This window comes from Temnothorax longispinosus, unplaced genomic scaffold, assembly GCF_030848805.1.
Source record: "Temnothorax longispinosus isolate EJ_2023e unplaced genomic scaffold, Tlon_JGU_v1 HiC_scaffold_34, whole genome shotgun sequence".
In the NCBI taxonomy this organism is placed as follows: Eukaryota; Metazoa; Arthropoda; class Insecta; order Hymenoptera; family Formicidae; genus Temnothorax; species Temnothorax longispinosus.
In genome coordinates, this window is record NW_027270165.1 from 35,635 (window position 1) to 107,723 (window position 72,089).

At 40.7% G+C, this 72,089-nt stretch overlaps 1 protein-coding gene and 2 pseudogenes across 1 annotated transcript; 1 reads left to right on the plus strand and 2 right to left on the minus strand.

Moving 5' to 3' along the window:
• Positions 1–4,850: 4,850 nt before the first annotated feature.
• On the minus strand, positions 4,851–15,424 carry LOC139824362 (putative nuclease HARBI1; annotated as a pseudogene).
• Positions 15,425–21,458: 6,034 nt separating this feature from the next.
• On the minus strand, positions 21,459–25,542 carry LOC139824375 (uncharacterized). Its single transcript, XM_071796904.1, has one exon. It carries the CDS (start codon positions 25,247–25,249, stop codon positions 23,960–23,962), a length of 1,290 nt encoding a protein of 429 aa, XP_071653005.1. The 5' UTR covers positions 25,250–25,542; the 3' UTR covers positions 21,459–23,959.
• Positions 25,543–26,125: 583 nt separating this feature from the next.
• Positions 26,126–37,644, plus strand: LOC139824364 (uncharacterized; annotated as a pseudogene).
• The last annotated feature ends 34,445 nt before the right edge of the window (positions 37,645–72,089 follow it).

Below are 72,089 nucleotides of genomic sequence, written 5' to 3' on the forward strand. Positions count from 1 at the left end.
TCTTGCCAGGAAGACGATTAATCGTAAGAAGAAGGAAATTTTTGAAAATTTCTGCAAGAAAATTAATAGGTTTACAAGTTTGAGTTACGTGTGGAATACCATGAGAATTCTTAAAAATGCCAGAAAGAATGTAGAGGAATAAATGGCAAACTAATAATAGAGAGAAAGAAATGCTTGTCTCCACAAAGGGAGATCGACAAGCTTGCTCTTCCATGTGTGGGTACGAAGCCAGTGTGTGATTTTGGTAAGCTATACGAGGATGCTGCTTTCGACTTTTCGTTTCAGCGATCTGAGCTGGACAGGGCCATTGACATGGTAAGAAGGAATTATGCCCCTAGGTTGGACGGCATGGAGTACAGAATGATTAGAGAACTTCCGGAGGTTGGTCGCATATGCTTACTTGAGCTGTTTAATATATTGTTTGGTCAACAGGTACTTTGCCGGTTGATTGGTTGCAGTACCAGGTTGTTTTCATTAACAAGGTCGGTCGAGAGAAGGTTTGACCAATCTCTCTGTCGTCATGCATGGGCAAATTAATGGAACGTATGATCAACGAGAGACTGATCTAGTAGGCGGAGAAAGAGAATAAATTCAGCGAGACTCAAAATGGTTTTAGGAGAGGTAGATCATGCGTTGACAACTTATCTAAATTATTTCGGACATTTGATCAACTATGTGCGTACATCTATAAATACATTTTGGCGGCTTTTTTGGACGTTTCGTCAGCGTACGACAACGTAGATTACCGCATTATAATGAACAAATTGAAGGCATTCAAATGCCCTGCAGGGAAAAATTGAGTAAGATTGGTCTGGATATTGAACCGAAGAAGACTGTTCTTGTGGAATTTTCAAAATGTGGCGGCTGGGATAGAACCCTGAATATTCAGGTCCAGAATTGTGTGGTATTTAACAGCATGGAAACCAAATTCCTTGGAATCTGGCTGGACAACGGCCTCAAGTTTTACCGTCAGATTCAAGAAGTGGGAGGAATAGTTAATAGAGCAAATTCCATTTTGAAATATTTATGTAAGGTTTTGAAAAGTACGGTGTTTAACACGGCTCTTATGCTGTACAAGAGTCCGGTGAGATCTATAACTGATTACGGCAACTTTGTGTATTATCCCAGGGAAAGTGCTTATCAGCTTAAGCTGGAAAGAACTCAATATATGGGTATTCGCACGGCTTTAGAGTACAGAAACAGTACCTCTAATAATGTTATCGTTGCAGAGGCCAAGGTGAGATTGATTAGAGATCGGGCCGAGATGCTTGCTAGGAATTTCGTTGGCAAGACTATTGCGTACAACAACAATTGCTTGTGCTACAAGCTGCAACGACTTTACGAACGGGAAAACTTCGCCCGTTATCGCCAGCTAATGTACAAATTGTCCCTACTGTCTCTTGTTTGGAAGAAATATCTCTCATTTAGGGTAAGAATAGGTCAATCTAGAAAATTCGTATAAGGCTGTGGTTGACACTTCAATTGGAGAACTTAGAAAAGCTAATAACCAGTATTCTGACAAGGCACTCATCCGTGATGTAATTTTCAAATATGAATTAAGACCTTCTTTGGAGATTAATTTTACAGATGGTTTATATGATGAGACGAATTGCGCTACTGGCGCTAGTATTGTTATTAGTAATCAAGAAATTGCATATAAGATGAGTCTTCCGAAAGTATGCTCTTTCTTCTGCTATTAAGTCCTCTTTGGAATTGATGGTCCTTCAGAGGGACCACATAGACAGACATATTGTGATCTTGTCTGACTGTAAGTCAGCTCTTGAGGCTATGCGCAACAATCATTTGAATGTACATAAGAACCGCTACATTACGGAGGCTAGACTTCATCTGTACTGATAGTCTTGCTAAGGAGGCTGCGTGTGAAGAAGCGGACCCTGGAATTGAGGTGCCCATCGGGGATTTGATGATGTACGCCAGGAAGGAAAGGTAGGATTCCACTCAGGAATCATTAATAAGAGATTTCGAATACAAGGGTATCTTCTATTTTGAAAATTTCTACGACAGGCAGGCAATGAAGCCTTGGTTCCATAAAATCAACGCGGAAAGATATTTCGTGACACTTATCAATAGGTTACGAGCCAATTATTACAACCTTGGTGTTTCATTAAAGAGAAAGGGATATGTGGATGAAAAAAGATGCGAATGTGGCCATGAGCGTGAGGATTTGGATCACATTTTACGACAATGTAGTAGATATGATAATTTGAGAGTAAATATGGATGAGAAGCTCAGAGCTGAGGGTACTTCGCGGAGATAGATATGCACAGCCTTATCATGAGAAGAGAATGGATATATAATTATATACATAGTTTTTAAATTTCTAAAAAATATTGGCAGTTATATTTAGTTTTGTTATATTAAGTTATATTAAGTCATATTAAGTTATATTATGTTTAGTTTTGAGTTGTTTATTTGGGGTTAATTTTGTTCGTGTCAGTTTACCCGATCGGGTATAAGGCACCGTAATCTCCCTTACCCGAGGGAACTTTCAAACCTCCCCCCTTGGTGTTCCGGTAAAAGTCTGTTTTTCTATCAAATTTAGATTAAAACAAATACATACAAATCTTTGGATTATATATGATTATTTTCATACTGACAATTATATTAATATACTAAAGAACTATGAATACTGAAGCAGGTATTATATTCCTTTAAATTGTATATTATTGCAATATAAAATATCTTGATAAACACATGTATGTGATATAAAATAGAAAACCTCTGCATTTTTGTTTTTTAAAAATTTATTTTTGTTTATTGCATATTTATTTTATTTTGTATAGAAGGTAAAGATGAAAGGCGATTCAAAATCTGGTTTAGAATTAATGATCAAGAACCTATAATGATTCCAGGATTGAAAATAAATATGTACACGCGAGTGAAAAGTAATAATGTTCAAATATCTAAGTTTAATTTAAACCGTATATTCAATATTTTGGCAAGAATACTTTAAAACCACACAATTCTGTTATAGGCAATGATAACGATGCCTACAATTTTTTTATAAAGTGCGTGGAATCTGGAAAAATCATGAATGATGAGTCCATAGAAGTATTGTTTAAATCGATAGATGATGTAGACTAGTAAGTATAATTACGTTAATTTGTGAGTAATGTCCATGATATTCGCCGCTAATACACACACACACACACACACACACACCAACACACACACGCACACGCACACGCACACGCACACGCACACGCGCACACACACGCACACACACACACACACACACGCACGCACACGCACACGCACACGCACGCACACACACACACGTATATGTACTTTTATTTATCTCCAGCACACGTGTTGAATACGTATCACCGGATGAACAATAATTGACTGAGTTGGAGACACTATCGGATGTGACACAAGACGGAACTGTGTTAAAAGTAACATATAATTATTAGACCGAGTTATATGAAATAACGGAAAGTAGTGAAACTCACTCTAAACTACAGGCAGGTTAGTGGAATTTATCTATACCTACACAATATATTAACATAGATATTTATAGGTTTCTCGTAGTAGTACAAGTGCGAGCAAGTAATATATGAATTGTCATGAAATGAACTGTTTTATTGCAGATGTAAATTTCTTCGCCGAATTTTTCCAAAAAGCTACTGAAAAGAACATTGTATAAGATAACTTGGGTGAATTTGACTGTAGCCAAATCAACCCGGATCACACAATACCAGCACAAGAGGACCTCAACGAAATACGTAACGATGATGAAAACGGTACATTATAAATTTCCTAAATTAATGTATTAGAGATTAAGTTAAATTTAAAAAAACAATACGCACATTTGTTTGATACGATAATCAATTTTTGATATATTCTTTATTTCAGATTCTAAATTTGAATGGGATCATAAATCCATTTTATTCCTCCTATCCAAATATTCCAAACGGCTGGCGAAATTTAGAAATCCAACAATAAAAAAATTACGTTCTGAAGAAAAATAAAAAAATTTGATGAAATAGGGATTTCACAGGTTACTGCACAAATGATTGATTATAAATTTCGCAATTTGAAAGTTAGATATAAATATATAAAAAAAAATAACAAAAAACCAGACGAGGCCGACAACCATGGGAGTGGTACCAACAGATGGCGGACGGAAAATAATAAATCTGTCAATTTTGACACCGGTATCGCGTCAATGGATGATGGAGCAATCAACTTATTGCAGCGCAGGATTTCATCAGCGTACAGGTTATCACCGACATTAATGTCACCTATTCAAAATTTTTATAATAATTATGATTTCACGCATTTCTCGTCATATATTCGATTTTTTTCCTCGTCTTCTGACGCGTTTTCGGACAGTGATGCAGAAGTTAGTGCTGACACGCCCTCCACTTCACGCCACCTGGATGATGGCGATTGCAGTTGTAGTTCAATGCCAAATGGAGAGTCAACATCACCAGGGACCGCACAATCTTTAACATTTTCTATCCCGTCAAAAAAATCTAAAACTAGAAAATCCACCCATGCAAAAAAATTATACTTACAAAGAAACAGAGCATTGCAGCAGGAGGCAAGCAAAATAAATATACTGCAAAGCATTGAAAATAAATATAACAGAATTGCTACAGCAGTTGCATATAAAAATGAATTATTTCAACGGAAAAACCAAATATTGGAAAGACGAAATGAACTATTGGAAAGTTTAATTGAGGGAATAATACCACGCAATACAGGTCTTTTTAATTAAAAAAAATTAGCCTTTACAGGTATCTTAATGAATAAAAAATGATTTATTTAATTTTATAACAAAAATAAAATATTTATTATAATATATAAACAAATATACTCGCAGTTTATAAGTTATTCATTATTTGTTCCCTTTTCATTCGCGCATTTCTATCAACTGCTTCATTTTCATTGACATTTATATCGTTGTAGTTTTCACCATTTTCATCATTAATGTTCTCATTCATAAAGTAGTTTTCCCTTATATTAACTTCATCGTGCATTAAAAGGAAATTGTGGAAAGTGCAAGCCACTGCAATGATGTAATTTGCCATTCTTACACTATTAACATCGAGATATTTCAATCTCCGCCATTTGCACTTTAGCAATCCAAATGCATGCTCAACAATCGACCGTATAGACGAAAGTTTGGTGTTATATCTAGACTGTTCTGGGGTGAGATGTCCGTTGTCTCGAAAAGGTGTCATCAGATTTTGAAGCAATGGTTACGCTGAATCGCCTAGAATGTGCTTTTGTGGTGGTAGAATTAGATCTTCTTGATCTATCAGTCTGTTAAAAATGGGGCTACTGCAAAATACAGCTGCACAATGTGCTCGTCCTGGCCGACCAATCAGGCAATCTATTACCCGTATGATCGCATATGTCTGCAATAACATGTAATAACCTATGAATGTAATTGTTCGATTCTCAAAACAAAAACAGCATATTATGCATTTCTATCATATCTTGACAATTTAATCACACACGACAATAATATGTAAGTATTAAATAATATGTAAGTAAATATTATTATGAGAAATTTATAGTCAACGAACCTTGAAAATTAATTGAATGAAATTCCTTAGGATTATAATAATCGTTTACATTTCCAGGCGGTTATTTGATGGGAATGTGATATCCGTCAATGGCCCCCAAAACACCCGGAAATCCTCGCGATCGCATACGGAAAATCTGGAACAAACAAAACAGAATTCACAACATTGTTGATATATTGTATAAAATAAAAGGGAGAGGTACACTTGGACACGGTACATTTGGACACCGTTCGTTTGGACACGATTAATTGGACACCGTTTATTTGGACACCGTTCATTTGGACACGATCATATGGACACGATCAATTAAATACCGTTTATTTGGGCACGGTTCATTTGGACATCGTTCATTTGGACACGATCAATTGGACACCGTTTATTTGGACACGGTGCATTTGGACATCGTTCATTTGGACACGATCATATGGACACGATCAATTAGATACCGTTTATTTGCAATGCGGGTAAACGGTGCACCCTGTGCCCTTTACCCATAAAACTGCTGGGCTGCTGCCCAATCCCAGGTCCTATCAGCTGGGTAACGGATGCAGCCGGTAGTACTAAAGAGGGTAGCGTTTCGCGAGGCGAGCGCGGCGTGCTCGTGCGTGGGAGGTGCCCAATACGAGCGGGGTATATGGCGCACCACGTGCCGTATATTCCTAAGGCGCGTCGACTGCTGCCGAATCCCGGATCCCCGGGCAACCGATGAGCGACGCGTTAACAGTACGGGGTGACTTGTGCGATTACGTGGTAGCTGGTGGCATGGCACTAGCGACGGCGACTCGTCAAACGTGAGCTAAGATCGCTCGACACGAGTACTACGGGGGTAGGGAGCCCCGCCGGGAAGCTACCGGTGCCCTACCAGATGGTGTCGGACTCGTAGGGGCAGAGGTTTCGCATAGCCGAGTGAGCGGCATAGGGGGCCTAGTGTGGGTCAGCGCTATGAAGCTCATGTTGCGCATTACCTGTTAGTGGGGTGCCTTGGCACCCCGGTCCTGTCAGTGGAGCTGATCTAATCCGAGTAGGTCATGCTCGCTGCAGGATTTACCCCCCCCCCACACTCCCTCTAAGACACGCCTTCGGCGTGCCCGGGTAGGAAATGTACCTCGCTTTAAGCGTAAGCCGGGGGAGGGAGGGGGGCTTCACCCCCCTGCACTCCCCATGCACGAGCATTTCGGTGTCTAACTGCACAGGCCGCGCATTTTCATGTCCATCTGCACAGGTCGCACATTTTGGTGTCCAACTGCACAAGTCGCGCATTTTGGTGTCCAACTGCATAGACCGCGCCTTTTGGTATCCAACTACACAAGTCGCGCATTTTCGTGTCCATCTGCACAGGTCGCGCATTTCGGTGTCCAACTGCACAAGTCGCTCATTTTCGTGTCCATCTGCACAAATCGCGCATTTTGGTGACCAACTGCACAGGCTGCATTTTTACGGTGTCCAACTGCACAGGCCGTATTTTTTACGGTGTCCAGATGATCCGTGTCCAAATAAATCGTGTCCAAACGAACCGTGTCCAATTAAACCATGTCCAAATGAACCGTGTCCAATTGATCGTGTCCAAATGATTGTGTCCAAATAAACGGTGTCCAAATGAACGGTGGCCAAATAAACAGTGTCTAATTGATCGTGTCCAAATGATCGTGCCCAAATAAACGGAGTCCAAATGCACCGTGTCCAAATGAACGGTGTCCAAATGCACCGTTTTCAAATGAACGGGGTCCAAATAAACCGTGTCCAAATGAACCGTGTCCAAGTGCAGGCCACTCACCTCATATAATTCTCGGCTCATTCTAAAATGCAAGTGAAATTGGTTATCATTGTAACGTGGTACTACGTGCTCATAGTAATGCAAATTTGAAATTCCTCCATTCTGTATATCTCCGTGTATTAAGTCACGTAGTATTGGTGCATCTTCGACACCAATCGCCACAATGTCGATGATATTTATACGTCCTGACAAAAATCATACATGACTAATTCATATACATACTTATATAGCTGAAACATATTACAAAGCTCATTATTATTTACTTCCTTACCTTTTTGTTATTTATAACAGGAATAAATAAATCTTCGACCTCATCTTCATCATCATCATCATTATCATCATTATTTAATAATTCATCCAATATTAAATTTTCAATATTTTCCATACTAGTTATGGATACGTCAATTTAACAAACACTATAAAATTGCAGTTCATTAAACTGCTATTGTTTATAGATATTGTAATTAATGAAAAACACTTTATACAAAAATATTAAACAAAATCGTGTTGTAATTAACATTAACATAAATTGTGGTTATGTTGAATTTACTGCATCATATGTCGACACAAAAATATGCTGAGTGCTAAGTGCTGGTCTACAATCTTGCTTTAAAAGATATTTAAGCTCTAAGCTGTAAGAAATTGACCAATCACAATGGAATGTGAGGAGAATACTCGATTGTGATTGGTCAATTTCTTACGGCTTAGAACTTAAATACCCTTTAAAGCAAGATTGTAGACCAGCACTAAGAGCTGTTCAGTTAATACTTCAATAGCGCTAAGCGACGCTGCAATCGAAACCGCTACCAAACAAGCGACTGCTTAGCTAGCGGAGGTACGGCAAAACGCAGCCTATGTTCGCACTGAGCGCACACGTATGTATATGCTAAAGCCGATTCAGCCGCGTAACGATTACATCGAGATCTCAAAATCTCAGATACTCGCAACCGCGTAAAGATACACATTCTCGTTTCGCGTGTACTTGACGTGGGACACTACCGTGTCTCTTGATATCTTTTTATCCTGGCCGATAAATCATAAGCATAAGTCATACATATCGATCTAATGTACCTGCTGGATCGATAATAACGCGCGCATAGTTTATCATCTAAAGCTATATTAGCGTCGAATAGTGTCGAAAAAGTGAAATAGACACGGCAACGATGACAATAACGACGTATCTTAATCAAAATATTTACATTTTGGACTTTGCATATCTCTTCGTAATATCTCCGCTCGTAGGGCACGTAGAAAAAAAATAAAAACACTTTTATTATATAAGTCCAAGCTATCGATTGAGCCTACTGAAAACTCGATTTGTTCAGTCATTATCGAGATCTCAAAATCTCGGGTACTTGCAACTTGCAACTCGTCGCGTCCTGTAAAAGAGTCACGGTGCGGTCTCGTTTCGCGTGTACTTGGCGCATACAAGACATTACCGTGTCTCTTGATGTGCAACAACCGGTACATGCATGTACAAGGTTTTTTAAATTGAGATATCTAAATATCTTAAAAAAAAGATTTAAGAAAAAAATGTTTCAGATGAAAGTTATATCGTCTGATGGGCAAATAATGGTAAAATCAATTTTCGAAAAAATTGACATTTAAAAGTCACATAAATTAAGATCATTGCCATTATTTAAAATAAAATTATATAATTTTTTTTATATAGTATGTAGTATAATATGTAAATGTATGATTTTTTAATATAATTCTTTTATAATATATTTTTTTCTGCATATAAAAGTAGAGTTATCAAAAAATTAATAGTTTATGAAATTTTTTATACTTTATTCCGGCACATTTTGACATAAAGTATAAAATATTTTGTAAACTATTTATTTTTTGATAACTGTATTTTAACATTTTTATGTATAGAACAATAAGATGAATTAAATGATGTAAAGAAAACATATAGTTGCCTTTCAAAAAATATATGTAGGTGCATCTTGCAAATTGCAAAATTTTTTTGAAAAGCAATTATGTGTTTTTTTTTTACACCAACTGATTTATCTTATTATTCTGTACATAAAAGTGTTAATGTACAGTTACCAAAAAATAAATAGTTTACAAAATATTTTATACTTTATGTCAAAATGTACCAGAATAAAGTATAAAATATGTCGTAAATTATTAATTTTTTGATATAACTACTTTAATACTTTTATGAGAATAATACTTTGTAAGCCACTGTAATATTGAAATAATATCTTAGTTTGACTTTTGAATGCTGGTAGCTGATCTAAACGGTCAATTATTGTGAAAAATCTTGTCCATTTTATGACCTTCAATCAACATTACATAAATTATCTATTTCTAAAGTTTCAGCCAATTTAACTAAATAAATATATTTATTACGCTAATAAATAATTAACAATTAAAACTTTTTTTTATCGACTTTAATTGGCTATCGTCGACCATTAGTTTTGATCAGATTAAACGTCAAGACATTTTGACCATGGATTTTGCTCCTTTTAAATTTATGTAATTTTAAAGCTTATATATAAACATCATATTTAAATAATTTAATTTATTGCAAAAAATATTACTTCAGTTGGGGTTTGAACCTAGAACTTCTCCCATATTTATAGGTAAACATATAAGGTTCAAAATTACATAAATTTAGAAAAACCAAAACCCATGGTCAAAATGTCTTGATGATTAATCTGACCAAAACCAATGATCGATTCATGGCGACAATAGCCAATTAAGTCGATTAAAAAAAGTTTCAGTTAATTTTACTAAAATCCAATTTCCACAAGAACCGATGCTGGGTTCCCTTTAGATTCTTTAAACATGGCTATGCTTTATTGTAAAAACAACAATGACACAATTTCAACAAAAGGAAACTAAAAGATAAGATTAATCAATTTTTATATAAAATTTTTTTATTAAATATAATTTTAATCTAAGAAGTACTTTAACACGTATAATTTTATAGAAAATTAAAAATTTAACTTATAAAAAGTAATATTTTTAACATAATTGATAATGTTACACTCACACTATACATATGTAATATGCTAAAATTGTCATTTTGACTAAAATTAAATAGAATTGTTAGAATATTTAACTCTTAAAAGAATTTTGTAAAAAGTAAGCTAATCAAAATTTTATAATAAGATATGAATTTAGTACATTGCAGACAAATTATAAATTGAGCTATTATGACATCAAAACATATATATATATATATATATATATATATATATATATATATTGAATATATATATATATATATTCAGGGGTGCCCCTGAATTCTTGGTACTTTTTTCATATTTAGATAGAGCGAGCCAAACTGAGTCGAAAAGTCATGTACTATTTTGCAATTTTCGCAATAGTTGACGAGTTATTAATGATTAAAAATCGCCGTATTAGCACGCCCTCCGCCAAATCCAAGCGCGCGGCGAGATGCGGCCGCCCCGCGGTCGGCGCGCGGGCAGTTGTTTATTACAAGCGGCGATGATTTCGCACGAGCGGCGCGTAACGCCGGGCCCCTGTCCTAAGCGATGATAGTTTCTCTCCTTTTTTTAAATAGAAATAAAATTTTCTAACAACATAGAACATTTTTTTGTGCGTACGTATGTACATACGCGTGTACATGCATACAGGAAAATATCAATTGTGCTGCTTAAAAAAGCGATTACTCAATTTACTTTTTTTTTTTTAGTAAGTAACGGTTGTCTTTAAGAAAGAATATTTTCTTGATAATAGTCTTAAAATGTACAAATTTTAGAAAGAGTCTTTATCATGTACTATGTACTCGAAAGAAGAATTTATACTCCTTCAAAGAACATAATAAAATTTTATCAAAGAAAGGTCAAAATAATAAATAAAGTAATATGAGGACCCTCGAGATTAAAATAAGAGAAGGCTACAAGGGTCAGACGCAGATCACAGTGCGTAATATCAGAAATAAGTGATTTATTCGTCGTTTTGATACATTACATCGATCCGTACGTTTCGGCTCAGTTTTGAGCCATCTTCAGCGGTAGTTACAGAAATTAAGTTACACGTTCTCCGTACCGTATGGTGAGTTTACTGATTCAAAGTATTAGAAACATAGACCAATTGATCCATATCTGTAAATTTGTTCAATTAATATGTTGAGATATTAAAAAGATATCCTTAGGAAACTCACCATTTGTCTGAAAAACGTGAAATACAGGGCCATGTATGCATAATGAATACTCTCTGCGAGAAGACTTGACGATCTTATCGACACGACACATGCACAGCAATGATATGAAAGGTCTTGCAAGAAGAGGCATGTCCTAGGTCAACACACCACGATTTGACACCGTCTCAAAATGACACGGATTTTTTGCATCATGCATATGTCACGGTTTTGAGCAAATTGTAATCCATGCTCATGAACTTTGGTCGTTAGCAAATCGGGGTTTTACTATTGGTACATGCAATATTGTGACGGTGTCAAATCGTGCTTTGTTATAATCCTCGCCGGTGTGTTGACCTACGACATGCCTCTTCTTGCAAGACCTTTCATATTATTGTGTGTCGTGTCGACAAGATCGTCAAGTCTTCTCGCAGAGAGTAGATATTCATTATGTACGCATGGCTCTGTATTCCATGTTTTTCAGACCGAATGATGAGTTTCCTAAGGGATCTTTTTAATATCTCAACATTAATTGAACAAATTTACAGATATGGATCAATTGGTCTATGTTTCTGATACTTTGAATCAGTAAACTTACCATACGGTACGGAGAACGTGTAACTTAATTTCTGTAACTGCTGCTGAAGATGGCTCAAAGCTGAGCCGAAACGTACGGATCGATGTAATGTATCAAAACGACGAATAAATCAATTATTTTTGATATTACGCACTGTGATCTGCGTCTGACCCTCATAGCCTTGACTTCTTCTATCAAAATAATTAACAAATTGAATTTTTGTTTTAATTTTATATTCTTAACTAAAGAACTGAATAATTAGAATTTAGAATATTATTTATTTTAAGTAATATTATCAAGAAAACATTTTTTATAAAGATCATCGTTACTTAAAAAAAGAGAAAACTGAGTAATTGGTTTTCTTAGCACTAGAATGATATTTTTTTACGTGTGCGTATACGGCACGCCATTTTACTATTTAATATCATCATAAAAATTCTATCAAATTAAATCGATACTCAAAGAAAAGAAATTATTATTATGTCTAGACATACTTATAATTTATCGAATTATTATTAAGCTATAATTGAAAATGCAGAATTACAATTACGTCTAGACAAAATATTAATTCTGAATTTATTTTACGTTATGACATAAAAAATTTTTGGGAATTGAAATTATGTACGTAATTGTAATTCCCGAATTTTACTTATGTACGCAATTTTAATACTTGAATTTCTATTATGTACGCACAATCGTAATTCTGGAATTACTTTTTTTCTTTTGGTAAGTAACGGGGTTCTTTAAGAAAGAATATTTTCTTGATAATAATCTTAAAATATATTCATCACAAATTTTAGAAAAAGTCTTTATCATGTACTGGAAAAAAGAATTTATACTCCTTCAAAAAACATTATACTATTTTATCAAAGAAAAGTTAAAATTTCCTAAGGGATCTTTTTAATATCTCAACATTAATTAAACAAATTTACAGATATGGATCAATTGGTCTATGTTTCTGATACTTTGAATCAGTAAACTCACCATACGGTACGGAGAACGTGTAACTTAATTTCTGTAACTACCGCTGAAGAGATGGCTCAAAACTGAGCCGAAACGTACGGATTGATGTAATGTATCAAAACGACGAATAAATCACTTATTTCTGATATTACGCACTGTGATCTGAGTCTGACCCTCATAGCCTTCTCCTATTTTAATCTCGAGGGTCCTCATATTACTTTATTTATTATTTTGACTTTTCTTTGATAAAATTTTATTATGTTCTTTGAAGGAGTATAAATTCTTCTTTTGGAGTACATAGTACATGATAAAGACTCTTTCTAAAATTTGTACATTTTAAGACTATTATCAAGAAAATATTCTTTCTTAAAGACAACCGTTACTTACTAAAAAAAAAAAGTAAATTGAGTAATCGCTTTTTTAAGCAGCACAATTGATATTTTCCTGTATGCATGTACACACGTATGTACATACGTACGCACAAAAAAATGTTCTATATTGTTAGAAAATTTTATTTCTATTTAAAAAAAGGAGAGAAACTATCATCGCTTAGGACAGGGGCCCGGCGTTACGCTCCGCTCGTGCGAAATCATCGCCGCTTGTAATAAACAACTGCCCGCGCGCCGACCGCGGGGCGGTCGCATCTCGCCGCGCGCTTGGATTTGGCGGAGGGCGGGCTAATACGGCGATTTTTAATCATTAATAACTCGTCAACTATTGCGAAAATTGCAAAATGGTACATGACTTTTCGACTCAGTTTGGCTCGCTCTATCTAAATATGAGAAAAGTACCAAGAATTCAGGGGCACCATATATATATATATATATATATATATATATATATATGTCAATTTTAATGTTAAAATTCACACAATTATTTGAAAAATTAAATTATAAATCTCGATAAAAATTTGAAAATTTTTGCATTATGTCATTGAATATATCAATTGGTATAAATTTATAACTTGTTATTTTCTATATTAAAATATTTAGTGATTTAAAAAATTCTTAAGTTTTAATAAACATTTAATACATTTATTAAAACAACTGCAATCATCAATATTTCAATTTACAACTTTCCTGCTGTAATAAATAATTAACCCTCAGGGTACGATCTGGGTTAGCGTAACCCGAGCGAATTTTGAAAGTAGCGCCATTTTAAAGGAAGTGAATGGTGGGAGTCCGTACCGGGGGGGGGAAATCTTTGAGGTAGCTACTATGTAAGCGCCAAGGGGCAGCGTCAGTCTACGCTTGGTGCTCAAAGTATACGAGTTTGAAAATTGAACTCGGGTAGTCTACACCCAGTTCGTACGGAACGTTACAAAATCCGTGTTTTTCAAACAAAAAAAAATTTGTGTTTTTCGAGTATTTGCTGCAGTAGAGTATTCTGGTATGTATAATTTACTATTTTTAATATACTTTTGTGCGTTCTAACCTCAAAATGATGCTCTGTAGCATACCAGCATAACGTATCCGTGCATGCAATTTTTGTTATTTATTTATATTATACTAATCAACAACATCCAAAAGAACTATTTTTACTTTAAGATATTTTTTTTTGCGTTATTACGATAAATCAAGCAAGTAACGTTATATCGCTATCGCAAAAAAACGGGTATTTTCATAGTTCAAAAAAAATATACTTTTTGGAATGGATCAAAAAACGATTTCAGCCATTTCAAAGAACAACTTTTTAGCTTTCAAACGCGACTTAAAAAATGTCGATATCTTTTTTTTCATAAAGTTATGCAATTTAAAAGAAAAAATGAATTTTTATGAAAATTTTTTGAGAATAGTTTACATTTTCAAATGTATCTTTGTTTAAACAAATAAGGTAATAAATCTACCAACGCCATTGTATTTTTGAGAAAATTTCCGATCCAAAGAAAAAAAAATTTGTTTCAATTGATAAATTACAGCCCGATATACAGTCAATCAAAGTCGCCGGGTTAGGCTAACCCATGTCCGTACGGAACGTAACTTTTTTATAGATCGTACCCTGAGGGTTAATTATAAAAATATTATTGACCTTCATCTTTATAATAAATTTCTTACAAGAAAAAAACTATTTTAAATAAAATAACATTTCCATAATACATCATTCTATCGCAATTGTGACCATAGTCAAATAAAATAAAATAACTTTCTTTTATATGTTTAACCTCAAACTTCTCAAAATCATTATATATTATTTTAAAAGTCGATATTGTATTTAGTATAACAAAAGCTATCAGACAGGATTATTCATTCTTTTCAGTTTCAAATAAATTATTCTTTCTCTATGCATGTTTGTTATGCAATTTTACCAAAATATATAAATCTTATCTGTACCTCATGTATAATGAAATTCTTTAAAAAATTCGAATTAAATGTTAAATCAGCTACTAACCTTTCCACTGGTTCTACATCCTCATTTTCCTTTTTTTCTTCGATCATGTTATTTAAGATTTATGTGTGTCTTGTATAAAACACGTTTTCAAAATATATCAATATTTATTTTAGTTTTATTAATTAATTAATTATGACTTGCAGGCAATATAACTCGATCAAATCTTGCGATTTTTTTCGCACGATTTTTGATTAATTTGTTTTATAAGGTATAGCGGGGAACACAGACTTTTGCATAACGCATAATATGTAAGCATAAGAAAATTGATTGGTCTATTTCCTTATGCAGAAGACCCGGGGAAAAAAGATTAGACTACATCAAATTATATCTCAGCAGATCAAATTTTATCTGGTCAGATATGCTCAGATATAACTTCTCATGTCTGCGCAGGTCTAGTCATATATGGAGGAATAAAAATCAGAGTGGTGTAAGTCAAAATATTTAAAAAAATTTGACTTACACCACTCTGGTTTTTACCCCTCCATATGTTCATATATAACTATATATAACTATATATGGGGTGTAATCTCGTCTTCGATGGCTCAGATCGGACCATATCTGCTCAAATCGGACCATCATATCTGTTCAGATCGAACCATATCTGTAATTGAATTTCATTGTAACAGTCCAGATCTATCTGTTTAGATATAACCATATCTATACTCGAATGCAATTCAAAATACATTACATCTGACCATATCTGTCCAGATATAAAAGTCAAACTAAGGTTGTATTTGATCGAAAACTGTTCAGGTCTGACGATATCTGGCCATGTTTAACTATAATAAATTAAATGTTCAATAGTCGATATTCGTCTAATGTGATATTTACATATATGTATATATAATATATACACATATTTTGCGGAAAAAAAATGCCGAGAGAGAACTAACGGGCCAAAAAATATACCACCGACGGTGATCGATACTTGAAGGTCCCAACTACCTGTAGATGGCGTCACAAGGCCTATTTCCATTGGTTTACTGGGTAGTTTTCGAAGTCAAAAAAACGCTGGGGTGTATTTTACCTAGTGTGACCGAAAAGGGTTAAGAATGTACTTTTGTCTACTGAGCAACAAATCTAAACGCCTGTTATTGTGTTTGCCACTCCATAATCTCGTAACAGGTTATGGGCCCAGTGCACGTGTCAAGCCAGATACGTTAACAAATGGAAATGGCAGAGCTCAAGGCATTTAGTATCCATAAGTTTAATGGTCAAAACTATCAATTATGGAAGAGACAAATGGAGATATATATGGCAGACAATAAACTAATGCCGTATATTTTAGGTGGAGGTACCTTGCTCGAGCGTGAACTCTGAGGCTTGGCTAGAGAAAGATCGTGCGGCACAGGCTTTTCTAATGCGAGGTCTAGAGTTGGAACAGCTAAAATATATGACCGACTGCAAGACCTCCGCACAAATGTGGGCACGACTGCGGGCAGTGCACCGCAGAGAAGAGCGACCAGTCTGTGCAGGTATTGCTATACAGATTCATTAACTGTAAAATGGACGAAGAAGAGAAAATAGCTGACTACATAGCCAGAAAGACCGGTTTGGCGCAGAGATTGAAAGACATGGATCTGGAACAAAAGGATCCAGTGGTGATTGCGAAGATTCTAGGAATAAGCCTACCAGCGAAGTACGACAACATTAGAACTGCATGGTATGCTGTGCCTAGAAGAGATCAGACCATTGAAAGACTCACCGATCTTCTGGTGAATGAAGAGACTCTGTTGAATTTGCGTTCACGAAGTGAGAATCAAGCATCTGAGGCATTGGCTACAAATGTCAAGAAAACCAGAAAATCAGCCACAGCCTACGATAAGAACGGTCAGAATAAAGGTAAGCCGACTAGAAGGCCTGGCAAATGCAACTTCTGTCACATCCCTGGACATTGGGCACGTGAATGTGAGAAAAAGAAGAAGGCACTGCAAGGAGCGAATGAGTCATTGGTTGTTAAATTGAAATCGTCAGATGAGATTCAAGCTGCCGACACAGCCAAGCTTCTCATGGTTGATTCGAACAACAATTCGAAGACGGAAGATACATGGTATGCAGACTCAGGTGCGACAGAACATATGTCGTTTCGCAGGCAATGGTTCAAGAATTTCAAGCAATATTCTGAGGACACGTACACAGTTAAATTTGGAAATGGCACGCGGATTGATGCCAGAGAGAAAGGCGACATTGACGTCAGGGTAAATTATGCAGATGGAAAAACAGCTATTTATTCAGCAAGAACCTGCTTTCGATCATCAAGACGACAGAAAAAGGTATTAAAGTCATTTTTTTGGAAGGTGGTAATCGTGTGCTGTTTGAGAAGAATCAACAGCTCATCATGGATGGTATAAGAAATGACAACTTGTACAAATTTAACCTGAAACCAGTCCATGCTGCTGAGATCCAACTGGCGATGTCCGAGTCCCTGAAAATATGGCATGAACGTCTCGGTCACGTGCATTATCAAATCTTGAGACAGATGCGTGACAGAAAAGCAGTCGAAGACCTGCAGTTTAATGATGCGGATGGAGGAAATCCCTTCTGTGAGGGCTGTGTGTATGGGAAACAACATCGGCAGTCTTTTCAAACTATTTCTTACTGTTGAAGGATGACTTTTCACGGTACTGCTTCATCTATTTTCTCAAGAGTAAAACTGACGTGCTGGAGAATTTGAAGCAGTTTTATGCTGAAGTACGAGCCGACGGGCATCAGATCAAGAAGCTCAGGACTGACAATGGCCTGGAGTTTTGCAATGCAGAGGTCAAACAGTTCCTACGTGAAAGAGGTATCAAATATGAGACGTCGACACCCAGAGCTCCGGAACAGAACGGATTCATCGAACGCCAGAATAGAACTGTCGTAGAATCAGCTAACAAGGAAACCTCGCGAACTCGAAAATTCTGATTTTAATATAACTTTTCACACATGTAGGGGGAGTAAAAAGATGAATTTAGATATTTTTTGTAGCTGCCCAAAAACGGTTTTAAAGGGTGAAATCACACCTCATATGTAGAGCGGTTTTTACTTTTCTCGATATATCTCGAAAAATATTTGAGATATCAAAAAATGTTTCTTATAAAAGTTTTATAGTAATATCTCCTCTATTCAACAACATTAATAATATTTTTTAAACAAAATTTTGATTAAAAATTAGAAAAAAAATTTTTTTCAAAATTTTATTAATGTGGTTAAATAGAGATATTTTTACCATAAAACTTTTATTTGAAACATTTTTTGATATCTCAAATACTTTCCGAAATATATCGAGAAAAGCAAAAAGCCGTTCTACATATAAAGAGTAGTTTCACCCTTTAGAACCGTTTTTGGGCAGCAACAAAAAATTTCTAAATTCATCTTTTGACACCCCACCCCCCTACATGTGTGAAAAGTTTTATAATAAGAACACCTATGTGTATTTAACCTCAACGAACAATTTTTTCAAAAATTTATTTATTTTTGCATCTCTTAAAAATAATTATCGTAAGTAAACAAATACGAGTGAAGGATGTAACGGACAGCGTGCAATAATTCCATAGTTAATGATATTCTCCATAAGAGCTACCATACGTGTTGACAGCGTTCCCTAGAATGTATAAGAATATTTATTACAAATATTAGTAATAAATATTATAATTATCTAGATAACGATATCTTTTACTTACGAACAATTCTTATATTTCATAGTATTTACAATCATGATATTCCTCAAAGAAATGATGCATACAAAAATATTTTTTGCACCAGGAACAACGTATTATGGCAGGTGCATCATATATGGAACAGCGTGGTATTTCTTATATATCTTTTCCAGAGAAACAAAAATCTACTGGATTTTCAAACTGTGGTGGCCGTTCGTCGATATAGCCACTTTTGAACCAAGCTGCTCGGGGGGCGGTAGAGCGATCCCCGGATTTGCGATTAAACGAGACTCGAAGGACCAGCGGGGGTGTCTCGGTTCCCGCGATTGTACGATAAAGTACGAGCAGCGAATAGTATGCTAGCAAAGGCGACTCACCGTTTCGTTGCCCGGGCCCTCTCGTCGGCGTACTCGAGTCGTCCGGCTCCCCAGGCTGGAAAGCTCTCCGTGATAGCGGGAAAGATACCGCAGGCGAAGGTAGACGCAGGTGGCAAGCAAGAGACACACAGAGTAGGCAGGCAAGCAAAATGCACATAGCAATGGCAAGCAGAAATGAGGCACGGCTTTCGTGCTCAGTGAATCGGTCCAGCACCGACTCGATCACTTCCAAGCGTGTTGATACGACGACTTCCGAAGCGAGAGTGTCCGCTCGCGTCGCGCTCCTATTGAGAACCGGCGCGAGCGAGTATTTGCTCCAATAATTGGGGATGCCACCCGCGGGCGGGCAGCACGAGTCGGGTGTGTCGCGCGAATATTGACTTATAGATCGCGATTCGCCAACGTTTCGCGCGAGTCCCCGACGGGGTCTGTTTATCGACGGCTTGACTTTACCGTCGAATCACGAACACGACAAATTATTGTAACGCGATTAATTACTGTAACGCGAATGATCGCTAATGCTATTGAGGACGAATTAACCATTAACACTAATATGTACAGCTATGTACAGGGGCGAGCGCCAAACACAAGCATATTTAAAAAGATTATGGAATCGTGGTGAGGACAGCTGTATATGCGTTAAGGATTGTAATTAAATGATATTATTTCTCAAATGTAAATTGATATCATAATTTAACAACGTAACGCGATCACTAAATGTCCTCACAAAGTTCTTCCATACTCTAAACCCATAAACATCAAAAGGTTGAATCATTGCTGTGGTTTTTTTTGGTATTGTCAAAATCCGTACATCTTTATCTTTAGATGGCATAAACTCTTGTAGGTTTGCAGGACAATGTCCGGTCCAAGAGTCTAGTAATAACACACAATGAGCGATATGCACGTGTATATTGCACGTTGTACAATATACACATTACAATATGATCATACTGTTTATATATTACACGTACATCATATTGCATATCATACTATTATATAAAACCCGACTGTTTGTCTGTCCGTCCGTCTGTCCGTGAACTACTCATTCGTTAGTGGACCGAATTTTTACCAAAAGTATATGAAACAGGGGTAGAATTTTCCGGGAAGTGCCATGATGTGTATAGTTTTTCGTTACCGATTTTCTGGAAACCGGTTTTTCTAATTTTCTCAAATTTTCGGGAAATAATTGACCGAATCTCAAAGAATTATAGATCAAATAGAGGTAGAATTTTCCGGGAAGTGCTATAAAGTGTATAATTTTTTGTTACCGATTTTTTTGGAAGCCGGTATTAGAAGTTTTTCTAATTTTTCGAGAATTAATTGACCGAATCGCAAAGAATTGTATATGAAGTAGGGATAAAATTTTCCGGGGATTGCCATGATGTGTACAGTTTTTGTTACCAATCTTTTTTGAAACCGGTTTTTATAATTGTTCCAATTTTTCGGGAAATAATTGATTGAATCTCAAAGAATTACATATGAAGTAGGGGTAGAATTTCCCGGGGAGTGCTATAAAGTGTACTATTTTTTGTTACCGATTTTTTTGGAAACCGGTATCTTTTTGGAAATCGGATACGAAATTTTCCAGAGAAGAAAAGAGAGAGAGAAAGAGAAAGAGAGAGAGAGAGAGAGAGAGAGAGAGAGAGAGAGAGAGATTGATTGATTGAAGTTTATTAGCCTTCTCGGCTATTTTTTACATAAAATATCCTTAAATTAATTCCTCTACATGAGGTACAATATATTCTCTTAACCTACGTTTAAATGGTACAATTCTTTCGCATTGCTTAATTTCTATCGGTAGGGCGTTGTACATATTCAAACCTTCATAAAATAAACTTTTCTGTGCGCTTTTCGTCCTGCGATATTGAATTCTAATATTCTCAGCCTGTCTCGTTCGTCGTCCACTCACATCTCCTACTATTTCTATCCTATTACTTAAGTGTTTTGGCATTATGCCTCTTACTATCTTAAAAATAAAAATACATACATTGTACATTAGCCTCTGTCTTACATTCATAAACTTAAGGGTTTGCAGCATCAAATCTACCTTTGTATATTGCGAGCACTGCAGTATGACTCTCATGGCACGGTTTTGTGCCACTTGCAGTCGATTCAGTTGCGTTTCACCCATGCCTACTAACATCGTTGCGCAATATTCAAAGTGAGGCGCTATGATAGACTTATACACAGTACATCGAGTATACGCCGATATATCATTTCCTATTCTATTCAGAAAACTCACTTTTTTCCCTATTTTCTTTAACATATAATCACAGTGATTCTCCCAACGGAGTTTACTATCGATCATTACACCCAGATGTTTCGTTATCTCGACACGCTCAATTATAGTTCCATTCAAACTTTTTACTATTATGTCTGTTTTTATTTCTTTCCTTATACTTCTAACTATCATATATTTGGTCTTATCTGCATTCATTTTTAACATATTCACATTCATCCATTCTTCAAGTATACCGAGCACCATATTTAGTTTTATTTCTATTTCCTCACAACTTTCTCCTGTTACACTTGCGGTCGTGTCATCTGCAAATAATCTAAATATACTTCCCTCCGGACAGACTTTAACTATATCATTTATATACAAAATAAACAATAGAGGTCCTAATACTGATCCCTGTGGCACGCCATATACTGTCTCAATTATTTTAGAACACATATCATTGAATCTAACTTGCTGCTTTCTATTACTTAAATACGATATTATCCATTCCAGTACCACTCCTCTTATTCCATACTGATATAATTTTTCCACTAATCTTACCCTATCTATTGTCTCAAACGCTCTCCTGAGATCCAGGAATAACACCCCCACCATTTTTTTCTCCTCAATTATCAACTTCCATTCTTCGATAAAACTTTGAATTGCTGTCTCACACGACTGCTGTTTCCTAAATCCCGATTGGTATTCGGTTATTATTTCATTGTCATCTAGAAATTTTTCCAACTGTTTTTTTACAACTAACTCTAATACTTTTTCATATATCGGTAACATATTAATCGGTCTATACTCGCTCGCTTTTTTTGGTTTGTTTACCTTTGGTATCGGTATTATCGTGGATGTTTTCCATCCTTCTGGAAATTTACCTGTCCTAAGCGAATCATTTATTACTCCTACAAACTCATCTTTTATCACAGGTAGCACCATTTTCAGTATATCACTATTTATCCCTTCCTCTGTTCCGTTCTTTCGTGGTAGTTCCCTAACAATTTGTTCCAAATCACTTGCACTAATTGGCTCAAAATTTTCCATAATTCCCTTATTCTCAATTACATAAATAGGTCTCCTACCCGTGCCTTCTATCCCCCTATTATTAATAGATTGCACAATGTTGCTAATACTTTTTACATAATATATATTAAATTTATCAGCTATATTGCATTCTTCTATGTCTTCTAATATTTCAAAATCTACATTATCGATGTTCTCTGAACCCCTTTGCTCACCTTTAATTAATTCTTTTAAAGTTTTCCACATTTTTGTAGGATCACTCCTATTATTATCTATCATATTCTCATAATATTCTTTCTTTTTTGCCCTGATAAGTTTAACTACTGCATTTCTTTCATTTCTGAAAAATTCCCAGTCCTGTTCTTTACCTGAGTTTATTGCTCTACTGTGAGCCTCATCCCTTCTATCTGCTGCCATTCTAATTTCATCTGAATACCACATTTTCCCTTCCCATATTTTCGGAATCTTAAACTTTTTCTTAGGTGCTACAGTATCCAATACACTTACTATACTATTGACAAATCTCTCCGCCCTTATGCTTATATCTAGCCCTTGACCTTGCTCAGTTCTTTCTTCCATTATTCTAAGAAATTCATCTACATTAAATTTACTATAGTCCCTGCCTCTAAATTCTTTATATTTATTTCTATTTTCATTTATATTAAATTCTACTTTTAGCCATGTATGGTCCGTGATTTTAGGTTTCTCATTCACTTGTACCTTTATTTCTTTATTCGAAAAAATTAAATCTATCATCGTTCGACTATCTTTTGTAACTCTCGTTGGACAATCAACGTATTGCCTCATCCCTAGGTTTTGCATTACCGTTAATAATTTCTTTGTGTAAAATGAATCTACCATTACATCTATATTAAAGTCCCCTATCACTATACAGTCATACTTTATTATTAAATCTTCAACCGTATCTTCCAAAAATCTCACGAAATCGCCATTTGACGCACTCGGCGAATGATACACTACTGCTATCATACCTTTATACAAATTCTCTCTTATTTCTACCACCACGCACCAACAATTTGACACTATCTTTTTCTTATCAACTATTTTAAATTTAATATCATCCCTAACATATAGCAGTACTCCTCCTGTGTTTCTATTTTCAGCATCACATCTAACTATACTATACCCCGGTACATTGACCTCACTATCCTCAATTTCTACAGTCAATCTAGTCTCGGATAACGCTAGAATCACAGGATTCACCCTCTTCATAATCTGATGTTGAATTTCGTCCTTATGCGCCAAGAAGCTTTGTGCATTTGTATACCAGAGTAATTCCGCTTCTCCCTGTGGTTGCTATTTTGCATCTTCCCAGCCGGCTCTTTTTTTCTCTTCCTCCAATACTTTCTTAAAAGTCGGACATTCCGAATCTAGCGCCTCGTGTTCAACATTTATCTTCAAGTTGTACGTCTGATTTTTATAGGTACAGTTTACACACCTCTTCTTTGCCGTCGTACATTCATTCGCCTTATGATTTCCTGCACATTTATAGCATGTTTCTTGTCTCGTGCAATTCTTGGCAATATGGTAATAGCCCCAGCATTTAAAACATCTTCTAACACTAATATAATTAAATATAGGACACTTTCGCCATCCTAAATTTATTTTTCCTCTGTTTATTAGTGAATTATGAGTGCTTTCATCCACTTCAATTATTACGGATCCTTGCTCAGTATCCTTACTTTTTCCTCTTAATATTTTTTTCACTAGGTGCATACAGGATTCTTCGCCAATTCTGTTCTGCTTCTTGATTGTATCTATCAGTTCATCATCCTCCATTTTCATTTCTTCTCCACCAACATTAATTATTTTAATCTTTGGTTTCCTCTTCTGTGGCTCAGAGACTTTGACCTCCTCGCCCATTGCCGCTTGTACCGTCGCCTTTAGCTTATCCTTCTCTTCTTTCGACTCACATCCTAAGATCACTGTCCCTTTACCTCCCTTTCTTAATTTGGTGATTCCTATTTCCATCTTGGTTATATCAATTTTATCTTTAATTGTTTTCTTCGTAATTTCACTCTCTTGTTGTACTTTTGGTTTTATAATCAAGATATTTTCTTCCTTCCTTTCTTTAATTACATCGCTATATTTTCTTGTCGCTCCACCTGACGATCCATATGCCCCTTGCGTCAACATTTTTCTCAATTCTTCTATTTCCTGTTTAATGCCTCCCATCTCCTCACGGACTATTTCTTTTATCATTGACTTAATCTCCTTTTTACATGCTGCCTCATCTTTTAATTCTTTCACTGTTTTTACAAGCCAATCTATTTTTCTATCAATATCACTCGCGGCTGCTACTTTATTCCCGCTGCTCGGCGCCGGACTCATTTTTGCAGGTGCCGTTGCTCTTTCTGCTGCTGCCACTGCTTTATTTATATCAGCTACTTTATCACCATCACCAACAATTAACTTCTCGAATGGGCCAGGACACGACACCAAATCGCGGTTTCTATCATAAATTTTGTGCTTAGATACACAACCTGGATGGTAGAAAAGCTTGGCACAGGACTTGCATGCTATCACCTCCGTTTTTATCGGCTTCTTACATGCCGAGCATCGATACTCGGCGTATTCCTCGTTCATTCTGCTAATATCGGCAGAGACAGTTAATTGACTCGTCACTTTAACACGTCACTTTCACACGTCAGCGTTTCGTGTTCGCCGTCGATGTCTACCTGTCGTACGAGGTTTCGATGACCTCTGAACGAAATGCAGTTCTCGTGTCTATGTATCAACATATTCCGGCTAGATAACACTCATAGCTACCCCCGGTCTATGCAGATATTCGTTACACAACTTTTTAACACTCTCCCTCACTTCTAAACCACTCAAAAATTCACACTTTTACGGAGCGATGTTTCACACGTCTGCTTCTGCTGAGAGAGAGAGAGAGAGAGGGGGGGGAGAGAAAGAGAGAGAGAGAGAGAGAGAGAGAGAGAGAGAGAGAGAGAGAGAGAGAGAGAGAGAGAGAGACTATTTGCGTGTCTTATTACATATGTCCTCCGGGGCAAAGCCCGGGTAACCAGCTAGTTTTCACATAAATGAGCGATATACACGTGCATATCACTCATTTACGTCTAATATCGCAATGCAGAGTAATCACGTACGTTCACATAAATGAGCGATATACACGTGGTATAATTTAATCACTTCTGTTAAGTATCACGGTATATTGTATTACGTTTAATCGCAATGCAGAGTAGTCACGTACGTTGTACGTGAGGATATTTTGCAGTAATTTTCCATATTCGGAAGATTCTGATATAAAAAAAATATAAATAAGATAATAAGGCTCTATATAAGTCGGAAATATTGCGCATAGTTTTAGTACCACGAGTTTAACGATTCATTCAAGTGTAAAAGATTGTCAAAAGTTTTAATTAACAATAAGAAAAAGTGTATATTTTTAGTTTAACAAACCAAAATGTTACGTGTAAAAATCCTGCAAATGTTCTCAATATGTTAATGGTTTTATTCCAAATATCAAATATTCCACAAACACCTACAAATGATAAAGAAATCGAATTGCATGATACTATAAAGAATATTATACAAAATTCAATGGATGACATGTCATTTGCTATGCAGACCGACACCACATTAGAATTTGAGAATTATTGGGACTTATTACACGAGGCAGAATTTGTCGCAGCTGACGAAATAGAAGAAGTCGAAGAACTTGATGAAGATGAGGGAGAAGATAGTTGTACTTCAGAAGAATACGAAATTGTAAATAATAACTATAAACGAAAAGCTATTGAATTCTGGAAAAGTGGAAAAAAGGGACGTTACAATTTATCATCAGTACAACATCGCTTTAGAAAGGTAAAGTCCTTGCCGCAGCTGTATCAATGGGAACTCTCCCTACAAAAAGGTGGTACTCATAGAGAAAAGCTATTACATATTTCTGAATACGTCTTGAACAAATTCAAAGACAAAAACAGCATTATTCGTGATATAGATCTGCGACGATGGGCGCTAGAAGCAAAAGAAGAAATTGATCTTCCTCATTTTAAAGCAGGAGCAACATAGATATTAAATTTTAAAAGAAAGCACGGAATAGTGTTGTTCGGGCGTCGCTTTACGACGGTCGCCCTGAATCTGGATTCCGCTCAGAGTTGAGCGAGAAGCGTGGATAACGCGAGTTGCAAATTCGCGGGAGGAAGGAGGATTAAAGCACTCGTAACACAGATTGCACAAAGAAATATATAGTCTTTATTTCAAGAACGGAAAAGACTCGAGGGGGAACAACGGATCGTGCACCGCGGCTTCGGAAATCTTCTGAGTCGTTCGTACTTTTCTGCCAGATATCGCGAACGGAAATCTTGTCTCAGCTTCTCGCATTGAAGCCTCTCGCGTAGCGGAGATCTTGTACGCGTCGAGCGGAAATCTTGAGCGCGCGGCAGACGAACGATCGCGAACGGAGCACGACCGGAAGTTTTCGGACCCCTCGCTAAGTAGCACACTTAAATTATAAGTAACGTTGATCCGCACTTTCAGACGAAAGAGAGCCGTGATGTCTTTAGACGAGGATTGATACGCGACGACTTTTGCTATGAGTTCTAGCTCAAGACTTGAGGCTAGGAATCCTCAGCCACGACTGACTGTCCGGCGAGCGAATTCGCCGTTTACTCAAGAGGGTTGTTTTTTTCCGGAACGAACGCGCGATGAGAGCTGAATCGCTATTCGTCCGTATGGTCACATCACGCGTCAAAACAGCCGTTTCCGTGCTCCGACAAATAAGGGAGCACTCTCGTAACGCGTGATCGCGATCGATGGGCTTCGAGGGCGCGGGGATCGCGGGGAACGTATATTTCGCACAAGTTCGACCGAGCTCGAACAACATAAACATCGGTATTTCTCGATGTCAAATATAATAATGTTTTCGCGCCGATGTTTCGCGTAGAAAAGTTCGACGGATCTCGAACATACCGCCCGCCTCGGAACGATAGTTTCGAAATAATGCGTGATAATAGAAAACCATAAAACATCAGCGCGAGAAGTTTACAGAGACATACAGAAAATTAATGAGGCAACGCCGCCCGCCGTGGAATAACATAGACGAATTGCTTAAACTAGCTTAGAATATAACACTTAGATCTAACGCGCGTCTCGCATTGACGCAAGAAGTATGATTAATTGCTCGTCGCCTCGCTGTTGACCGGTAAAACGCATAATTTTACGATGGGCCTTTGGTATTCGGAAGTGGCCGTTTTCACGGTCACTACGCGCGTGAGACCGTCGGGCCCGGGATGGCATTGCGTTATGCGGCCGAGCTCCCATTTGCACGGGGGCAACGTGGGATTGCGCAAGAGGACGAGTTGTCCGAGACCGATCGGCGGTTTGACCGTTCGCCATTTTGCTCGTTGTTGTAGAGTGTTCACGTAGTCGTTACTCCACATTTTCCAGAATTTTTCGGTAATGTGTCGGACTAATTGCCATCGCGACAAACGATTCTCGTTTAGATCGAGCAAAGATGGTTCCGGGTTGACCGTGAGAGCGGATCCGACCAAAAAATGACCGGGGGTGAGACACTCGTAGTCATCGAGAGTGTCGGCGAGAGGAGCGATCGGTCGAGAGTTCAAACACGCTTCGATTCTACACAATAAGGTCGAAAATTCTTCGAAGGTTAAAGTGTGAGTCCCTAAGACGCGACGCAAATGAGTTTTGACACTCCGCACGCCCGCCTCCCATAGCCCGCCGAAATGCGGGGCTGAAGGAGGAGAGGAAATTCCACGTAATGTTATCTGACGCGGTTAAATTTAGAAAATTTGGGTCTTGAACGGCGGATTTGTACGCTCGCTGCATTTCTCGGTCTGCCCCGACGAAGGTAGTTCCGTTATCGGAATACATGCATTGCGGAAGACCGCGACGAGCGCAGAACCGGGAATAAGCGTTTAGAAACGCGGGAGTGGAGTAATCTCCAACCAATTCTAGGTGGATGGCCTTCGTCGCGAGACACACAAATAAGGCTATGTACGCTTTGCGGGAGGTAATACCGCGACCGGAGGAAGCTCGAATAAGAACTGGTCCCGCATAATCCACACCGCAGTGCAGAAAACTGCGAATTGTCGAGGTTACGCGTGGCTCGGGCAGATTGCCCATGATTTGAGTAGGGATTGCCGCACGCTCGCGCGTGCATGTAACGCAATTATGTATAACCGCTTTGACTATGTTGCGCGCGCGAATGATCCAGAAGTCGCGACGGAGTATATTCAAGGTGAGCTGAGGTCCCGCGTGCAGGGCTCGTAAGTGAGCTTGATTTACGAGGAGCTTGACAAGGGGATGCGAAGCTAATAAAATAGGATGACGTACGGGAAATGGTAAGGGAGCGTTGCCGAGGCGCCCACCCACGCGCAGAACTCCGTCTTGATCTAAAAACGGTCGAAGAGAGAGAATCGAGCTTTTAGTCGATAGGTTTTGATTTCGTGACAACGTTTTGATTTCGCTTGAAAACAGATCGGCTTGAATTTGTTTAAACCAAAAGGTTTTAGCTTGATTACATTCGGGTGCGGAGAGCGAGATACTTTTCGAGGGAGGAGAGGCGGTCAGCGCGAGGTTGAGCGAGTCGGAAGGTCGATCGCGACGACAGAAACGGGTAAACTTAATTATATACGCGGTGACGCAAATCAACCGAGGCCATGAGGAGTATTTCGTGGCGAGATCCCATTGACCGGGGGCGTGACATTGCAAAACGATAGTTTTCTCCTCGAGGGGAGCGCTTTCGGGAAGACGCGTGTCGCCGATCGGCCATTCGTCAGAATTGAAAGTGAGCCAGGAAGGGCCGTGCCACCATAGTTCATGATTTAGAATTTCATCGCCAAAAATGCCGCGCGACGCGCAATCCGCAGGATTATCGTTAGTTGAGACGTGGCGCCATGAGGCACGTGGAACGAGAGCTTGAATTTGAGTAACGCGATTGGCGACGAACGTCTTCCATCGCGAAGGATCTTGAGCGATCCAAGCAAGCACGATGTTGGAATCCGTCCAACAATAATACGGAAGATTTTGATAACCGTTTAACGCTCGAGCAAAATCAATAAGTCGCGCCAGAAGTAAGGCCGCACATAATTCGAGTCGAGGTATGCTTATTGTTTTCAAAGGAGCGACCTTAGATTTACCAATAAGCAGCGATATCGTGACTTTGCCCGACGAAGACACTACCTTTATATAGACAACGGCGGCGTAAGCATGATTCGAAGCGTCCGCGAAACCGTGTATTTCGGAACGTTCGGCATCAGGCTCGAGGCCGTTCCAACGAGGAATTTGCACACGACCGAGAGCTGATAAACGCGAATATATATCGTTCCATCTGGCGAAAACCGACTCGGAAAGAAGCTCATCCCACTGGACATTAAGTTGCCAGAGCCTTTGCATGAGGATTTTTGCGGCGATCGTGACTGGCGTTGCCCAGCCCAACGGATCGTACAGTTTCGCGACAGCGGACAATATGGCACGTTTGGTATCGGGAACTTTATCCGAAAGCGCGACGCGATATTCGAAAACATCTTTAGAAGGGTTCCACCCGATACCGAGAATTTTGAGCTGTTCGTCTTGCGCGAAGGGCTTTTTACCGGCTAGCCCATGATCCGCGACGTCAATATCGTCTAGAAGAGAGGGGGAGTTACTTGCCCACTTCTTTAACTCGAACCCGCCGCGTTTTAATAAGGCAACTAACTGATCTCGAATTTGTCGAATCTGAGACTTGTCGTCAGCTCCGAATACGGCATCGTCGATGTAAATATGTTCTCTGAGAATCGGAATGGCGAGGGGAAAGTGTTTACCCTCGTCGATAATTAATTGCTCGAGAACGGCAAGGGCAAGAAAGGGCGCGCAGGCTTGGCCATAAGTCACGGTTAGCAACAGGAGAATAATTATCGCGTCGTGAGGAGATCGTTTCCATAAAATTCTTTGGTAATTTATATCGCGAGGATCGACGAGAATTTGGCGATACATTTTCGCGATATCTGCCGAATAAACGTTATTGTATCTGCGCCACCGCGCAATTATGGCGGAAATATCGGTTTGCTTTTTCGGACCGATGTGCAAGTGGTCGTTGAGAGAGGTACCGTTAGAGGTGACGCTTGACGCGTTGAACACGACGCGGAGACGCGTGGTAACGCTATCTTCCCGAATCACCCCGTGGTGTGGAAGATAGACGCTTTGTTCGTTGTCTTGCGCGGGAGATAACGGTCGCATGTGTCCGAGACGTTCGTACTCGTCGAGAAAGTTATGATAGTCTTTCATAACTTCCGGTTTGTCACGAAGTCGACGAGTTAGCGAATTTAACATTTTCTCGGCTTGAATCCGAGACTCCCCGATTTCGATAGGAGGGCCTCTCTTAAATGGGAGACGCACGACGTATCGTCCCTCCGAATTTCGAAAATGAGTCGAGCGGAAATGCTCTTCGCAATCCTTTTCGTCTTGTGTAAGAGCGGATCTCTGCGGAAGCTCCTCGATTTCCCAGAACCGGCGAAGTTCTTTCTCCAGCGAGGGAGAGCAAATATGATGCGTTGAGATTCAAGGAACTTTCGCTGAGGACTGTTCAGGAAACGCGGCTGAACTGACGGGTCCGGAGATGACCCATCCGAATATAGAATTTTGCGCGATAGGTTGCCCGATCCCCCCTTTACGCACGCCGTCGAGAATAATCTCATTATAGAGGTCCGCTCCAATAATGAGACTGATTGGATCGCGACTCGTCGGATCCGTGTCAGCTAGCGGTAAGTCGGAGAGATATGAGATGGCCGAAATATCCGCATTGCGTTTCGGAATGTAGGAGGTTACGGACGGGAGAATGAGCGCCGTGGTCGAGAGGGACGGGACGAGAGACGCGCGCGGCGAAATGAATATGCGTGTCGCGTTTTGAAATGTCCCGGCGTTAATTCCGCCGACGGCGGAAATCGAGATCGGCATGCGAATCCGTTTGACTCGCAAGGTTTGCGCCAAGTTCTCCGAGATGAACGTCATCTCGGAGCCCTGATCGAGTAACGCTCTGACGACGGCGGTACGGCCGGATGAACCGCGGACCGTAATCCACGCTGTCGCCAATAGAATCGGCGAACGATTTTTCGCAGCCGCGAAAAGAGAGTTGACCTCCGATTTCGAGTCAGAGGCTTGAGGCGACGAGCAGTTAATCGCCGCATTGTCCTTTGAGGACGAACTGTCGCTAGAGACAGCGCCTGTGGCACTGAAGCAAGAGTCCGAGTCAGAATGCAGTAGAGAGTGATGCCTTTTATGACATACGCGACAAGAATATTTACTTTTGCAATCCTGCATGGAGTGTTTGGTACTTAAGCAATTAAAACACCTTTTGTGTTGTTTAATGATCTCTCGACGCTGACTCGCATTCTTGCTTATAAACGATGGACACAGATTTATGAAGTGTGACGCTTTACATAAAGGACACGGAGTCGAGTCGTTGGCGGAGGCGTTCGCGGCGTGCACTCGCGAAGAGTTCGCAGATTTCGACGCGGTTTTACTTGAGGAACCGATCGCACAGTCTTCGAGCGCGCGGGTACGAGATTTGAGAAACCGACAAAGGTCTTCGTATGATTGAAGATCATCGGTATCGCTCGATTTTACATTCCACGCTTTACGCGTTATCGGATCTAACTTATGTACGATTAGGTGAACGAGAACATCGTTCCACAAATCATCAGGTCGGCGCTTTAGATTTTTAAGAGACGCTACCGCGGTACTGACTTTATCGTACAATGTCTGTAAATCCGAAGCAGAACTCGCGCGTGATGTTCGGTAACTCAATTAGAGTAGAAAGATGCAAGTTAAGAGACCTTCGTTTGTTCTCGTACCGCGCGATGAGAGCTTGCCATGCAATGGCGAAATTATCCGCGGTAATCGAGATATTGGCGATGCACTCGGCCGCGCGACCCTTCAAACATGAAGCGAGAAAATGCATGCGCGCGAAATCATCGAGATCTTTGTTATTCTTAATTAACGCGGTGAATTTATCGCGAAACGTCTCCCAGTCGTCGTGGTCGCCGTCGAACGGAGGCAATTTAATCGGAGGCAAATGTGAGAAAGAGAACGCCGGTACCGTTAAGTTCGATCGCGAACTCGAGAAAATAGGGTTCGGACTCACGACCGGCTCCAATTCCTCCAGGCACTCCGTCATGTAGTCGAGGGCGTGTTGATAGGCTGCGAGAGTCGTATCGAAGGCGTTGTCCTGGAAGTAGCTCAGGGTTGCTCGGCTCGATTCAGGAATCCGATGCAGGAGATCTGCGTGGCCGTCGAAGAACGGAGCCCAGAGCTCCTTTAGAGATTGAATGCGGGAACGCACCTTCGCTGGGACTAAGTTCCCCTTCCCGATCTTCTTGAAATTGTCGAGATAACGTTCGATCGAACGTTGAAGCTGCAACTGTTTCCCGAGATGCTCGGACATGGTGACGAATATGCACACTTGTCACACACTCGACCCTCCACACGCTTCCATCCGGCTCGAAGGACCAAAATGTTCGGGCGTCGCTTTACGACGGTCGCCCTGAATCTGGATTCCGCTCAGAGTTGAGCGAGAAGCGTGGATAACGCGAGTTGCAAATTCGCGGGAGGAAGGAGGATTAAAGCACTCGTAACACAGATTGCACAAAGAAATATATAGTCTTTATTTCAAGAACGGAAAAGACTCGAGGGGGAACAACGGATCGTGCACCGCGGCTTCGGAAATCTTCTGAGTCGTTCGTACTTTTCTGCCAGATATCGCGAACGGAAATCTTGTCTCAGCTTCTCGCATTGAAGCCTCTCGCGTAGCGGAGATCTTGTACGCGTCGAGCGGAAATCTTGAGCGCGCGGCAGACGAACGATCGCGAACGGAGCACGACCGGAAGTTTTTGGACCCCTCGCTAAGTAGCACACTTAAATTATAAGTAACGTTGATCCGCACTTTCAGACGAACGAGCGAGTAGCGATTCAAGCGGTGATTTCCGCGAAAGAGAGCCGTGATGTCTTTAGACGAGGATTGATACGCGACGACTTTTGCTATGAGTTCTAGCTCAAGACTTGAGGCTAGGAATCCTCAGCCACGACTGACTGTCCGGCGAGCGAATTCGCCGTTTACTCAAGAGGGTTGTTTTTTCCGGAACGAACGCGCGATGAGAGCTGAATCGCTATTCGTCCGTATGGTACATCACGCGTTCAAAACAGCCGTTTCCGTGCTCCGACAAATAAGGGAGCACTCTCGTAACGCGTGATCGCGATCGATGGGCTTCGAGGGCGCGGGGATCGCGGGGAACGTATATTTCGCACAAGTTCGACCGAGCTCGAACAACATAAACATCGGTATTTCTCGATGTCAAATATAATAATGTTTTCGCGCCGATGTTTCGCGTAGAAAAGTTCGACGGATCTCGAACAAATGTCAAGAAAAATAACAAAATATGTAAACCGTTCATCCAAGACAAATCCAGAACAATTACAAATTGCGTGCCAAGAATTCATAAGCTCTGTAAAATCATTTATAGATGTTTTTGATATACAAAATATATATAATGCAGACGAAAGTGGATTTAATTTCGAAATACATTCAGGCAGAACGTTAACGACACATGGTGTTAAAATAGTCAAAAGTGTAGTTCAATCACAATCAGCAATGACACACAGCTACACCATTATGCCTACAATTTCTGCAAGCGGACAATTACAATCACCTCTTTATTTGGTATTAAAAGAGGCCAGTGGAAGTTTTGGACCACGCGTAGAAGCGACTTTGTTCAGGCCTGCAAATGTTTTCATCGCAGCATCGAAATCAGGCAAACTGACTACACAACACTTTCAATCTTGGTTCACAAATGTTTTTTTACCCGCAACTGGAAGCTTCAGTGTGTTATTACTAGACTCTTGGACCGGACATTGTCCTGCGAACCTACAAGAGTTTATGCCATCTAAAGATGTACGAATTTTGTCAATACCAAAAAAACCACAGCAATGATTTAACCTCTTGATGTTTATGGGTTTAGAGTATGGAAGAACTTTGTGAGGACATTTAGTGATCGCGTTACGTTGTTAAATTATGATATCAATATATTTACATTTGAGAAATAATATCATTAAATTACAATCCTTAACGCATATACAGCTGTCCTCACCACGATTCCATAATCTTTTTAAATATGGTTCAAAAGTGGCTATATCGACGAACGGCTACCACAGTTTGAAAATCCAGTAGATTTTTGTTTCTCTGGAAAAGATATACAAGAAATACCACGCTGTTCCATATGTGATGCTTTTGCCATAATACGTTGTTCCTGGTGCAAAAAATATTTTTGCATGCATCATTTCTTTGAGGAATATCATGATTGTAAATACTATGAAATATAAGAATTGTTCGTAAGTAAAAGATATCGTTATCTAGATAATTATAATATTTATTACTAATATTTGTAATAAATATTCTTATACATTCTAGGGAACGCTGTCAACACGTATGGTAGCTCTTATGGAGAATATCATTAACTATGGAATTATTGCACGCTGTCCGTTACATCCTTCACTCGTATTTGTTTACTTACGATAATTATTTTTAAGAGATGCAAAAATAAATAAATTTTTGAAAAAATTATTCGTTGAGGTTAAATACACATAGGTGTTCTTATTATAAAACTTTTCACACATGTAGGGGGGGGGGGGGTCAAAAGATGAATTTAGAAATTTTTTGTTGCTGCCCAAAGACGGTTCTAAAGGGTGAAACTACTCTTTATATGTAGAACGGCTTTTTACTTTTCTCGATATATTTCGGAAAGTATTCGAGATATCAAAAAATGTTTCAAATAAAAGTTTTATGGTAAAAACATATCTATTTAACCACATTAATAAAATTAAAAAAAATTTTTTTTTTAATTTTTAATTAAAATTTTATTTAAAAAATTATTTTTAAAAAATATTATTAATGTTGTTGAATAGAAGAGATATTACTATAAAACTTTTATAAGAAACATTTTTTGATATCTCAAATATTTTTCGAGATATATCGAGAAAAGTAAAAACCGCTCTACATATGAGGTGTGATTTCACCCTTTAAAACCGTTTTTGGGCAGCTACAAAAAATATCTAAATTCATCTTTTTACTCCTCCATGTGTGGAAAGTTATATTAAAATGAGAATTTTCGAGTTCGCGAGGTTTCTAAGTCAATGATGTACAGTCGAAACATTCCACGCTATTTATGGGCCAAAGCTGCTAATACGGCAATCTACTTAAAGGATCGAACGGCATCGGAAACTCTGAGTGGGTTAACGCCCTTTGAAAAATGGTTTGGAGAGAAACCGTCCGTAAAACACTTAAGAATTTTTGAAAGTCACTGTTATGTCCATGTGCCAAAGGATCAGAGGACAAAATGGGATATGAACTCAATTAAATGTCTAATGATTGGTTACAGTGATGGAAACAAAGCATACAGAGTATACGACCCAGCTGCTCAAAGGATCCTGATACGAAGAGAGACGTCATTTTTCACGAAGACGGAGAACCAGAGACAGTCGTAGAGAGTGCCCTGCCGAAGATCACCTTATCAGTTCCCGATGAAGAAGAAACTAAAGCAGTGGAAACTAATCAGACTCCGAGGAAGTACAAGAATCCACGCCTTCCGATACCGAGGTCACCATATCCGACGAGAAAAGGTTCAAGGTCGAGTGACACTGATGAATACGAGCAAGCAATAGTTGCTGAAACCTTCATGGCGAGTTCGGAGCCAATAACGATTCAAGAAGCCTTAAGAGCTGAAGATTTGGACAAATGGCGTGAAGCAATCAAATTGGAGCTTGACTCATTGATGGAGAATCAAACATGGACACTAGTCCCTAGACCAAAAGATGTCAACGTCATTTCAAACCGTTGGGTGTTTAAGAAGAAGTTGAAGAAAGATGGCCAGGTTGCGAAATACAAAGCTAGATTAGTGGCCAAAGGTTATTCACAAAGGCAAGGAATTGACTATGACGAGACCTTCTCACCAGTAGTTAAATTTAGCTCAGTTCGAATGCTGCTATCCATTGCAGCAGCATACAACTTGGAAATATTTCAATTTGATGTCAAAACGGCCTTTCTGCATGGAGAACTAAACTTGCATTTACATGGAACAACCCACTAGATGCGAAGAAGACGGTGACGAGGTATGTCTGCTCTACAAGGCCATTTAAGGGCTGAAGCAAGCGTCCAAGCAGTGGAATATAAAACTGGTAAAATTCTTGAAAGATCATAACTTTGTTCAATCAAATGCAGATCCTTGTGTCTTCTTTGAAATAAAAAAGGGACTATACTTAGGCGTATACGTAGATGATGGGATCTTTTGCGGAAATAATGTTTCTGAAATGTATAACTTTCTAAACGCGTTGTACAAGGAATTTAAAATTACTTTTTTGAAAGCGGAGTTTTTCGTTGGTTTGCAAATCGAGAGGAGTCGAGATGGAGGAAAGCTAAAGATACATCAAAATTCTTATGCTAACAAAGTTCTGAAACGTTTCAATCACGAAAACTGTAATCCCGTCTCCACTCCTGCCGAATCAGGAATTAAAATGTCTGGTGTAGGTCGGAGCACCAAAGAGAATACAGTTTTTCCATATAGGCAGCAAGCAATAGGTTTTTTGTTGTATTTAATGGTAGGATCAAGACCAGACATTGCGTACATTGTAGGATTTTTAAGCAGGTTTATGGAAAATCCACAGATCGAGCATTGAAATGCTGTAAAAAGAGTGTTGAAATATTTAAAGGGAACTACTAATTATGGAATTAATTTCAGCTGTGGTTCGCAAGACACGACGTTGATTGCGTACAGTGACGCAGATTTTGCAGGTGACATTGATAGGAGGCTCAGTACTACTGGTTGGGTATGTTTTGTAAACTCAGGTCCAGTAGCCTGGAGCTCGAAGAGACAGACAGTCACTGCTACATCAACAACGGAAGCAGAGTTTATAGCTCTTTGTTCGGTCACAAAAGAAGTAATTTGGCTTACACGTTTACTAGAGAATCTTGATAATATTCAGAGGGAACCAACTGTGGTTTATTGTGATAACCAGAGAGCGATAACTATTGTTAAGACACCCGAGTCTATTAAGGGCACTAAACATGTAGAAGTGCAATTTTACTTTACTTGTGAAAAGCAGAAGAACAAAGAGATTGACGTACAATATGTGTCGACGGATAATCAATTAGCAGATACACTTACTAAACCTTTATCGAGAGAGAAGTTTCATAAATTTAGATTAGCTTATGGAATTTGTTAGACAGACGTTAAGCGCATGGAAGAATGTACAAAAGTTTTTTTTGGGTTTATATAGATGTTTCTTTTGTAAGATGGCAAAAGGCGAGAGGGAGTATTGAGTTTAAATTGACGCCTTATGGCATCTTACCGACAGTCAATCTAGTGTGTACTAATTATACTGATATACTATTCTATTGGTATAATTGTGAGTGCGCTAGCATTTCTGTGATCACCGTTAATTCACTCGCTTTTCACGTGCCAGTACAGAGAGAAGCACGCACGCTCGCCTCGCCGCAAGTATTTTTTATTGTTGTTAATAGAAGAGATCAAACCATCTGTACATACTATTAATCGTTAATAGTTGTTGCAATAAATCTTTTCTTTTGTCTACTGAGCAACAAAACTAAACGCCTGTTATTGCCACTCCATAATCTCGTAACAGTTTGAATTAAACTTTTATTGAAATTTCTACTTTAACCCTTTTCGGTCACACTTCTCGAGAATCCCGTACCGGTCACACTGGGTGAAATACACCCCCAGCGTGTTTGCACGTGTATAAAAAATTGTAGGTGACCTTAAAAAAAAATATCCTGTTGTAGTTTAAGTCTTCCTTAAAAAGACTGTATAAGTTTGATTTGCAAAAAATTAATTTAACATATGTAAAAAAATTGTTAAAAAAAAAGTCGAAAAAGTAACTTTTTCACAAAAACTCTAATGTAACTTTTTCAATTTTTAAGATATTTTAATTTTTCAAACGGTTTTTTCATCCTCAGATGATGCACTTTTCACTGATTATTGCAGTTTATGCGGCCGTTCCAAAAAGTTTATTTATTTTAAGGTATGAAGGTGCGATTTTTTGCGGAAAAAAAATGCCGAGAGAGAACTAACGGGCCAAAAAATATACCACCGACGGGGATCGATACTTGAAGGTCCCAACTACCTGTAGATGGCGGCACAAGGCCCATTTCCATTGGTTTACTGGGTCGTTTTCGAAGTCAAAAAAACGCTGGGGTGTATTTTACCCAGTGTGACCGAAAAGGGTTAAGAATGTACTTCCATTTTTTGCATGCGATACACCCCTACTCCTGTAACCCCTGAAATCTAAGGACATGTTTGGCATATTAAAAATTGCAGTTTGACGGAATGCACAGACGTGGAAAAATTTCTTTCGGGGACGCCATTTGCATCGTCATAAAATTCAAATCTTCCACTTTAATTAAAAAAAAAATGTTAAGTCGCTACGATTTTTTTTGCAAAGTTGCAGCTCTTTAAAATTACCATTGTTTTTTGGCTTTTGAACCAAGTACCGGCCGGTGGGTTTAACGACTGTAAGCTATAGTAGAGCAATAGCAAAAGTGTTTGTTAACACACACGTGTGCACAGAAGAAAGGGTTTGTAGTCAATAATTACTGTGGAAGTGATGAACCACGGGGTCCTTATCTCAGAGGCCAAAAAACAACGATAATTTTGAAGGGCTGTAATTTTGCGAAAAAATCGTAACAATTTCATTTTTTTTTTTAAATTGAAGTAAAAGATTTGAATTTTATGACGATGCAAACAACGTCCCCGAAAGAAATTTTTCCACGTCCGTGCATTCCGTTAAACTTTGCAATTTTCAGTATAGGGTAGACCAGGGCACGTTGTCACATCGGCTTTATTTAAAAAACTAATAACCACAGGGCGGCACCCGTCATTCCCAAAACGTATTAGTGTATGCCCATTTTTGGTGTGTTTACAGTGTTGAGATTGCTCCAGCCGTGTTGACGTAAAATCAACTTAAAAGTTTTTTGCGACCGTAAATAAAATTTTATTGTCTAATATTCAATGTACTGGACATGAAGCTTATGTTTTTTCAGAATAGACCTTTATATTATCTTAAAGTATGTACTTTTACCTACCGCGTGCAATACCTAACCTTATGAATATCTCAAACGTGTCGGCCATGAGGCTGTTTGAAGTAAAAAAATGCCCTCGGGGCACGTTGTCACGAATTTGATGGGAATCTATTGCGAATCTTCGGATGACGATAACGAGTAAAAATATTTTATGTTTAATCACCGACATGATTATAAAAGAAAAAATGTGTATCAATAAGTTGCGCATTCGAGTGGAATTCTTGTATTTAGATTAAGACGAAAACTTCGTGCTTTTTGTACTTTTTTGAAATAAAATAAATGTTTCTGTGAATGATTTTACTTTTTTACATTGCAGCGTACTATAATATATTGATATTTACGTTTAATACAGTTTGGATAACATTTGCATGCAATTACATTTGATGTGACAACGTGCCCCGGTCACGGGGCACGTTGTCACAAGCGATCTGTCGTTATTTATTGTTATGTAACAACTGTAGAGTAACAATCACACAAAATTCGATACTGTCTAATTGAAGCTGAGGGTTCACTCGAAATTTTGGCATATCAAAGTACTCTTAAATATTGAATGTAAAAAATACAAAAAATATTGAACCAAATGTGTGACAACGTGCCTCGGTCTACCCTACCAAACATGTCCTCAGATTTCAGGGGTTACAAGGGTAGGGGTGCATCGCATGCAAAAAATAGAGGTACATTCTTAAATTAGAGACTTCAAGCTTTAATTAAAAAAAAAAAAAAATCATTCTTCTATAATAATTTTTCGCAAAGTGCAGTCAAAATTGGCCAATTTTCGGCAAATTTTTTTTTATGCCATAATTCTTTGAGCAGTGTATGAATTTATTTATATATAGCAAATTAAAGATATTCAATTAAATATCTTTGATATAATTATATAAAAATAAATTATGATAAAGATATAATTTGCAGAAGACAAGTATTTCTTTATAAACAAAAGATGTTAATGGCTGCGTTCAGCAGACACAACTGTTGAGTGTCGTCTTCTCAACACGCTACGTTGATTTGTTGGGTCTAAAAGTAAGAGCCAATCACGTCCGATTGCTACTGAGCGGTTTGTTCTGCTGAACGCGCCCAATTTTTTGTTATAAAAGCATTTTTGGTAATTATGCAGTATAGGGGACCACCCTCCGATGACCTTGACCTTGACATATGTTGTCAAGGTCACCCTTCTGAGTGACCTTCAGAAGGTTTTAGCCCTTGGTCATTGTTCGTTAAAAAGTTATAAACAAAAAAAGTTTGAAAAATACAGCAGCTATTTTGAGTATTGGAAGGCATAAATGACTAATATATATGGCGAAATAATTCACGCATACACTTTTTACGCGAACCGAGGTTTACGCACACCTCCCCCTGCTTTCGGGGGAGGTGCGGTAGTCCCGAAATAGTTCACGCATACACTTTCCACGCGAACCGAGGTTCACGCACACCCCCCCCCCCCCGTGCTTTCGGGGGAGGTGCAGTAGTCCCGAAATAGTTCACGCATACACTTTCCACGCGAACCGAGGTTCACGCACACCCCCCCCGTGCCGTCGGAAAATTACAATTTATCAACAATTTACTGTTTTAAATGTTGTGTTTTGGTAAAGCAGCGACTTTACACAAACAAAATAAAGTATTCTCTGCTTTAACAAAAAGACTTCAATTTATCAACAATTTACTGGTTTAAATGTTGTTTTTTGGTAAAGCATATAAAGTTATAGAAGTTGTGATTTTCTTTAAAGCAGGGCACACACACATGTGTGTATGTCCTGCTTTATAGAAATTGTGATTTTCTGTAAAGCAGGGCACACACACGTATATATTAGTTATTTATGCCTTCCAATACTCAAAATAGCTGCTATATTTTCCAAACTTTTTTTGTTAATAACTTTTTAACGAACAATGACCGAGGGCTAAAACCTTCTGAAGGTCACTCAGAAGGGTGACCTTGACAACATATGTCAAGGTCAAGGTCATCGGAGGGTGGTCCCCTATACTGCATAATTACCGCATTTTTATCTACTCGCCTTATATCTAAAATACAAAAGACAATCACAGAAATATAAGTTATGTCGTACATTGTCGTACATTGTAAGCTTATAGATGATGGATAAACAAAAGTGAGAAAATTCTCAATTTGATTATTATTTAATAGATTACATTAAAAATTTTTGTTGAAGTTATTTGGAGATTTGCATAAATAATTAACAACTCGAATAAGAATTATTAAATACTTTACGTTTTTTACTTTAATTAATAAGATTTATTTACTGGTTATATACACAGTGTTACAAAAAGGTCACTGGATTATCTCAGAAAGATGACGTTTTCGGAAAAAATGTTTTATACAAAAGTTGTAGGGTACCAAGTTATCCATATTATGTGGTGATATTATGTAGTTTGATCTTGAACGATCTTGGAAAAGTCACATCAAGGTCACATTGAGTTCTTTAAACGGGGATCCCTATTTTTTATGTCATACTCTTGTAGCTCTTGTCGAGACTTTTTCGTTCAGAATTTCCTGAGATATTTTAAATTTTGTCATGACAATTTTAATATAAAATATGAGATATCTCATAAAGTATTGACTTTTCGATAACTTTACCTTCATACTTGTTCGGCGCTCGCCTCATTGTATATAGTAATTGTGCACTGGTATAGTCGTATTTGTGTTAATATTCGCTTTATTTTAGTAGTTATTTCGTATATTTGCCATTAGACTTTACCATGAGCTGCCTATGCTCATTATTCGGTACATTGCCGATAAAATCAGTTTATTCACGGTAACTCGCGCGAAACGTCGGTAGATCGCGATCGAATCGTATTATCGATATTTTCGCGACTCACTAATCGGTGCTGTCCTCGTTCACCCTACGAAGGCACCAGTTATCAAAGGAAGAGCAAGTACTCGCTCGCGGCACACGTTGTAGGACTTGCTCGGCACTCATCGTCAAGAAGTCTTGGGGTGCACACTTCATTCGGTTGCACACTTAAACCTCCGGGAGGCCATATAGCGCTCGCTCCCCTGGAAGCGCGATCTCTGCCTGATCTTGCCTGCTTTGCCTGTCTTTGCCTGATTGTGCCCGCTTGCTTGTCGCCTTTTCTTACTTGCCGCCTCTGCACGTGCCTGCTAACGAGCTTTGCCTAGAGAAGGACGAATCCTTCCAGGAGACGACGGTCAGCTGAACGATGAGTCGCTTAATAAACTCGTTTTTTGCATTATGGAGACGAGTCTCCTAGTAAGTGTGTCACATTGTTTTGAGCCTTTCGACTCACGAGACTCCTAGAGATATCATTGCCACCTTTGACTAGAGAGGATACGGCCTTAGAGGCGTTCAGGCATAATCCCACGGATGGTAGCTTCGCACCACTGGCCGCTCAACCGAGTGCGTGAACCAAATGTCCGAACCTGCGGTTCCTCTCGTACTGAGCAGGATTACTATCGCAATGACTGGTCATCAGTAGGGTAAAACTAACCAGTCTCTATTGGTCGCTGCTAATTCTCTAGGTTCTACAGGTTGAGTTGGTTCTCGATACTGGTACATATATGTGATATGTATACATATATATATATATATATATATATATATATATATATATATATAAAATATGTATACATAGACACATATACATACATACATACATACATACATATATATGGGGCATTCCATGCCAAATCACCGAGAATTTTTGTCGATCATTTTTTATTTAGCAAAAATTTTTTTGTGTTTTTATACTAAATAAAAGTAGCTTCCATGATTTTTTTTAGATTTTTATTTTTATACTTAAGTTATGAATTTTTGCAAAAAAATGCAGTTTAAAATTTCAAATGCCTGTAACTTTAAGAAAAAAAAAGATATTGTAAAAAATGAGATAATATTTTTTTTGTTTTTCACTGTACTTTTTGAAGAAAAATCGAAAAAAATTTTTAAAGGACAATATAACTGTTTTTTTTAAGATTTAAGTAAAAAATACTTTTTTCTGTTAATGCGACCGTTTTGATTTCTTTCAAAAAAATTTCATAAATCCTATTGTTTCGAAATTTTTAAGCCATTGGTAAAGATGGGATTTTAATAACTTCGATTTTTTAAAAGATTTTTTCTTTATTTTTTTAAAATAATTTTTTTTAAAATAAAATAGACTACCGATGGTTCTCAAAAAATTTGATAAATTTATAGACAGCAATCCTGAAATTTCGATCTATAAATAAAAAAAAAATTCGAATATTTTCTATTTTTTAATTGCATTTTTACTTATTTTTATTATTGAATTACTTTTTTTTTTAAAAAAAATATTATAAATTGGGAAACTTAACGGATATAGCATGTAACAAAGAAATATATATATTTTTCATTCATTTTATGTCTATTTTTAATTTTAATTTTAATTTTTTATTTTATTTTTAAATAAATGTTTGCTATTTTTACAGATAATATACGTGTTTTTTTCTTATTAACTATAGGGGAGACCGGGACGGAGTCGTCATTGCAATTATCTCGAAATCTGTATGTTGTTTGAACTCGCCATTAACACTGTAAACGCGGCTTATGGTGCCCACGTGACCAACGAAGTTTAGTGAGGTTATGTGCCATGTTGTGATTCTTATCGAGGCAAACGTGTTTTCGGAGGTCAAAAGTAAAATTTTTTGCGCGTCGAAAATTTGTAATATCTTAAATATTATTGTGTCTCCGAATCTCAAAGTAAGTGATTCTAAAGAGTAATACATGGTGAACACGAATCCAGTAAAGTTTTTTTTATTTTTATTGATTTCTAATATTTTATGAGCGACCAAACTTGAAACTTGTGTCCGGGCCAAAGTCGTCACCGAGCCATATCATGGAGGCTTTCGGCGAAAATCAAAGTCAAAGAAGCAGCAGTGGTCGGATTCCGGTGAGAACTTGGATAATGGATGGATGAATATGTGCTGCGTGTGCTCAGAGATGACAGAATAGAGCTGACGGAAAACAGTGCATTTCGTCCTAGCGTAGGGCACATAAATGTGTGCGCTTTTCTTGTAATTATTTTCCGCCTTCGTGTTTTTAATTAATATTCCCTTTTTTCTATTAAAAAATAATTAATAAAATGTATCCTATCATTATTTTTCATGATCGGAATTATAAATTTTCATTTAAATTTTAAATGAAAATTTATAATTCCGATTATGAAAAATGATAGAATACATTTTATTAATTATTCTTTAATAGACAAAAGGAAACATTATTTAAAAACACGATAGCAAAAAATAATTAATTTTAAAATTTAGTCCGAGAATGGAGTGACGACTCCGCCTCGGCAATTTTGACATTTCAATTTTTGCACCTTTGTCGTTTTCACTCTATACCAGTTGGACAAAGCGACGTAGACCAAAAATGTCCGTATAAATGCAGCCAAGGGTTTACTCTTTACAACGATATACCATATTTTACTAAAATTATTTGTTTTGTTGTTAAATCGGCACAGAAAAAATAGTGACGACTTCGCCCCGGTCTCTCCTATCTCCTATGTGATTTAATTGTCACATGCTATCCGTTAAGTTCCTTGATTTATAATATTCTGTTCAGAAATGTGATAGTCAAGCCCAGTGAAGTGGCAGCATCTTCTGGACGATCGTGCGACCCAAATCGACCCGATTTGAATAGCGATGGCACGTGATTGTATCATGTTCCGGTCCGCACCTTGCCGATATTGCCGGCTTTCCGGCAGTTACGTTACGCTTTTGCTCTCGTAAACAATGGCGGGCTAAATCCCAACGCTCAATACGTGATCGATAATTCTGTCGGACACTCAGTAAGGCAAAGCTCACCTGTGACGTAAAGATTAGACCTCAGTTAAACTCATTTCACGCGGATTAGTAAATCTAAGGGCCTGTATCTTGAAAGTTAATCTCGCGAACATCTCATCGTCGTAAGCCACGTGGCTGCCGATTGTAATTGCAACGGCCCACGCTGTACTTTACTCAACTTAATAGATTTATATAAAACGCTCACGCTTGATTAATAGTCAACGCTGTATATAGTGTATATAGTGATTACGACTCTGTGACAAGAAATAAATCGGAAAAACTCAATGCGGATCTGCTCATTTTAATCACCCGTTGTATAATCTACTCATCCGATTGTTAGCATCCTATCGAATAATCTCATTCTCAAACATTTGGTCCTTCGAGCCGGATACAACGGGGATTGAAAGGAATGAAAATTCAGTGACTCTCGGTTAATCGCGGTACGCAGTGTCGGTGCGCGCCGCCATTTCACGGTTCTCGAACGATCCTTCACGCTTAACATGTCAAAAAAAGATGTAAACAAACCCATAGATTCCGGACGCAGCACTCCGACAAAAACACTCAAGGTACCATCACAAACTAAGACCAGTGAGTCAACAGATTCGACAAGGATGTTTCAACGTACAAAATCCCCAGCACGTCTTTCAACAGAACTCTATCTAAAATGCAAAACGCAGATGTGTCGATTCGGAACCTTGTGGAATCTATCCCTGATTCAGCAACGGAGACTTCTATTGGAAGAGTGACTGCTCAAATTACTCAACTGGAGGAGCTGCACAAAGCGTTCCTCAAGAAACATGCCTACTTTGAAGTTACATGGCCGGAAGCATTCTTGGACCATGAATACTTCAGCAACAATGTGCACTTTAACGAGACACTTCTGGTTTGTTCAGGCAGAGAGGCGCTGACACAACTCAAGCATGAACTCACTGAATCACTCCTCACGCAAAATTTGACTACTCAATTGAATCGCCCTGCTCATCCGAGGCTGCCAGAAATCGCATTACCAAGTTTTGATGGCAGCTACACAGCGTGGCCACAATTCAAGGAACTCTTTTCGTCCGTAATCATGGACAGTTCAATATTAACTAATGTCGAGAAGTTACATTATTTGAGATCGTCCTTGAAAAGCTCACCGGCTCAGCTCATACAAAATCTCTCAATGAGATTCATTAATGCCTGTTCGGGCGTCGCTTTCCGACGGTCGCCCTGAATCTGGATTCCGCTCAGAGTTGAACGAGAAGCGTGGATAACGCGAGTCGTAAATTCGCGGGAGGAATGAGGATTAAAGCACTCGGAACACAGATTGCACAAAGAAATATATAGTCTTTATTTCAAGAACGGAAAAGACGCGAGGGGGAACAACGGATCGTGCGCCGCGGATTCGGAAATCTTCTGAGTCGTTCGTAATTTCCTGCCAGGTATCGCGAACGGAAATCTTGTCTCAGCTTCTCGCATCGAAGCCTCTCGCGGAGCGGAGATCTTGTACGCGTCGAACGGAAACTTGAGCGCGCGGCAGAAGAACGATCGCGAGCGGAGCACGACCGGAAGTTTTCGGACCCCTCGCTAAGTAGCACACTTAATGAAAAAATATAAGTAACTTTGATCCGCACTTTAAGACAAAACGAGCGAGTAGCGATTCAAGCAGCATTTAAGAGGGAGAGAGCCGTGCTGTCTTTAGACGAGGATTGATACGCGACGACTTTCGGCTATGAGTTCTGGCCCACGACTTGAGGCTAGGAATCCTCAGTAACGACTGACTGTCCGGCGAGCGAATTCGCCGTTTACTCAAGAGGGTTGTTTTTCAGGAACGAACGCGCGATGAGAGCTGAATCGCTATTCGTCCGTATGGTCACATCACGCGTCACAACAGCCGTTTCCGTGTTTCGACAAATAAGGGAGCACTCTCGTAACGCGTGATCGCGATCGATGGGCTTCGAGGGCGCGGGGATCGCGGGGAACGTATGTTTCGAACAAGTTCGACTGAGCTCGAACAACATAAACATCGGTATTTCTCGATGTTAAATATAATAATGTTTTCGAGCCGATGTTTCGCGTAGGAAAGTTCGACGGATCTCGAACAATGCCATCTTGGGAATTACTTATCGGGCGCTATAAAAATAAACGCCTTATAATACAAGCACATCTCGATCAGCTGTCCAGCATCAGAACGCCCGCTCACAAAAATGCGTCATCCCTGACGAAGCTTATCAGTACGGTGACCGAAGCAACCAATGCCTTACAGTCGTTAGGCATCTCAGAACAGCTGGGAAATTGTATGTTAGTGAATCACGTTTCAAGATTCCTGGACAGTGACACAAGAGAAGCATGGGAAACTTCACTCGGTGCTTCGCAAGAATTTCCCAAGTTTAAGCTACTCATGGAGTTCCTCACTGCCAAGGCAAGGGCACTGGAAAGAGTGGAAGCCGCTAATACTCAGTCAAAGCCAACTCAACGAAAGGCAACTGCTCACCACGCGTTTTCAAAAGCAACTACGCCGTCCTCATCAACCAACCCGTCTAAGCCGGCACCCTATGCTTGTGACATGTGCAACGCTAATCATTTCATTGTGACCTGTGAAAAGTTCAGGCAACTCACACTTGCGCAACGAAAGAGAATTGCAGAAACAAAACGTCTCTGCTATAATTGTCTTGGCAGACACAACGCTCGTGCATGCAGATCCACCCAAGGGTGAAAAACATGTTCTGCTCGTCTTTCACACCATGCTTCACTCAACTTCATCGACACCAACATCGCCAACCTCCTCATCATCTCAGTAAGTCGCACCTACTTCAACCTCATCACCTTCAACAAACTGCTGAGGTGATGTTGCAATCGTCAACCAGGCAACTCAGTGCTCAAGGTCAACACACACATTGTTAGCCACTGCAATGGCCCAAGTTCGCTCATCGGTGACTACTCACACAGTCAGACTTCTCGTTGTTTCAGGATCAGAACTCACGTTTATTTCAGAAAGGCTCGTCACTCTGCTGTCACTCCAGCGACAACATTCGTCAATTTCGATCCTTGGAGTTGGTGGCAACCAAACAACTCAAACCAAGGGAGTGGTTGACCTCAGTCTGCACTCAACTCAGTCTCACGCAGCTGTCACCGTCCGTGCTCACATACTCAAGACACTGACAACGATTCTGCCAACATTTGAATCCCCTCAACAAGATTGGCCTCATCTTCAACATCTAAAACTGGCGGATCCGGATTTTCTCAAACCAAAAGCAATTGACCTTATCATTGGAGCTGACTCGTATGGACAAGTCATAAAACCTAACATCAAGAAATGCACGTCAGACTCACCAATTGCTTAATTATCCATATTTGGTTGGCTCGTTCTTGGCCCAGTTCGGTCCACAATCCCTACTCACACAAGGACGGCACATCATACCAAGGTGCTCTAGTATGACACAAAACTAGAAGAACTGTTAACGAAATTCTGGATACAGGAGGAGCCTCCAACGGTAACCATAGCTTCACTCACCACAGACGAACAGGAGTGCGAGACTCACTTCAGAACTACTCATTCACGGGACTCTACTGGTCGATACATTGTTCGCATTCCATTGAAGTTGTCAACCAGTGTCTTAGGAAACTCATATGAGGCAGCACGCAGAAGCCTACAGGGAACTCTCAGAAAATTCAAACAAGATAGCGAACTTCAGAAACTCTACACACAGTTCATGCATGAATACGAACAACTCGATCACATGGCTAAAATCCCATCAACTACATCAAGGAGTTCAACTCATTACTATTTGCCTCATCATGGAGTACTGAAACCTGACAGTGAAACTACAAAGCTGAGGGTAGTGTTCAACGGGTCTTGTGCCACTTCTACGGGCTTCTCACTAAATGACACCATGTACACCGGAGCAAACTTGTTGCTCAACATCTTTGATGTACTCATCTGGATCCGACAGCACCGATACTTATTTTCTACTGACATCACCAAGATGTGCCGTCAAATCAAAGTGCATCCATCCAATTGGAATTTGCAACGCATCATCTGGATAGACGAGCTATACAACGAAGTACTGTACTACCTCACCACTGTCACCTATGGAACGAGAGCTGCCCCATTCCTTGCAGTAAGAATTCTTCTCCAACTGGCTAAGGATGAAGGCCACAGGTTTCCCCTCGCATTGCCGCCAATCGAGCGTGGGAAATGTGTGGACGACATGTTCGGTGGAGCAGACGCAATCCAACATCTCATCAAAATAGCCCATCAACTCAGAGATCTGTGTAATGCGGGCGGATTTCCTTTAGCAAAGTGGCACTCCAATCATTCTGATCTCTTAAAGGCAATCTCATCGACAACAGTCGCTCACTCTTCAGTCTCACTTGACGATTGCAACACAAAACTACTCGGTCTCAAATGGTCGCCTCAGGTAGATACATTTTCAGTCTCAACCATGTTACCATCTCACCAGAGTCAATTCACAAAACGCCTCATATTATCTGAAGTGGCTCAGATATTTGGTCCGCTAGGTTTTCTCTCACCAGTAGTGATCAAAGCAAAGATGCTTCTTCAAGAACTTTGGCTTCACAAACTCAGCTGGGATGATCCACTACCATCCCAGGTCGTCTCACGTTGGCTCAACATCAGAAAGGATCTCACCAGCCTGGCCAGGCTCTCAATTCCACGTTGGTTCAACACAACCAGCAGCTCAATAGTGGACCTTCATGACTTTTCTGATGCATCTGAATTCGCCATAGCTGCCGTGATTTACTTGACGGCATATACACCATCCACAGGTACTCAATCAATATTTATCTACTCAAAAACAAAGGTCGCTCTGCTGAAGAGACTAACCATCCCGAGGTTAGAGCTCACGGCAGCTCTCCTATTGGCAAAACTCATGAAGCATGTCCTAGCCACACTCACAATAGACATCAGGGACAAATACCTGTGGACAGATTCTCAAGCAACGCTCGCGTGGATCAAAACTCATGCTTCTCGCTGGAAAGATTATGTACGCAACAGGGTGTCTAAAATTTAGGAACTCACTGAGGGAGCTCATTGGAAATACGTACCAAGCGCAGCCAATCCAGCTGCCTGTGCTTCAAGAGGCGTCACAATGTCTCAACTTGAAACCCATGCACTTTGGTGGACGGGACAACCTTGGACCGTAGTCTCTGAAACCTCATGGCCCACTCAACCTGCTCAAATCGACGGGCAATGCACATTCGAGTCTCGTCCAGGAACCTCGCTTTTCACGACTCACTCAGCTCAAGAATATCATTGGGATCTCATTTTTAAGTACTCAACTCTCAATAAATTGCTCAGAATCACAGCTCTTTGTTTCAGATGGTGCTCACGGTTACAACGCAAACTCAACTCATCACCAGTCAGTCTCATTACCCTAGCTGACATGGAAAGGGCACGAATTTTCTGGATCAAAGCCACTCAAGCTACCTTTTACACTCACGAACTCAAAGTACTACAGTCCAACTCTCTGTTGCCAACAGCTCACCCATTTAGTCGTCTCACAGCGTTCATCGACCAGCATGGCACTGTTAGAGTGGGTGGTCGTCTCAATCACGCTGCACTCACATACGAAGGTAAACACCAAGCAATTTTGCCTCGTAACTCAAGGTTATCTGAACTCATTATAGATCAAGCGCACAGAGCTACAATGCACGGAGGCACTCAGCTCACGCTGGCTCATATTAGACAACTTTACTGGATAATTGGTGGACGAGCTCCTGTCAAGTCTCACATTCTGCGGTGTGTGGTGTGTGCTCGGCAAAGGGGGATCAACTGATGGGCCAACTACCTCTGACCCGAGTCACACTCTCACGTGCATTCGCTCATTCTGGACTTGATTATGCAGGACTAATCATCCTCAAGACTTGGAAGGAAAGAAGAGCAAAAACCTACAAAGTATGGATTTGTGTTTTTGTGTGCCTCACTACCTCGGCTGTACATCTCGAGGTCGTATCGGACTACTCAACGGAAGGGTTCATCTCAACCTATAAACGATTCACTTCGAGAAGGGGGGTGCCTACCTCATTGACCTCAGACTGCGGAACAAACTTTATTGGTGCCGACTTCGGAAGTTATTCACTCAACACATTCAAGAGAATCAACTCATCACGGCAATGCTCACAGAAAATAGAACTCAGTGGAGTTTCAATCCACCTGCTGCCCCGCACATGGGAGGAAAGTGAAAAGCGGTGGTGAAGTCCATTAAATTTCACATTAGGCGCACGGTGGGTGAAACTCTGCTCACCTTTGAGGAGCCCATGACCCTGCTCACACAAATCGAGGCTATTCTCAACTCTAGACTGCTAGAGCCTCTCAGTGACGACCAAGAAGACATCTCAGCCCTCACACCAGGACATTTTCTCATTGGAACGGCCCTCACTGCCATTCCAGAACCTTCATTCATTGATCTCTTTACTTCTAGGTTGTCAAGGTGGCAATTCATTCAACAGAAGGTTCAGCAATTTTGGTCTCAATGGTCAGCTCACTATCTACAACGACAGCAAACAATCTGAAAATGGCATCATCCGTCAAATCTCATTAAGCCAGGTTCGTTAGTTCTGCTCACCGATAAGAAATTTCCTCCGTGCAAGTGGCCTCTTGCCCGTGTCTTAACATTGCTGCCGGGCAAAAATGACCTCACTAGGGTGGTACAGCTGAAAACAGCTACCACTACTCTTACCAGGCCCATCACCAAGCTTGCAGTGCTGCCAGTTCATCATCCGGAGTAACCTCTTCAAGATCACTCAAGGGACATCATCAACTCCGTTGCTGATGGCAGACAGAAATGTTCAGGAATGTGATAGTCAAGCCCAGTGAGGTGGCAGCACCTCCTGGACGATCGTGCGGGTCGATTTGAATAGCGATGGCACGTGATTGTATCATGTTCCGGTCCGCAACTTGCCGATATCGCCGGCTTTCCGGCAGTTACGTTACGCTCTTGCTCTCGTGAACAACGGCGGGCTAAATCCCAACGCTCAATACGTGATCGATAATTCTGTCGGACACTCAGTAAAGCAAAGCTCACCTGTGACGTAAAGATTAGACCTCAGTTAAACTCATTTCACGCGGATTAGTAAATCTAAGGGCCTGTATCTCGAAAGTTAATCTCGCGAACATCTCATCGTCGTAAGCCACGTGGTTGCCGATTGTAATTGCAACGGTTCAACGGCCCACGTTGTACTTAACTTAATAGATTTATATAGAACGCTCACGCTTGATTAATAGCCAACGCTGTATATAATGTATATAGTGATTACGACTCTGTGACAAAAAATAAATCGGAAAAACTCAGTGCGGATCTGCTCATTTCAATCACCCGTTGTATGATCTACTCATCCGATTGTTAGCATCCTATCGAATAATCTCATTCTCAAACATATTCCATTTAAAAAAAGTAATTTAATAATAAAAATGCAATTAAAAAATAGAAAATATTCGAATTTCCTTCTTATCTATAGATCGAAACTTCAGAATTGTTGTCTATAAATTTATCAAATTTTTTGATAGCCATCGGTAAAATCTGTCGTCTAAGATTTATTAGTGTTCGGGCGCGTAGTGAGTACGCCGAACGGAACGCCGGATCCGTCCAGAGAAGACGCGAGATCTCACGTGCGGCTTCGCTTTGTTTTTTCGGTTATGAAACGATCGAGTTTTGTAGTTGAACGCGGACTAGCTCGCCGGGTCAGGAAGTTTAATGGAAGGCCCAAAGACAGTGATTAGCTTGTGATATAAACTAAATGTTTATTCGATATAATAGATATAAAGTGACGGAACGCGGTATGTATAGACAACAGTAGTGCGAATGCGCTTTGGCGCGATATGACGGACTCATAGAGCGCGGTCTTACATAAGGTGCGAACAGAAACGCGGTCGATACAAAGGACGATGACGCGAATGCAATCGTCGCGGTATGACGGAGTTTTGAAACGCGGTCTTACGTCTGATGCCTGCAGCTACGCGGTAAGTATATACGGCAGGAAGCAAAACCCCGGGGCCACGGGGCTCGCTACGAGGACGAGCGTGCTCGACCCCGCGGAATCGTGATCGTCGGGATTTGGTAGGCTGGAGTTCGGGGACACCTGAGAAACCTCAGTCGAGACTCGGAGCACCGGACCTCGTTTAGTGTGTTGCCCTGGGAGTTTGGACGGTAGGCTTCGTCGGGAGCAGCGGAAAGCTGTCGCGAAGACGAAGTGACGAAGTGCCGGCTCCTGTCGGAGCGCCGGCTTAAATACCCCGGCGCGGCGGGTTCGCTGGGAGGGAGGCCGGTTGTCAGGCGAGCCGCGTGGGGATAAGCTGACGTGCGTTCGCCTTCGGCGCGGATCGGCTCCCTTCGGCGTTTCCGAACTTATAGATTATTTTTCGTGAGACCAATTTCGCCCCTCTCTACAGGCATGGAAAGTCGAACTTTCCGTGAAGGTGTTGTGAAAAACATATTGTGACGTTGTGGCCCGCCGCTTCGTGGCAGCGCCCCGCCGCCGTCACAAGGCGCGGAAATTTGCGCCCAGGGACGAACCAGAGAGGCGACGACGAGATCTCCAGAGACCGAATAAGAATATCATTTCCGCGTTTTGACTATTTGTTTTATTTTTATGTAATCGTAATACGCGCGGCGCTTCACCCCCACCACGGCGAATCTTCGAGGGAGTACACGTAACGGAAGGGTCCGGGAGGACCCAGAGACCGAGGAGGGGTGGCGAAAGCGGAAACCACTGAGATCCCGGGCGGCGAGAGCAACGCGGCAGGCGTGCGGCGAAGGAAGCAGCGATGGGCAAGGCCGCCGACAGCGGGGCCCCCGGCGCCTGGGGAAAACCCGGCCTCAGCAATCTCCACGAAATACCGGCCCGCGGGGTGACTGATCACCGCCCCGAGGTCAAACCGGAGGCACACCGGCTATAACGAAGTCCAGTCCACTGCCCAGGGACAAATTGAAGGAGTCGCTACGCCGCCGAGGGACCGTTGCGCGCCCCCCACAGATCCCCCTTACGACGATCCTGCGTTAAGATATCGCGCGAGCTTGCAAGCTCGTTCCCGATTGGTCGGCGCGCCCCTACGGAAGGGGGTGCCACATGGATTCCGCAATCGAGCTGATTTAGCGAGACACTCTCTGGTCGTCCGTCAGCGAGTCCGAACACGTACGTTGAGCTCCGCAATAGCCACCCCGAATCAGGAGTTAGTTTTCCGAATACGACGATCAAGCACGAGGTGACGACGAGGAACCCCAGGAGAAGGCATCACACCGGTGAGGTTGCCCGCAAGTAATACCGACATGTAAAGCCACGACGCCGCCCTCCGGTGCGCGCTCTCGCTCGGGAAAAATGTTTGTAATATCGCGACACGTACGGTCCCTTGAGACCGAGTATCGAATGGCGATCGACAGCGAGAGCGAAGGGCCTCGGGATGGTATCGTGGCCGCGGAACCGTGATAACGCCGTGATAGCGAGCCTCTGGAGATTGCGATAGATTCGTTGGCGAAATCCGGTAATGCGAGTCCGTTTTCGTGTAATGTCCGCGCTCGTGGTTGCGTCTCGCGCATACAGTGTTCACGGCGTATTGAATTACCAAACATTACTTATGTTGGAATGTTGTCCGCGTCGGCACATCAATCGCGTTAACATGCCGTTTATGTGGGCTAATGGCCTTAGAAAATTATGCGTGTAAAGATAGTTATGTTGTGACCGGACGGTACGAGTTGAGCCCGATTCCGGCGGATAATATTCCTATCGAACGGTCGCCACTCGGTTTAACTTTAGACTACCGAAAAGGTAAGTTCGCATCAACGCCACGATTATTCGCAAGACGCTAATAGGATTTCTTTGTTTCGGAATGATGTCCCTGATAGATCACCGTTGCTGCTTCTCATCCCTGGATCCTCGCTTTACATCGCATACCAGATAGAGGTAAGTAAAGATAAAATAATTATATCTTAATTATTTGAATTTTATTTCAGACTGATGTTCCTGTTGAATCACCGTTGCTGGTTCTCATCCCTGGATCCTCGCTTTACATCGCAAACCAGATAGAGGTAAGTAATTATAAAATAATTATATGATAATTATTTTAAGTTTTGTTGCAGATTGATGTTCGGAATGGGTCGCCGTTGCTGTTTCCCGTCTCTGGATCCTCGCTTTACATCGCATACCAGATCAAGGTAAGTCCCGATAATTATGTTTAATTATATACTAATACGCTTCTTTTCTTTCAGGTTCCTGCCCCGGATGGATCGCTGCTGTTGCTGCTATGCTTCGCCGGATCCTCGCTTTACATCGCATACCAAATTGCCGCTGGCCAACGTTGGATCATTGCCGAAGGACAAGGTAAGTAGAAGGTAAGTATTGATAATTTTTTATAATTAATCAGGAGAATTTGTTTCAGAATTAATTATTCTTTAATTCCAGATCATCATTTCAACACTAGGCCGTTTCACAATGTTATAAAGGTGTCTCACATCACGAGTTTCGCGCAGTATTAACGAACGAGTATCCGGTTGTTAAATACACTGATTAATAATGTTTGCACAATATTCCGTATCCGCGTGACCCAATGCCCGTGGTTGTTATATACTCGATATGCACTTCCGTTAATTAACAATGTATCCGAATTTCAACTCGCGTATTGTTGCTAACACTCGATTGTATTTGGCATCTAAGTGCCCCTCGCTATTGTTAAGACGAGTAATTTAACGCGATAGTACGCGGGAGTTCTCGGTTGTAAAGTATAACTCGTATGCAGATAGAACAGAGTGTGATACGTGTGTTCGCCACGGCTATACCCGAGAGACTGCTTCGAGCGGCCGCTCTCGCTGAGCCTCCCCACTTATGCCGGATTGCTCCCACTTTCCGAACTTTCTCTTTCGCCTATTGTTCGCGGCCGGCACATCTGGCGCGATCATGCGAAAACAAGTTGATTATCACCACCCCCTCGCGTGCCCTTTTGCGCATTTTCGATTTACGCCCGTTCTTGAAGGTTTCCGTGGAAATTTCTACGCGCAACGCAGTGCGAGAACCTTCCCGCCTTGGCACATCTGCAACAGGTTTTCACTTCCGGAAATTTCTCGACGCGGACGACGCCAATTTCTGCGCACCTCCTCGGAGATGCCCCTGATAGTGATTCCGGGTGTTTTTCCTGTGGATGACGTCCGGGTGATATCTTTGTCGTCGGCCGTTGACGCCGACCCCCTGGCTGGGTTCCTTGGTGGCTAGTATTACCTCTCCGGGCCTCTGTTCCTGGAGATGGTGCGTTTCCCTCGTCGGACAACGACGTCGACCCTCTAGGCGGGTGTCCCTGGACATTCTACGACGGATTCCGTCCTTTGTTTTCGGGGAAGATGCGTTTCCTGGGGAACTTACCCGATCATGACGCCGACCCCCTGGGAGGGTGTCCCAGGTCCCGGCGAGACGGGTGGATACTCTAGTTCCTGGCGAAAATGTGTTTTCCGGGGATTTCAAACCATGACGCCGACCCCCTGGGGAGGTTCCTCCGGTCCTTGTGAGACGATTAGACCCCTCTTTTCTTGGAGAAGATGCGTTTTCCGGGGATTTCACCGGGTCATGACGTCAACCCCCTGGGGCGATATCCCAGGTTCTCGGGAGACGCTCCCGCACCTTTGTTCCTAGGGAAGTTGAATTTCCCGGAAACTTAATCCTCTTTTGGCGCCCATCTGCTGGACGCGCGTACCGGGTCCGGGGGATGTTCCTCCGAGCCCCTAATACTGGATATCGTCGTGATTCATCGTCAACGCATCGAAACGAACGCGCCGACCTTTGTGCGAGAATTAAGGATGTTTGGGTTGTACAATACCAGCAAAAAGTGATTAAAATTTGAAAACTGCAGATTTCTTAGGTTTATATCGTTTGAAATATACAATAAATAAATTTATATTACATAAGAAATTCAACTATCGTAAAATAACATGATTTTTAACGTTTTCAAGAAAGGGAATATTTAGAATTAATATTTTTCGTAATCAACGACAGAAACTTTTGGTCTTGAAAATGCCCTGAAATCAACTGCAAAAAACGAAGAAACAAATAATTTATAAGACGATTTTCGGTTACTATATCGAATAATTTAAATATATATTTAATATAAAAGTAATAAATTATATATATTTAATTAATAATTTTAAAACAAAATGTAAACCTGAAATATACCATTTAATGCCAGCGTTAAATATGGCAACATTGCATTATTTTCTACGTTGGCATTACTGCCTGTCATCTTTCAAACGCGGAAAGTATATAAATATACAATTAAGTGCTTTGAATTTCGTTATTTCAAAATGCCGAAAAATGTTAAATATCGTTGGAAGGGGAAATGGGTATCAGAAATTACGTACAAGAAGCGCATAAAACAAAGCGAAAACTGTTTACATCAAAACGCAAAATCAAAAAGTGCCGACGATATAGTAAATGACTTTCTGGAAGGATTACGTCGCATTATCGAACTTGCTGTTTTTGCAAAGCAAATGTGGTGTGTATCTTGCAAAGAAGCACTTTCGCTTGAATATATTGAAAACGAGATACGAAAAGGATTGGGATCAACATTTTCAGTGAGATGTCACAAATGTTTACTGTTAAATACTGTAAGAACAAGTAAACAGCATGTTAGTACAGATGGACATACATCTCGGTTTGACGTAAATGCAAAGGCAGTTATTGGTAAATATTGCATTATTTTTAACTTAATTTTTAATCTTGGATAAATATATATTTGACATGTCTTACATACGAGTATTTGTATTAGACATGTATTATTATGAATGTATATGTTGGAAGCATATAATTAATTTATTTTTTATTTTTATTGTATTTGAAGGTGTCTTGTATGGTGGCATAGGGTGGACACATGTAAACAAATTATTATCGTGTCTAAATATTCCATCAATTGATTTTAAAACATATAAGAGATATGAGCAAGAAGTTGGTCAAGCAGTGGAAACAACGGCAAAAGAAAGCTGTCATAATGCAGCAAATTTGGAACAATGCCTCACTTTAGAAAATCAAGAAACAATAGAAAAATTATTGTAATTAAAAAATTAATTTTTATAATTATATAGTTATATATTCTAAAGTACATTTACAATATGTGTACATGTATTGCAAGCTTATTAAGCTTATTTAATTTTAATTTTTTCTTTAAAAATTTAGATAAAAATAAAAATTATTCTTGTATTTTTGTATTTATAAAAAATAAAAATTTTAGTAATATAAAACGAAAAAAACAAAAATAGATGTTTATACAATAGTATAATTTATTTTTTATTTATCCTTATTTATTTACTTCCAGTATTTTTGTTTTTTGCGTTTCCATATATATTGAGTTATTTTGACACTTTTTTACATTTTTCCTAGGCCAGATAATTTAAAATCAGGTTTTATTGCATCCGATGAGCAATCCAATTTATTAAATAATGAAATGCAGAAAGATATCGAAACCTCACCTACTAATACAACATTCAATGATGTACGACTCGCCGTTTCATATGATATGGGATGGAGTAGAAGAGAAACGGGACGAAATTATGATAGCCTTAATGGATTTGGAGCAATTATTGGCAACCAATCAGGACTAGTTCTTGATTATTCAACGTGCAACAGGAAATGTAAAAAGTGCGATAATGGACGTAGTCCAGCTGATCATGATTGCCGATTTAACTTTTGGGGCTCAGCAAAGGCGATGGAACCCCATGTTGGAAAAAATGTTGTTACTAATAGTTCAATTCTTCAATCAAAGAATTTAGAAGTTGGAATACTGATTGGTGATGACGATAGTTCGACTATAGCAGCCTGCCGATTTTCGAGTTCACATCCTATTGTTAAGCATTCAGATAAAAATCATGCATCTGCTGGTGTAAAAAAACAATTATACGGAATTGGAAAAAATTGTAAGGAACTGAACAACGATAGAATACTTTATCTTCACCGATGCTTTACTTATGCATTAGCACAAAATAAAGGTAATAGCGCAGCATTGGCAGAAGCTATTCGATGCATCCCATATCACGCGTTTAATGATCACAGTAAGTGTGGTTCATGGTGTGGTTACATACAAAATCCAGAAAATTATGATCATAGAACAGTTCCAGGCGGTTTTCATGATCTTCAGCTATTTGAAAATCTTAAGGAAATTTTCAATAAGTTAGCTTTGAACGCCTCGAAATTTTCAGCGAATGCATCGAGTAACGCTAACGAAAGTCTTAATGCTGTTATGGCCAGTAAGGCGCCAAAAGCTCGATGCTATAGTCTCTCACAATCTGCAGATTTTCGGTTTGCTTGATGTGCTATTGGACAAAAAAATTTAGGTGAAGGTTATACACAAGATGCTATCGCACGTCTTAGTCTATCCTCTGGAAAATTTCATTCTAAATATGTCTCTAGAATCAATCATACAATGACACGAAGACAATTATTTACAAAGAGCAGAGAGTTTAAAAAGAAACGTATAACTCTGAAGAAACATAGATCAGCATTACGTCACAGAAAGGAAAATGCTGAGGGCGTTACATACGAAAGTAATTGTACTCTTTTAACTATACCGGCCACGCAAGAACAAGAAATAAATAAGAATGTGATAAATGATTCCGATATTGAAAAAAAAAACATTATTTTAATTGATCTTGAAACGTCAGGCTTCGGAAAAAATAGCGAAATATTGCAAATTGCTGCAAAATGTGGCTCTTCGACTTTTGCAACATATGTACAGCCAACACAGCAAATATCTGCTGCAGCTACGGAAGCAATGGTCTGAGAAATTATTGTGGTACTCTTATGTATCATGGCGTCGAAGTCCCATCTGTTCCTCTTCGTGTTGCAATGGGAAATTTTCTCAATTGGCTTGTATCTTTTAAGAAATGTTACATTGCAGCGCACAATTTGAACTTGGATGGTCCCAAATTGTATGATGCCATCAAGTTATGTAATTTGCAATCAGATTTTTCACAAACTGTTCACGGTTTCATTGACACGTTATCTGTTATTAGAAAACACACTAGCAGGAAAGGCAAAGGTCAATGTACAGTCGTAGGACTAGCTAACTGGCTAAATTTATCAAGCTCTGGCGCACATAATGCGATATATGACGTAGATATTTTAGATAAAATATTACGACAATGTAAAATTTCAAAAGATATACTTATTAATAGCGCAAAAAATTTGGTTACCCTTACTACAAAATGGGATGAGAATATAATTATAAGAAATTCTCTTGCAATGCTAGATCCGTTAAAAGCTATATTAAGTGACAATCTTCGAAAAAAAATGGTAAAAGCTTCTATAACAATAGAATTATTGAAAAATGTATATAACACATCTGGTTTGATTGGTGTAAGCAAATTATTAGGAAAGAAAGAAAATAATAAAGTCATAATTACAAATAGAAAACAGTCTATAGAAAAGATCATGGAATGGTTAAAAGAAAATTGAAAAAAAAAAACGTTTATTAACATGCTTGTTTATATTATTAATTATATGTTTGTATTATATGTTATTATTAATATCTATTTCATAAATATTAATATATTATTATAATATTGTTACTAATATATTTAATAAATTTACTAATATATGTATAAACTAAAAAATACTTTATTTAAAATATAACTTATTTATATTTAAAATGTAAATGCTTTTTATATTATTAATTAATTTTGTTTTTTAATTACTTTGTTTTTTAATTTGTATGCATTATTCTATCTTTTATGTTTTATAGTTTTATAATTTTATATATTGTATAACTTCTACATACATATGCATGTATACATGCATATAAATACCAAAAACTCTTAAATTAAAGAAATTTACATTTTTAAATATATTTTTACAATTATTATTATTTAATTGCTATTAATTATGTATTTTTTTATTTTTTTTTAACCTAAAATTTCGATATTGACTCGATATCGACTTGAACTCGAAGTGTTTACACTCTCAATATATCGATCTGTGTACTGCCTTACTGCGATGTTGCCAAGTCTTATAGACTAAAATGGGTTTTGAAGCGTACTGACCATATTTTGCTACAGTTTTAGGTAAATAACTTTTAAACGAGTAAGTGGATCCAAATGAACTTTTGCACGAATATTTATCATAGTTTCATTAGCATATGTACAAAATTTGATTTAATTCGTAATGCTACTTCCTCATCAAATTATAAGAATAAGAAGAAACATACGTCAACAAACTTTTGATTTAAATATCTCAGAAACTAAAGCCGTAATAAAAAATCTAACGACATTTTTTAAATATAATGTCGATACAAGCTTTCGATTGCGAATAGTCCGAATAAGATTGGTGCAGCCAATCCCGAGATATGATAAAAATTAATGCAAACAAAAAAATTAAATAACTTTTAAACCAGTAAGAGAATTGTGCTGAAATTTTACACAGATACTTAGACGTAATAATAGAACAATCTATGAAATTTTTAGATTTTTGGTAATGCTTTGAGATGTCACCCATACATCCTTAAACTTAAACTTTATCGTAAACCGCTAAATAAACTGAGACCTTTATGATCGGCGGTGAGTCAAAGAAACGTTTTAACCTAATTTTGGGCCGATTGGCCGGATGTTTTCTAACCTATAAGTGTATACTATCCCCCGTGTTCCTTTTTTACTGGCAGTGCTGAAAATATAGTTTGCGTCACGTAACTATAGATTTTTAGTACTGACAGTGAATAAAGGAACACAGCCTATATCGGCCATCTAGGCCTGTCGACCTCTCAATTCTATGCTACTCAGCCCATAGCAATCGCAAAAAAACGAAAATTAATCTAAAATTAATATGGCCTTTCGGGCCTGACGCGAATCTTATATCTAGAGGAAGAAATAGCCATCTAGGCTTAACGCTGTTTTATTTTAACGAGAGAAATAGCCATACCGACATAACACTATTTTGTGTCCAGAGAAAGAAATCGCCATATGGGCCTGATGCGGTCTTATTAAACAGAAACTGGAAAACCCGAATGATCGCCTGGATTTCGCGCCTATTCCTCACGACGAGTCTCTCCTTCGTACTCGCCGGGAGATTTATTCTCATCTTGCATCGTATGCGTTCGCCGTCGCGCAGGCTCCGTTTTTTCTTAGCTCGAACATAAAAGAACTCGCGAGTATTTTCGCTCCGTCCGCTGTCCGGGAGTACGGTCGTTATCTCCGCTCGCTCCTCCGGTTGCTGCGTCCGCTGACTCGTTCCTTGCGGACTTTCACCCGCTCTCGCCTGCCTACCCGAAGTGTACGGCTGCACGGTCGTCATCTCCGCTCGCTCGTCCGATTTCTGCGTCCGCTGACTCGTTCCTTGCGGGCTTTCACCCGCTCTCGCCTGCCTACTTGAAGTGTACGGCTGCAATGTACGGATGCGTTGTTTCGATAACTGCGTGTAAGAAGTAGTCGTGCTGGCGGGAGAACGTTATTCGCGTGATTTACTCCATTCTTGCGATAGGCTCAGTGCCGTCGTGATTGCGTGTTATTATTGCTCGCGGTAATTCCGCATATTTCTTCTCGCGTTCGTCCCAGTATTTCGCGCTATTTCGAGTATCTCGGCGTATCATTTTGCGCGTTACAAAAATCACTGAAGACAGAGTATGATATTCGCCCGAATGACTTGCGTTACCCTTGGGTATTTTTCTCGTTAGATTAAGTCCGTATTTTTGCGTTAGTTATAGTATTCCGCATCTCCTTGCGATCGCGCCGAAATTTATCTCACGTTATTGCGTCGAGTTCAGTCCTCATTACGTTGAGACGTGGCTTGCGCCACGATTCCTACTTGCGTTAGGCTTAAGATAATTGGCGACAGAATTCTCGTGCGACTCTATCCGTGGCGTCCACGCGTTCCGAGCGTGACGTACCGTCCTCTCGCGATCTTTCCTGCGAGACCGTATTTTCTATTTCCGTGATTATTTCGCGTTTACTGTCGATGTTTCATATTAATCATAAGTTTCGTTTTACCGTATTTCTCTGATCTAATCGCAGCGCATTCTGCGTGCTTCTTATACGATAACGTAATACTCCGTTCATTGCTGGTGTCCGCACTACCACGATTTTGGTTGTTTCATTTCTGACGCTCGCGTGATTGATTATTTGATTTGTCTGATTGACTGAAGCCAAATCGGTCTTTAATGTTTCACCCGCAAATTACTAAAGAATAAATGTTATTTTTGATTTGTTAATCGCTTGAGTTCGTGGCCTTATTTATTGTGTGTCACCCCGCCGAATACCGCGCTGCCCTTCATCAACCCCGCCCCCAACCCTTAGGTCGAGCTAGCCGATTCCTCGCACATCCACACGTTTCGTCTGGCGTCTCGTTTGGTTTTCTTTTGCGATTTCGCGGACGCAAATTTACGCGTCTGGCGCCCAACAGCAAAATCTTTTCGCGAAGTGTCGGAGGTGCGAGGGAATCGTCGGAGAGGCCTGTCACCTTTCTCTCCTCTTCCCCTTTTGATCCAGCACACGCCCCGGACCGCTCCGGGAGTGAAAAAGCCGTGACAATATATAGGAAGCTTTCCAGCAAATGACAAGTCGACACAAGTGTCGTTTTGTCTTTGTTACTCATTGCCAAAAAAGAAAGATAAAACGACGTTTGTGTCGACTTGGTCGCTTGCTGGCTATATCATGACTGAAGATACATCTGAATCAACATCTAAAATACAAAATAGAGGAAATAATCCAATCTTTCAATTCTAAAATTGTAGTGTAAATATTAAATTCACTAATTAATGCTTATTTTTTGTAAAAATTATATTCTTTAATTATATTCTAAAAATTAATAGACGGCGATACGAGTCAAGCGCGGTACGTGGTGCGCAAATAGAGAATTAATAGTTACAGAAGTAAGGAATTAAAATGTATATACGTATATACATTTATTTCAACTTAATAAACTGCTCGCCTATTATTTGTCGGACCTGAAACACAGCTATCGTTGGAACATTAATATTTTTTGCAATAATTTCTTTACAGTTTTTTAAATAATTAAATCGTGTAGATTTAATTCCGGGGAGGAAAGGGTATTAATGTTTCGATAGCTATAGTATGTTTCAAGTCCGACGAATAAAATCGGCGCGTTGTTTATTAATTTGGAATATATGTATTGTGACGTTGCGGCTCGCCGCACCGTCGCGGCGCCCCGCCGCCGTCACAAGGCGCGGAATTTCGCGCCCAGGGACGGACCAGGGAGGCAACGACGAGATTTCCAGGGGTCGTATTTAATCGCGTTTCCGCATTTTGATTACTTTTTGTTTTTTTTTATGCAATGTAATACGCGCGGCACCTCACCCACACCACGGCAAACCTTCGAGGGAGTATTTGGCGAAGGAAATCAAGGACGATCGATAACCCAGGAGGGGTGGCAAACGCGGAAGCAGCAGAAATCGCGGGCTGGCGAGAGCAACGCGGCAGGCGGGCGGCACGTACGGCAGCGACGGACGAGGCCGCCGATAGCGGGGCCCCAAGCGCTTGGGTAAACACCCGGCTTCAGCAAATGATCTCCACAAAACATCGACGTACGGGGTGACTGATCACCGCCCCAGGGTCAAACCGGAGGCACACCGGCGAGAACCGAGTTCCGTCCGCTGCTAAGGACAGAATTGAGGAGTCGCACGCCGCCGAGGGACCGTTGCACGCCCCCGAAGGATCTCGTATCGACAGCCCTGCGCCGGGACACCGCGGGCTTGCAAGCTCGCGCCCGATTGGCTCGCGCGCCCCTCAGGAAGGGGTACCGTATCGATTCCGCAATCGAGCGGGTCTAGCGTTTTCACTCTCTGGTCGTCCGTCGGCGAGATACTAAGTTAAGATACGCGATAGCCACCCCGAGTTGGGTATTTCGATAATTGTCTGGCGGATCGAGGATTGTTGGAGGAAGGTGACGGCGAGGAGCCCAGGAGGAGGCATATCACCGGTGAGGTTGCCCGTAAATCGCGATATGTAAAGCCACGACACCGCCCTCCGGTGCACGCTCTCGCTCGGGATAACGCATGTCAAGATTGAGTGTAATTTCGCGATCGATAACGAGAGCGAAGGGCCTCGGGATGGTATCGTGGCCGCGGAACCGTGGTACCAGCGTTATGGCGAATCCCTGGAGATCGAGATAGGCGTTACTGAGTTCGATATCGCGAGTATCTTGCGTGGTCCTCGCGACCTTGGTACGGCCGCATACGGGTCGGTAGTTCGTCAATTGCGTTACCGTTTCTTCGCGTCGGGAAATTCTGGTGTTCGAGCGTCGGTGTTAGCGTATCGATTTGTGTTCGGATCCCGTTATTACGGGTTGATAATTGTGCTCTCGCGTTGAGAAACTTTGCGTCCGGTATTACTTGCGTTGCGTCCTATACTCGCGTTAAGAAATTACCGGCGTTCACACGTTTCGTGCGTTTAGATGTTACTTGCGTAGTTCTTCCTGGCGTTCCGTGATTATTAGCGATATCGCGACTTGATTGGTTAAATGACTCGGCGCCTCCCCGTTGCGCCCGAGCAGAATCACTCGCGTTAGGTTAAGATATTATTGCGACAGAGTTTTCGTACGGTTTTCGACTCGAATTATTAATTGTGTGAGAATAGAGCCTTCAGCGTGTTTATTAGAGACTCAATTTCTTGATTTGTTTATTGAATTTATCTTGTGTTTGATCGAAGCCGGATGGATAAACGTTGTTATTTTCTCGACAACCAGTACTCAATAAATGTTATTTTCTTTGTTATCTGACTGAGTATGAAATTAACGTGTCACCCCGCCGAATATCGCGCTGCCCTTCATTAACCCCGCCCGTGATTAGGTCAAGCTAGCCGATTTCACGCACCTCCACACTTCGTTTTGCGTCTCGTTTAGGTTTTCGCGATTTCGTGGACACGAATGTACGCGTCTGGCGCCCAACATTCGGAACCTTTCGTGGAGTATCGGAGGTGCGAGGAAATCACTGGAGAGGCCAACCATCCCGCTCTCCTAAGTCCTTTTGATCCGGCACACGTCCCGGAGCGGTCCGGGAGTGCAAAAAGTCGTGACAGTATATAGGTATATACATTTTAATTTGTTACTTCTGTAACTATTAATTCTCTATTTGCGCACCGCCCTTGACTCGTATCGCCGTCTATTAATTTATTGACATTTTCACGAGTTTAATGATATATTTATATTCTAAAAATTATATTTTTACATTTTTTGGAAATTTTTTTGTCATTTTAAAATTAAAATTAATTATATATATTTTTAATTTTATTTTAATTTTATTTTTTTTATGTGGGAGGCTTCACCCCTGGACCCTACCAAGCGCTTTGCCCCTGGACCCCACCAGGGCTTCGTCTCTGGACCCCACATCACTCTTTTTTTCTCTTTCTATTTAACTACACGCGCGTATAACCTGTATGAATGGAACATCAAACGCATATACTCTACAGGCATTTAAAAGTCAAACATTTCCGTAAAGAGGTGTTGTGAAAAATATCGTGTGCACTTCGGGGCGAAACGCTACTTTTGCTCCTTAGTGCACAATATACTATTTACTTAAATCTTAAAAAAAAAACAGTTATATTGTCCTTTAAAAATTTTTTTGATTTTTTTTTTCGAAAAGTACTGTTTCCTTTTAGGGGGTAAGGGAGGCCACCGGGGACTCTTAGGAGTCCCTAGGGGCCTTCCCCACTACTGGTTTTGCGAACCCGAAGTACCCGAGCACACCAATACCGTAATCTTCGTTAGTCTTAGGACTGGCGAAGACCGGGGAGTCCTTTTCAGGACCCGTGAGGTATGTGAGAGTGGTTGGCTCTCCCAACCGATCTAAGGGAAGGAAAACCTTGATAGAAAACCCGGTCCCCCGGTTTTCTATCAAGGTTTTCCTTCCCTTAGATCGGTTGGGAGAGTTAACCACTCTCCTGCTTAGGAGTCTGGGTCTGGCCTCGGCCACCCAAATTCCAACAGTCGGTAGGGGTTGGCGGCCCTGACTTCAATCGCCCGGTCGACCGTGACCGATAGGGGGAGGTTTCTACTTCCCCCATCGGCCTAAAGAAAGGAAAACCTCGATAAAAAACCATGGGGTGGGGGACCTCCCGTGCTCTGTCCCCCCGCGTGCGGCGGATGTCGGAAAGCGAGCAATGGCTCGGTCCGGCATCTGCTAAGCGCGCGGGGAGGAATGATAAAGGGAAGGATTCTTTCTTTTGGTAGAAGTGGGGGGAGAGGGGTTTCGCCCATTGCACGCCGGTGCTCCGGGGGGTGGGGCCCCTATGGAGAATGAGTGACGGGCCGTCCTGGGCCGCTCGAACGTGTTTCGAGGTCGGGGCCGGGGCGACCCGGGTGGGAGACCCGTCGGGCCGCTCGGACATCTTCCGAGGTCGGGGCTGGCGGGTCTTGCCGTCGGACGTAAGGGCCGGCGGCGTGTATGGAGGCTTGTCGGGGGACGACCACTTTACTTAAGGGGCACCCTGTGCCCTGCCCTCTCGCGGGCGGCGGCGGGGGGACTGGGATCGAGTTTCTCGGCCGGATCTCCCGGGCAGCTTAGCGCGCGTGAGGTGTATGGTGGGGTGTTCTCCTTACCCTAAGTCCGCCGATAAGTGCTAATGGGTCGTCGGTGCGGAGGTTACCTCGGCCGACGACCCGGGTCTTTATGCTGATCGCCCAGGCGGGGGAAGGGGCATTAGAGGGGTTGTGGCCTCCGCCGTGCGTGGCGGCGCCTCCTGCGGTGCCCCTGCTGTTGGAGGCGGGGGACCCCGAAAAACCCGCGGTGCGACGGTCCCTTGATGGACCTCGCCCGCGGGGGAGTAAGGGCATACCTAGGGGCCTGCACCGGATGTTATTTCCCGAAGCTAAGGCGTAGCCTGCCCCGCGGGGGAACTCGGGGCCCGGCCGGTCCCCTTCAGGGGCTGGTCGTTGAGAGCATGCCCTGGCAGGCAGAGCCGCAGGCGGTCTAGGGAGAGCATATTTCATGGAAAATATAAATCAGACGAGCTTAGAGAGTGCGGGAGGTTGGGATCGAGGCGTCTCGGCCGATCCCTCGCGAGTGGGAGGAGAGCGAGATCGATCATGGTCTTCTACGATAAAGAGAGGAACGGTTCCCAAAACCGGGAACAAGAGAAGCATAGGTCCCAAATCCTTTAGAGACTTCCAGGCAGCTGGGAGTTTCTCGTCGAGACACTCTGGCTCGAGCTTTAACAAAAAGTCCGAGTTCCAGCCTCCTTCCACCCCAACTAAGGGGAGGTCTCGTCGAGATCAGCACCTGAATGAGGAGGACGTTTCGGATGCCGAAGACTTCGAGGAGTACTTGAGTCAGTGGGGCAAGGCCGCTGATAGCTGCAGAAACTCGTCGACGCACTCGGAGGTCTTGGACTGCTCTGTCGTCCTGGACGAGGAAGACAAGCTGGTCTTTGGACCAGACTCGGTAGGGAAGCAAGGCAGGCCAGTAACAACAGGCAAATGGGAAGTTAAAAAAGCCAAGCTGGCGGAGAGACGTCGCAGAGAAGAACAACAGAGGATAAAGGATCTTACCAATCCAATGGTTCCAGCCGTATTGTCCAAGAAACGGCGAGAAGGGGAGCATAAGCTGATGGAAGAATTCAGACACCGACCCACGGAAGACCTGGCACAACTGATCGTTGAACAGGTGGCCGTGGTCGATAAGGTGAACACCATCAGCAAAAATCTAAAAGGAGGAAATCAGGGCAGCCTTAACAAGGCTGCCTCTACGATCAGCGCGGCAGCCGCGCACTTGATTAGTCGCCTAAAAACTGGCGACGAGGCTGTGGTCAGAGACACCGAGGTAGAAGACCTCTGGCGCAAAACAGCCAGCCTGGAAGAGCAAGTGGCAGAGCTTGGCAAAAAACTGGAGGAACGCCAAGGTGTCCCATGGGGGGAGAAAATAGAGGTTGTCGTTGACGAGTCTCCCAATCACCCCCCCCCCTTGCCGGATAGACAAGAAAAGTCTATCATGCAGAGGAAGGGGAGAAACAAGTCCAATGTTGTCATGGACGACAACTCACCGGACGACACGGAGAACGTGCCGAGTAGACAGGAGGAAACTCTTAAGGGCTTACACCTGAGTAAAGTGACCATATTTTGGGAATTTTTTTCTCGGGAAATAATTGCTTTATTCAAAAACTTTTTTTTCTGTTAAAAAGAGCATGTATTCTAGTACGTTTGTGAATTTTTTAATTAAAATTTATTAACAATAAATATTGTTTATTGGCATCAGCGTAAGCCCCGTTTTTTTTGCGGTGTTCACCATTTTGGGTTGTCACGTCATCTGGTACAAAAATATGCATTAAATTCCTAATTAGTTATATACAAGACAGTTAGCTACGAGCCAAAAAAAATTCGAAAAATGGCGGCTGTTTGAAATTTGAAGTCGATTTTTTACCTATTTTTTTAAGTTACCAATGCATTTTTTAAACATTTGTAACAAAAAATTTATAAAAGTTTGATCGTAGCTAATTAGACAAAGCATCCAAGAATATCGTGTCCAAATTTCAAAAAGATCTATCGATCCGTTCTCGAGATATCGTGAACATCGTTTTTTAAAACCATGTTTCGAAAAAAACGCGTTTAAAGTTTGAGAAGAGATTTGGATATCATTAATTGTTTATAATGCTATAACTTGAAAACAACTCGTCTTACGAAAAAAATGCAAAAGACAAAAAAGTTTTATTTTGACTCGAAAATTATAGTAATAATTAAAAAAAATTTTTTTGTTAATTAACAATAAAATTGTTTAAAAAAAATTTTTTTTATAATTTTATTTTTAGTCGGCAATTCCGGGGCCATATAAAAGTCCTTCGATGACGACTTGAGGAGAGGCTTCTCGAAGGACACGAAGTCCTGAGAGGAGAGAGCTATCTCGCGATACCGGCGAAAAAGGCGCGATACCGCTACACTCCGCTCCGCCCCGCTTCAGTAAAACTTCCGTAACTTCTACAATTCTTCGAATTTCTTAATAATATTTTAACACAATATTTTTGAAACTATATATTTTCAAGAAATGCAATAAAAAGAAAATCGATTTTTTCAAAATTCTACTCAGGTGTAAGCCCTTAGGGAGATCGTAGTGGAGGGTACCCGGCGGCGTTCAGACCATCGATACTGGGAAAATCCCCCATGTTGATTGACCCAGCGGTGCCGCCGAGGAACGACCAACAAGAAGACAGGGGACTGGAAGACAAAATTATGTCAGAGATGAGGAAAATGGAGACAAGGTTCGATGAGATAGTCCGGGAGCTAACGGCGAGAATAGCCATGCCACCCCCGGGAATTATAGCCAGACCCGCGAGAAAATCAGCCCCCGCGAGTAGTGCAGATCCGGCTTTGACATCATCACCAGCCAGCTCTGTTACCTCCACTCCTAAAAAGAGTAGGAAAAGAAAAGACGGCAAGAGAACGGAGAGCCAGGGAGGTCCGAGAAGCCGGGCAGGAGCCGCAGCAGAGACACCCCAGAAGAAGGGAACTGCTGGCGGCAAAAGTCGCAAATCCAGGTGGGCCCGTTCAGACGAGGCCCCAACAGGTTGCTAACGGCATGGACAAAGTGCCCAGAGCCATCCATGGTAGCGGTAACAAACTACAACTTGGATGGTTTACTGCGAGGGTGCAGCAGCTCGAGGCGAGGTCCCTCCAATGTTTTCGGTGATTGGAGGGGGGTCACGTCCGGGCGACGTGCACAAGTACCGTGGACAGAGGTGCCAGGTGCTACAGGTGTGGTGCGGAAGGTCACCGTGCACGTGATTGCAGGGAAAAGGTCAACTGCCCGGTGTGCGCGGATTTGAAGAGACCCTCCGCGCACAGGGCAGGAAGCAAGGCCTGCACAGCAGCGAGGAAGAAGAGGAGACCCGGATGGGCAGTCACACAGACTCAACCCACAACATCTAGGGAAGACGTAGAGATGAGAGCGGTGGAGAACACTGGATCAGAGTCCGGTTCCTCTTCTGCAATGGAGGCGGATAGACCCATCCTCAAGAGACCGCAAACTCGCGAGGAAGGGAGCGAGGAGGACGTGGCTACGAAGAAACTGTCCAGGAAAAAGCAATCGAGGAAGAAAGCTTTAAACGAGGAACCTCCTGCAAAAGACGGGCCAAGAGAAAAGAAAGAGGGGGGGGCCTCTAACAACAAAAAGGAAATATAATGCCCCCAAATATTTTCCAGGCCAATCTAAATCACTGCCGCGCCGCTCAGGACTTGTTTCTTCAGTCCATGGCTAAGCGCGGCAGTGGCCTGGGGATCATTGCGGAGCCGTACCGAACGCCGCCAAACCACCCGTGTTGGGCGGTTGGCCGGTGCGGCTCTGTTGCGATTACTTGGAGGCGGACAATGGATCCGATCAACTCGAATAGAAGCAGGCGACGGATCTGTTGTCGTGAGATGGGGCCAGATTCTTGTTGTGGGGGTATATCTGCCCCCTAGCATGAATCTGGCTAGGTTTGAAGCAGCTCTCGATGACATACGTCGCGTCGTCGAGAGAGTCAACCCAGCGCCGGTGATCGTGGCTGGGGACTTTAACGCCAAATCAGCGTTGTGGGGGTCCCCGGCCACGAATAACCGAAAAAGAATCCTCGAGGCATGGACGGCGGGCCTGGGCCTGTGTGTGTTAAACACCGTACAGACTTGCGTGC

What these genes read in the sequence shown, in the direction of transcription:
- LOC139824375 (XM_071796904.1), bottom strand. Translation starts at nt 25,249, where the DNA reads ATGAACGAGGAATACGCCGAGTATCGATGCTCGGCATGTAAGAAGCCG.